Source organism: Gasterosteus aculeatus, chromosome 18 (genome assembly GCF_964276395.1).
Source record: "Gasterosteus aculeatus chromosome 18, fGasAcu3.hap1.1, whole genome shotgun sequence".
NCBI classification, from domain to species: domain Eukaryota; kingdom Metazoa; phylum Chordata; class Actinopteri; order Perciformes; family Gasterosteidae; genus Gasterosteus; species Gasterosteus aculeatus.
The window spans coordinates 4,340,421-4,412,509 of record NC_135706.1 but is presented as its reverse complement, the minus strand read 5'-3'; the positions used below and the strand labels follow the sequence as shown (position 1 = coordinate 4,412,509).

The 72,089-nt window shown below is 43.4% G+C and overlaps 1 protein-coding gene and 4 long non-coding RNA genes across 5 annotated transcripts; 2 read left to right on the top strand and 3 right to left on the bottom strand.

Moving 5' to 3' along the window:
• Nucleotides 1-4,539: 4,539 nt before the first annotated feature.
• LOC144389434 (uncharacterized) lies at nt 4,540-15,669 on the top strand. Its single transcript, XR_013453485.1, has 2 exons — nt 4,540-5,233; nt 14,485-15,669. It is a non-coding gene; the product is annotated as an uncharacterized LOC144389434 (long non-coding RNA).
• Nucleotides 5,223-12,406, bottom strand: LOC144389433 (uncharacterized). Its single transcript, XR_013453484.1, has 3 exons — nt 11,598-12,406; nt 11,298-11,424; nt 5,223-10,590 (listed from the first exon to the last, which is right to left on the bottom strand). It is a non-coding gene; the product is annotated as an uncharacterized LOC144389433 (long non-coding RNA).
• A 31,756-nt stretch (nt 15,670-47,425) lies between the features above and the next one.
• On the top strand, nt 47,426-48,178 carry LOC120807931 (gamma-crystallin M2). The gene has a single exon (XM_040160426.2). It carries the CDS (start codon nt 47,492-47,494, stop codon nt 48,032-48,034), a length of 543 nt encoding a protein of 180 aa, XP_040016360.1. The 5' UTR covers nt 47,426-47,491; the 3' UTR covers nt 48,035-48,178.
• Nucleotides 48,179-49,028: 850 nt separating this feature from the next.
• Nucleotides 49,029-49,663, bottom strand: LOC144389432 (uncharacterized). The gene is made up of 2 exons (XR_013453483.1): nt 49,278-49,663; nt 49,029-49,181 (listed from the first exon to the last, which is right to left on the bottom strand). It is a non-coding gene; the product is annotated as an uncharacterized LOC144389432 (long non-coding RNA).
• Nucleotides 49,664-53,878: 4,215 nt separating this feature from the next.
• LOC144389431 (uncharacterized) lies at nt 53,879-54,306 on the bottom strand. The gene is made up of 2 exons (XR_013453482.1): nt 54,128-54,306; nt 53,879-54,031 (listed from the first exon to the last, which is right to left on the bottom strand). It is a non-coding gene; the product is annotated as an uncharacterized LOC144389431 (long non-coding RNA).
• Nucleotides 54,307-72,089: the final 17,783 nt, after the last annotated feature.

Below are 72,089 nucleotides of genomic sequence, written 5' to 3'. Positions count from 1 at the left end.
GAACTAAAAACAACAAGTGCGAGAATAACCAGCAGCCTGTAAACACATGCCCAGGCGAAGGTAACTTTGTTTCCTTTTACCCTCCCATAATTGGACGTGGAGCTGCCTGCTGAAATGTCTGAAATGTGCTGACCCAAAATGTAAAATCCCAGCTGTGGGCCCCGCGGTGCCCGGGACACAAAATGGGCCTTTCCCGTTCAAACCGAACACCCGGGGTAACGCGCCATGTTTTGCTGCCGGAAACCGGAGAATGTTTGACCGCTGTGCCTGGCGTCCGATGGCAGAATGCGCACGTTTGAAGTGTTCCCCTTCCAGGCTGTGGCCAAGGCAAATAAAAGCTGACTGCTCTCAACGACCTCCATCAAACACATCGCTCAGAAACAGCTGTTACCATTTAGCCTGGAAAAAAAACTGACATTCCTCCCCTCAGAAATGTATGTGGGACATGTGAGATAGCAATCAAAAAGCACGTTCTTTGATTGCGGTTACACTTGCAATTTATTCTCCTCGCAAGAGTAAACAGGCTGGTCTGCCACGCTGATCAGCTTAGAGTTAGAAACTCAGATATTTTTTTGTTGTTTCAAACATTTCAACACTGTGATTATGTCGTCTGGTTTGTTTTGCTTCACTTCCAAGAATCTGTGAAATTCCCAGAATGGCTACTTACAGTTTTAGCTCAGAGACAATGTTTGCTCATGGTTATTTACAGTGCGTTTACCGCTACACTGTGCACACATTGCAATAATGTGTAGGTATTTCATAACAGAAGAGGAATATGAGCTGTTGTTAAAGTATTGTGTATATTGGCGGATACAGATGAATACAAAGGCTTTGTTTGTATGTATATGTAAAGTTACATGAGATATAATTTTCTTTGACGTTCTCATGTCAATTTTCATAAGTTTGTTTGTAGATGTAAAACACTGTAACCATCCAAGTTATTGGCCCATTTCTTCGGATTGCTGCATTTAATGTTCATTTTAAGAAAAAAGAATGTATGTTCGCCAATACATTAGTTTTGCCCAAATGGGGCGTGGTACATTATTATCCTGAATAATAAATCCAATTCTGAGGGGATGAAATAAGCCCAGGTCAAATAGGGTCATCCAAAAACCTCAATGAAAGAACAGCCTTGAACTTTCTCTCCCATTCTTTCATGGACCTGCCTCTCTTAACCCGTTATTTTCAAGACAATGGGAGCAGCAGCAAACATTTGACGTTTACATCCATTTATGTTTAAGCTCGAGATTTAGCTTGTGTTTGCTGATTTTTAGGAAGAAGAGCTTATCACAATGCTTACAGCTCTTTGTAGCTGTATAGGTACATCAGCTTGCGGAAATCATCAAAGTGAGTACAGTGTCCCGCTTAAAAATTCTATCCCTGCCAGACTGAGATTTTATTTATTTATATATTTTAATCAAACGTTAAAGGAGCAGTGGCCCCTTCAGAGAGACCCCACTTCCCATTTTGGTTTACCTTCCCTGGCTATTCAAATGTCAAACCGATCTCAGCATAATGGCCTTTCAGTATCTATTGTTCATGCATTTGCTGAACATGGGGGTAGAAAAGGTCTGAAGAAAAACCCTGTCACTGGGGAGGTACAACTAAGCTGAATCCTTGCTAATGCAACTTTAATGAGTAGCTTTTCGGCAGAGAGATGCTGTGTGGTCAGTTGACAGAGGGATAGAAAACGCTGCCACTACTGCTGTGCTTTCAGTTAGTTCGAGGCAACCAGAAACAAACATCTCAATGAATGGGACAACACAATTGAGATTCGAAAACACTTTGTGTTGTCAAGTATATAAGGACGTCTTTGCAGAATCTGCAAAGGGATTAGAAACCTCTTTGTGATGAATCAAAATAATTGTAATCTGGGAGAAAATATTTCCCTAAAATGTTACTGAATTTGAACAGAATCACATACATATATAATGCTGGTAATCCTTTAATTATAAATCTGGAAACAAAGCCAATGGGCAAATGTTGAACGTTTCCATTTATACTACAATATTTCAGACTGTAATAATCAAAGAAAATAAACTCTCCTCTTGAATTTTAAGTATAAAATGTCTAGAAGGTGTATTTGAAAAATATATTGTTTGGCCTTCCAGAAAGGTTTGGGGTAGTTGCTCTGCCTTCATAAACAATGATTGTGAGGGAAGATAGTTTATTTGGACCGAAGCAGTGCTTACACAACCTGATCAGACTGTAGCTTTTGTGTGTATATATCACAATTTACCAAAGTATATTTCTAATCCCCAAATACATTAAATGGGTAAAACTTGAAAAAGGTCAAATGTATTACATGACATTATTTGAGGAACAACATAGACTTTTGGATGTCAACCATGTTTTGATCATTTTTAGAATTAAATTTGGTTTGACACCATTTTGAGTGGGCAGCCACAGCACTTACTCTCTCTAATCTTCATCAGGACGGATTCCAGCTGACAGAACAGCTGAACAAACACTTTTTCATGCTGTAACTGAAACCCCAGAACCATCACTCAAAGGCATGGATAAAAGACTTGTGTGATTTACTACAAGATTGGACCTCTGCTACAGGCCCAACTGTCACGGATGCGTGGGGAGGCAGGACTCAAATGCAGACGTCAAAACCAAAAAGACTTTAATAGCCAGAAAGTCCAAAGGGCCAAGAGGCAAAAATACATTCAGGAACCAAGAACATCGAACATCCAGGATGATAGACAAGGACGCGACAAGTGACAAGAGACACACACTGCTTAAATACACTAGGGAGGTGCAGGTGATTGGACACAGGTGGAAACAATCAGACAATCACAGAGGATGACAGGACCAGGCAGGAAGTGACGTTACCCAGGGAGACACGAAGCAGAAACTACAAAATAAGACAGGAAATAACCGACACCGTGACAGTACCCCCCCCCCCCTCAAGGGCCGAATTTCCAGATGGCTCTAAACTAGCAGAGAGCGGACAAGAGCTGGAAGGGAGGGAAACCAGAGACGTTGGTCGGACCGGCCGGGGAACTTCTGGCGGGCGGGCCGGCCGACGGTCAGCCGTCTGGCTCTGGAGCGCCGAATGCAGGGCCCTGAACGTCTCTGGAATGGCTGGCTCGGGGACACGGGAAACCTCCGGGGGTCAGGCAGGAACCAAGAACATCGAACATCCAGTACGATAGATAAGGACGCGACAAGTGACAAGAGACACATACGGCTTAAAAGTTTATTATTTTTGTTTTTTGTCAACTTCAATCCGATCATGTTTTATCACCGACATTTCAAATTTCAATGACCCGACAATCCAACTTTTGAGTCAAGTTCACATTATTTTCCCTTAAAAGGAAGGGTGGCTTGGCTTTTGTATGAAAGTTTACGCTTCAGAGAAGAACATAATGCTGATGATGGAGTGGGGCTTTAAAGGCAGCGAGGAGAGGATGCTGCTGGCCCTGTTAGCTGTGGCTGTCTGACAGCCAGGGCTTACGCTGCAAAACGAAGCTGCTGACTCGCTGCTCTCTCGGATCTGACACACTGGCCGCCTAACAGAAACCGAGAGGGAGAGCGATAGCGAGCAGTCTTTTGGAAGGTTTGTCAAAGGCTTGGCCTGCTACGGCCTGGCCATATTTCCACTTTGTGGTGCAGCATGACTTACTTGGACTCACATTTTTTTCTTCTTCAATTAGCATAAGTTGGGGACGGCACCCAGTACTTTTGGTAGAACCCCGGTCAAGGTTGAACCAATTAGAAGGTAGAGTTTATACACTGATTAATCAGTTAAAAGTCACTAGCTAACACTACCATACATTTGTTTTATTATGTTGAAGATGAGGTCCCGACAGTTTCTAGCAACGTCGGCATGACGATCAGGGAAAGAAGTTGGCTTACAATTGTTATCTGAAGTTGAAAATCTGTATTTTGCACATGTTCTCCATTCTCTGCAGTAGTACAACCGAAAATCATTTTCCAGTCACGACAAAGGTAATAGAATAGGTGTAAACAGTTGTGTGGAAAGATGCCATGCTAATTGAGGACACAGTTTTTAGACAGCCAACTAAATAATTGTGACAGCATCAGGCTTACACTACTGGTTTTAATGCGTGAAAACACAACCATGGCGTGAAGCTCATGTCTGGCACCGCTCTTCAGTGGCGCTGTTAACCAGAAGAGGTGTGACCAGAGACGGCAGTCATCAATTTTCAGCAGTATAGCGAACATACAGTATGTGTTTTACTCAAGCATACAGCTGGGAATTAGCTGGGAATATTTATCAATTAAAAACAATACATAGGGCTTCTACATGTGGATCTCTTTAGAAGAACAGAACTGAATGCAATGATTCAGTCTAGTTAACATGTATTCATGTCTTCTACCTTCTTTGTTTTATATGGCGCAATGCCACACCCATTTGAACTCCAAAGCCAGCATGGTTCTGGGTCATACATGTGAAAATACATTACAAATACAAATACATACATTGTGAGAAACACCAATTTGTGAGCACGGTCGTCCTCCAATCAGAGGGATGGCGGTTCGACCCCAGGCCCGGCTAACCCGCATGTCAATTGGTCCATGGGCAAGACACTTAACCCCAAGGTTTGCTGCTGTAGCTGTGACTACAGTGTGTGAATGTTAGTTACTGATGTGTTACCTATATACTAGTCAGTCATGGTTTTCCATTTTCTTCGCCCATAGATATTACACATTTAAACCCTGACCCTTATTTTTATCAATGTACAAACTTTAAATAGTGAACTTTTCCTTTTCAGTTTGAGGTAGTCTCTTTGTGATTTGTGATTTTTGGACCCTTTGAAAACCTCTGCCCCAGAACTTTCTTTGGTACCTTAGCTGATCATTCCTCTGGATGAAAAATACCTTTAAATCTCATGGCCAGCTTTCCAAGAAATTTGTTTGTCAGGAAATTATTGTAGAAATGTGGTTCTTTGTGATGGTATTATATAAGGAATCTTAAGAACTCTATTAAACTGCTGTAGGTTTCCACTGTAAAACACTCCCATTGTGGTGAGAAGGGTCCTGATCTCAGGGCATTGGTAGAAGCCCCGAGGGTATGGTTCGGACAGAGGATAGTGCATGAAATTTCCCCACATTCCCCGCTCACAACATTGCCCATAATATTCCGACGAATAACAGATCTGATGTAAGACAGACACTCCAAAGACAATTAGAACTTGATCTAGTCAGACTCAGCATCGTCATTTGGATTTCAGAGACAGTAGGGAGCCTTTTGGAGGACTCGGTAGGTCGGGAAAATACTTTTCTGTTTGTACTGTATAAGAACTTCCCATTAATGATACAATTCTAGACTGATAAGAACTTAACAATGATTCTGACTACTACATTTACTACTACTGAGTATTATTTACATTGCAACTTACTAGTTTGTGATTAATATTTCTGGTTTTGGAAACTTGTAGGTAGTTTTATATTGGTAGAGGAATGGACTGACTTCTATTTCCAACTATTGTGTCACGGTTTGGTTCACGTCCTGTCTTATTTTCTGCCATTCGTGTCCCCGGGTAACTTCACTTCCTGCCTTGTCTTGTCATCCCCTTTGATTAATTGATCGTTTCCACCTGTGTCCAATCACATGCACCTCCCTAGTGTATTTAAGCCGTGTGTCTCATGTGTCATTGTCTATCGTCCTGGATGTTCCTCGTTCCTGCCTGCCTTTTTGCCCCCTGTTCCTGTATGTGTGTTTTTGCCCGTTGGCCTTTTTGCATTTTGACTATTAAAGTCTTTTTTGCTTTAAACTCTGCATTTGAGTCCTACCTTCCCACGCATCCCTGACAGCTTGCTTGTTGTCCAATTATCATTTACCCAGTAATCAGTACCCCTAATATATTCCAATATAGAATATAGACCAGCTTAAATTAACGAGGCTGGAAATATGGAAACTGACTACTTTTGGTAAATTTCAGATTAAAAATAAACTATCAATACTTTACTACCAATAGTAACATGATAACTTCACTTCAGACAGATAGTACACATCCCCAAGGTGTCACCCAGGGATAACCAGGACATTCTGATGTACCATTCCAAAATTAAAACCTCTCAAAATACTATGCGTGAGCCCAAATCTCAATCAAAAGACTACATCTGGTCAATTTCAGATTAGCTTTAAAAGGAAAAAATCAATAGTTACAGTATTTCCACTTAAGGCAGAGAGTACACATCCAAGTTGTCACTCGGTGATAACCGGGACGATTCCTTTTTTCAAATGAGTCTCGAAATGCCACCTTCGTATTTTACAAAAAAAAAGAAAATTGGACTTCCTGTTACCAGTAGCTGGCGCTATGACTTGATTCAACTTTACATCTCTTCAGGCCCAAAGTCTCATCAAACATGTGTAAATTGGAAAGAATCCGATGATGTGGAGTACAGTTACGTTTTAGTTGTTCTTGGCGAAGGATCAGCTTTGCCGATGCACCCTCTCGCCACCGATTATCGGATTCTTATTTTCACAGTGAAGCATTATTAAAGTCTTAACTCTCTGCTAAGACATTTTGAGAGGGTCAGATTAACCTTTGAGGAGCATAACCTGTCAGGAGCAGGGTGTCAAATAAAAAATACATTAATCTTTCTATTGTCACCAGGTGGCGCTATGACTAAGTTCATGCTATATGAGAAATATGGAGCCGATTAGATAAAGTATGATTGAGTTACAACAACTGCAATTTTCATGGCGAATGGTGTTTTTTTGAAAATGCTCCCTAACACATATAGTTTGGAATTTCTTCCGGCAACATGCAATTTTTATAGCCTGAGGTCTCAAGATCACACTGCGCGAATTTGAAAATAATCGGGTTTAATCCCTGAGAGGAGTTCCGCCTTTTTCACAAAATTCAAAATGGCGGAAAATCTAGTTAGGTGCATTTGCATACCATGATTGACTTTTTTGTAGAGCATGTCCAGGAGCAAATGTTTGCCAAATTTCAAGTCAGTCGGGTATCGGGGGGAAAAAATTGCCTAGTGTGGTACAATAGGGGGCGCTCTAGGGACATTTCTTGATATCCAAATGCGAGACCCCAAAATTATCAAATTTCTTACCAGTTCTGCTCTGCATGCCAAAAAGCTAAAATTCCGTAGAGAGAATAAGAATAATTCCTTGAAATACAATATGTTCCTCTACTACTAGTTGTAGCGAGGACCCTAAAATTGCTTACTCCTACATAATATTGATTAATAAGAAGGCACATTTCAGCCAATCGTCTGTATCCAATCATCTGCGTCCAATGGTCATGTACAGTAATTAAGGGATGTAATATAAGCATTAATTAATTTTTATTTTTGGCCAACATTATATTTTGAGAGAATTTTTTTTTTAAACAGCAATGACAATTCCCTCACCTTTTGGTTATTTTTTTAACATGCTCTTTATGTCACGGTGTGGTTTTATTTCCTGTCTTATTTTGTAGTTTTCTGCTTCTTGTCTCCCTGGGTAACTTCACTTCCCGCCTTGTCCTGTTATCGTCTGTGATTGTCGGATTGTTTCCACCTGTGTCCAATCACCTGCACAGTGCAGCGATTCCCAAAGTGTGGGCCGCGGAAGGTCATTTACAATAAATAACGTTTTTTAATTTTCAATTTTTCAATTTGAAATTAATATAAAAATATTTATGATGTGGCACATTAGTTATGTGAAACATTAGTTGATGGAGCACAAACAATTTAAAGGGACAGATTAATAAAACAATAAGGCTCTCGCTCGAAACGGCTGCTCTTGTCCGCCTGTCGTTGTTCAACAAACGGGGTGCCCTCTTGTAGTATTAAAGTAAATATAACGCATTTTCCGCACTCCTTAAAAGGATTTAATTTTCTCAAAACGACAGTGCCTTATATATATGGATCAAATACCTCGCGGAGACTTTTGCCCGCGTGAGACGGACTTTTGCTCGTGGATGTTTGATTTTGGTTAAATTCTTAAGGTCATTTAATCATTATGTTTTGATCAGAGTTGTGATTAAACGTTTGGGTGGGCTGCGAAACAGTTTCAGATTTCAAATTGGGCCCTGCTGCCCTGGTGTATTTAAGCGGTGTTTGTCTCCTGTCACTTGTCGCGTCATTGTTTGTCGTCTTGGATGTTCCTTGTCCCTTTCTACCATCTGGATGTTCCTCGTTCCTGCCTGCCTTTTTTTCTCCCGGTACTTGTGTGTGTGTTTGCCCGTTGGCCTGTTATTTTGTTTGAGTTTTTGACTATTAAAGTCCTTTTTGTTTCCTGCAAACTCTGCGTTTGAGTCCTGCATTCCCACGCATTCCTGACACTTTAGGCGATAAAGCTCATGACCACAGCTGCTTACTTTGCCAGTGTGTTCATTTAGAATCACCATGCCAAGGTCAAAGGTCAATCTAGCTTCCAGTGTTAAATTCAAAAGGAAGAGACTTTGATTAACGTAATTCAATTCATAGTATTATGTGAACTTCTTTATTCATAATGCAAGATTGCTCTGAGAACAATGTCGGAACTTGTCCTAACACTAGATCACCTACACAAGATCAGTGGTGTAAGCTTCCATACTAAGGCACGTAGCTGGACATTGCATGCAAATTTAAGAATGTAAAACCCTTTATCTAGCAAAATTGCCATGTATCGAAAAAAAAAAAAAAGGTTTCTATTACTGCTAGGTCAAATAGCCTCAAGCTTGCAGCCTCATCTCAGCTATGAACGCATTCATTTAGTCAGAAACTACAGTTGAAATTTAATGGTCCGTAGAATTGCAAATTAGTGAGTTATTGCTTTAAAGTGGATGGAAAAAAAACATTGCCTCTTGTTTTAAAGGAAATTACACTGAGTAGACCAAAACAAACAAGGCAAATCAGCACCACAGAGCCAAATTCTGGTCATGTTGATGTACAGCTAGAGCGCAAGAGCTTTTCTCAACAAAATACGGACCGGAATGTGGCTTCAGTGTTTACAATAATGACTGTTTACGAATGATCTAAGCTATCCAAGACATGTTGTATTAAACACAGAAATCCTTTTACAGTAGGACAGTTGGCAAAACTATGCTGGTCAGTATAGCTACTGCATATGGCTTATGTAGTGAATATTTTTTTGAACTATGAACAAAAAGGAGAGAACCAAGCTTTTAGATAGTAAGATGTCATTTAGATATACTGCCAGGACCATCATGGTTCCCCAGTAATTTCAAGTTGAAGCAAGGGGCAGTCGGAACGGTGGACCTATATTTTCACTATGAGCCAAGCCAGGAGTACTCGGGAGTACTTTACTCATTTTAAGTTAACGATGACAACGACAGGTCTTGGAAAAAATTAACAACTGACTGAACGGTTTATTACCGTATCTGAATCAAGAAAAAGTCTAAAATGTTAACAACATACATTGATCCAAACTTAGGAAAGGATTGATACCAGTGTCTGCTATCAAGCCAGTACTAACTCCAATAGCTAGATCCGGAATTCGCGACAATGTAGCTGATCTATTAAAGTCTATTCATAAAGGGACATTACTTACTAATTACAAATTAAAACACTACCTTAATGATACCTCTATTCTATATGAAAATTGTTACAACTAAACATCATCGGGGGAAACCACATTGTAATGTAAATATCCAGCACCCAACACCCATAAAATGTGTAATTACGGTTGGTTTCTTGTTGCTGAGGCATTACAGAGAGAGTGCTGTACCTCAGGTCATTTTACAAAGGCTGAGGTAGAGAAGGATGAAAATCAAATGTCCCAAACCCCCTGCCAGTGGAATCTGGCTAAGGTGAGCTGTTGGACTGTAATCTACCTCTGCAGCGCTGACAGCCATAGGACTGATGCACTCTGTGCCCTATAAAGCTCTGATTGTCCAAACGAGCATTTGCTCCCCCTTAAACAATGGTTAAAACAAGACCAACCTGCATGAACAGGAGTATAATTTTGGTTGTGTTTGCATTCAAAGGAAAGGGCATCTTTGGACAACAAACCGTATTCTATACCAGATTACCTATTACCAGAGGTCAACAACCTCTATTACCAAGCTTCATAAACATGAACAAATGTTGAATATGTGTTTGCACAGACCAAAAATTTTAATCTCTTACTGTACTCAATTTATTTGGTTCCTCCTGGTATCCTGATATTGTGCTCCTAGCCTTGAAATGTCAAGATCAATCTCCTGATACCAATTACAATTACAGGTTGCAGGATCTGTGGGCACACATGGTTTGTGTTGCATTCAGGCCGACTGGATGGCATAGTCTGTTACAGTAGCCTTCTCAAAACACATCTAAAAACTCTTTGCACGATTCTTAAGCGTCAGGCATTTACTGTGAGATACGCATTCACACACCATGTTACGTTTTGGGGGTGTTTGTGTTGGTTTGTGTCTTGTCTCTCCATGTACAGGAAATCTGCAGGGAAGATGGCTACCCTTCACCCAAGGTGTAGCCGATTGGATTCGACCAACCTGGACTCCTCCCCTTCATTATTGGATGCAGCTGGTGCAGGTCTATAAAGACCTGTCATTGTAAATCTTTGAGGGGAGGCTTCTGCAGCTCTGATGGCAGAGCGCTTCTGGTGGCTCGCTGGTGTCCTCTCTCATGGTCCTGTGTTTATTTTCCGTCGTTGGGGTTTGTGAGTATCTTGTTCAGAGAGAGAGAGAGAGAGTTAAAAGGTAGTCCCAGAGCGTGGGCTCTTTGGGTTAGGGTGTATGTTACATTTGTTTTGTATACTGTTTGTTATTTGAGTTAAACATTTTTCTTCCTGTGTTGCAGGGGGGGGGAACGGGGATATTGTTAGGGAAGAGACCCATGGGTATACACCACCCGTAGCTGACTGCCTGTCTAGATACACTAGGCAAGACCTGGGCGGACCACTCCCTGTACTTTTGGTTAGCGGGCCTCATCCGTGCCCGAGGTAGAGTAAAGGGGGGGGGGGGGATTAGGTCAGTTAGGGAAGTGTTCACCCTTTTTGCTTGTTTCTTTGCTTTGGTCTCGCCCAGCCCCTTTTCCCCTGAACATTTGTTGGGTTTTTCCTTTTAAGGAGAGAATAAACCTCCTATTTTTGTTTACACCATTTGCCTGTGCCAGTAGTCGTCACTCACACCACGACCCCATACCTCTGGTCGCCGCGTTCATCAGGGCTCATGTTTGCGGGGGTTGCGCTCCCTTACGCCTAGACTAAAGGGAGACGTAACAAGTGGGGGCTCGTCCGGGATCGTCAATCTCCCGACTTCCCTGTGAGCACGAGGTCCTGGTGGGTGCTGGTGCGAAGGTGTGGTGTTGTAGTGTGATTTCAGCAACAAGTTGCTAGTTTGGTTGGTAGTAGTGGTGGTGGCGTGTGTACCTACTAGAATGGCTGCTCCAGCACTGGCTGTTTTTCTAGCAGCTCCATCCCTTGACCAGCTGGGAGGGATGCGCAGGTCAGAGTTATTCGCCGTCGCCGATCATTATAAAATCTCCGTCCCAAGGCAGGCCCTCAAGGCAGAGATGTTAGAGTTAATAAAAAAAAAGGTTGGTTCACCAGGGGGTTTGTGAGGGGGTGGACGAGGGCAGTGAGGCCTCAGGTGAAGAGTCTGGGGATGAAAAGACTGTGGGTGCACTGCTGGGTGATGAACAGTGGTTGGGGGCCGCTGCACCAGTGGTTTTACCTAGGGCCGACCTTTCGCCTCGTTCCTCTGTTGGGTCCAGAAGTGCTGCGGCTAGGCTCGAGTACCGGCTGGCTCGCCTAGAGATGGAACGAGAGGAGAGGGAAAAAGACAGACAATTTGAACTTAGAAAGAAAGAAATAGATGCAGAGAAAGAGGTGCGAATCAGGCAGCTCGAGTTAGAGGCTGGTGTTGGGGTTCCGTTAGCTCCCAACCTCGGTCGGTTTGAGGTGAGCAAGAATATTGCGGTAGTGCCGCCTTTCCGGGAGGCTGAAGTAGATTCATACTTTTCAGCATTTGAGCGTGTGGCTACGGCGTTGCACTGGCCACGGGAGGTTTGGTCCATCCTCCTGCAGTGCAAACTGTCTGGCAAAGCCCAGGAGGTTGTGGCGTCTCTCTCTCTAGAAGAGAGTGGGGATTACGAAATAGTTAAAGCAACTGTGTTAAGGGCCTACGAGTTGGTTCCAGAGGCATATAGACAACGTTTTAGGAACCACAAAAAGCCTCAGACCCGCACTTTTGTAGAGTTCGCCAGGGATAAAGAGACACTATTCGATCGCTGGTGTGCGGCTAGCAAGGTCAAGACGTTTGCTGAGATAAGGGAGCTGGTCCTTTTAGAAGATTTTAAAAACCATCTACCTGACAGAATTGTTGTGCATTTAAACGAACAGAAAGTGCCGACATTGTCTCGAGCCGCTGTGTTAGCGGATGAGTACACTTTGACCCACAAAATAATGTTTACGGCACCGCGACACGAGGCTCGACCGCCAACAACGCCTACAACAACATCTCATACCAGCTGTGTTTCTCTGGGTGAGACCAGATCTGCACAGGAGACACGTGAGTGTTTTTATTGTCATCGTCCCGGTCACCTCATAGCGGTGTGTCCGGTTCTGAGAAACAAGAAAGCTCCGTCACCGGTGCGATCGAAAAGCATAAACTTAATACATTCCATGTCTCTGGGTATCAGGGCTGGTCATTCGCCATACAGTCCAGGAAGCCCAGTGCCAGCCAAGTAATGACTCAAAGTTTGGCACTGGTCATTAGCCTGTCGCGGGGGTCTCAAGAGTGTTGTCAGTAATGACAGGGCAGGGCAGAGCATGCATGATGACTGCCTCTCTACACACACAAGAGCCTCTTAAGAGGCCTGTAATTCTGGCAATATTTTATTTTGGTGGTGCATGATTTGCAGAGTTTAGAGTAGATCTGTAGCAAAAGGCCTGATCTCCTGCGGACTTTGCAAATTTAACAAAAGCACAAATCATGGAAGTGCCAGGCTGCTCGACAACATGTTAAAATAAAGGAGGGCAACACGTTGTTTAAGGGTAGGAGATCACAAAATACAGTTTTCCTTAAAGTGTAAAACAAACAAACCTCAAGGATTAAAAAAAATAAAACCGACATTAGGACTTGACATGCGTTGAGAGAAGTTCTCAAAAAGAATCATTTAAAGTGTCGAAGACCATCAATTCCTGGTTTTTGGAAGTTGAATAGATAACATTCCTTCCAGCAGCTTTATGGCAAAAACAGACACGCTTGCAAATGTTCTCTATTACTTTCAATATGTCGAACTCGTGTCATGGTCTGTTTTCGCCTACAGCGTGGCCTTCCAAAAAAAATACATCAGTTTTTCCCATACAGTCCCTAGGACGGCCAGGTGAGACAAAAACTGATGTTTCCATCTCAGTCTTTCCATCAATATTATAGGTCTGACAGTGGAATTTGACCCAGGGCCACCTTAATATGCCATTAATGAAATACATTATTTTTTAACTGGTATGTGCTCTCAACTCAATTTGGGTTTTTGTGGGCTTGTGGCTGTGGAAGAGTTTGTCTAATGTTCGTATTCTGTTTCACAAGTTCATGCAGAGTTTACTTTGAGTAACTTAATTCATGCACAATGCACCAAGGATCCAAAGTGCGTTATTTTGACAGAAAATGTTTGATATTAGGGTATAATAGACTGAAGAAATATGGTTAAAACAAAGATGTGAAGTTGAATGACTGTGTTGAGGTAAATAGAAAACTATTTTATTTTTTTCTTTAAATTCAGAAAAAGAATGGCTTCATGCTTCTAAATTGCTAAAGATTGCTATTGCTATGAAATTGCCAATTCTTGGGGAAAAGAGACAGTGATAGATGTTAACAAGAAATTAATTGTAAAATTCAAAACAAATGCAACCCTCGCGATCTTGTGAAGTTTATTTTCTTCAGACATAAGACTACAAACTTGAACTTTGCTTTACAACTACTTTTGAAACAAAACTATGCACTATGGGAGCAGTAAACGTTGAAACGTTGACGCTTGAACTGGTATGAGTAATTATATAATAGTGTACCTTAGCTTCTTCTGCAATCTTTAGGTGGTTTTGAAAAGGTATGAAGTTGTTCTTCTAAAGGACTTGTGGTGCTCAGAAGCGCTGAGCACCTTGTATAGCCGGATACTGTGTAAAACAAAAAATGCTTACAAAAACATAATGCTTTTCTTGGTGCACCAAGCGTTGTGCACCTCAACTAGTACTCGTACTGGTGGCGTTACCACTAGTAACACCAGAATACAAGATAAAGATGTTTCCATTTGATATGCAAAGCTGTTTCCCTGTATAGAGATGACCGTAGATAACCTGATAACGCAAATAGTGCCTTGACCGTTCCATGAACCCGCCTTGAAGTGTGAAGCCGTATTTCGGTTCTGCTTTAATGTGTGAAAACGTCTTCCTAAAAGATGCAAAATAGCGCAAATACTGCTCAGGGTTCCGTCCTGGGTCCCCTCCTCTTCTCGCTCTACACCAACTCTCTCGGCGCTGTCATACGCTCGCATGGATTCTCCTACCACAGCTATGCCGATGACACCCAACTAATTCTCTCCTTCCCTCACTCGGACACCCAGGTGGCGGCACGGATCTCTGCCTGTCTGACTGACATCTCTCAGTGGATGTCCGCTCACCATCTGAAAATCAACCCCGACAAGACTGAACTACTTCTCTTTCCGGGAAAAGATTCTCTGACCCAGGACTTGATGGTCAACTTTGGCAACTCCGTGCTAACGGCCACTTGGACCGCTAGGAACCTCGGCGTCACACTCTACAGCCAACTTTCCCTGACTCCCAACAACACAATCCTGTAGATACACGCTCTACCATATCAGGAGAATACGTCCCCTTCTCACTCAGAAGGCAGCGCAGGTACTGATTAAGGCTCTTGTCATCTCCCGCCTGGACTACTGCAACTCCCTCCTGGCAGGTCTCTCTGCTACTGCCATTCGACCTCTGCAGCTCATCCAGAATGCAGCAGCTCGACTGGTCTTTAACCTTCCGTAATTCTCCCACACTACTCCACTCCTCCGCTCTCTTCACTGGCTACCGGTGGCTGCCCGCATCCAGTCCAAAACATTGGTACTCACGTACCATTCTGTGAATGGATCGGGTCCAGCTTACATCCAGGACATGGTCAAACCATACATCCCAACCCGCACTCTCCGCTCTGCATCTGCAAAACTGCTCGTTCCTCCCTCACTGAGAGCAAAACACTCGGCTAGATCACGACTCTTTGCTGTCCTTGCTCCGAAATGGTGGAACGAGCTCTCTGATGACATCAGGACCACGGAGAGCCTTCACATCTTCCGCCGCAAACTAAAGACACACCGCTTCAGACTCGACTAAAAGACTAACACATTGTAGCACTTAAATTATACTTGTAACGGCACTTAGCCTATCTATAGCAAATTGTAAATTGGCTTATTTGAGGAAATTGCACTTTCTTGTTTTTCTGAGTTTGTATCCTTATGTCTGATTGCATGTATTGTAAGTTGCTTTGGATAAAAGCATCAGCTAAATGACATGTAATGTGATGTAAAAGATTCTAAAATTCTCTTTAAAGATAAAGGGACACAGGACATGCTCACATTTGCTTCATTAACTTGGTTTATATTGGTGATGTGTGTGATATTGTCATCCATTTTCTTATCTGCCTTGTAGAATCTGTATGGTTGCTCTTAAGAGCACACTTGCTCTTTGGTCCTCAAACTGTTTTTTCTGATAACACTTTTCTGACATTAAAGGATTTTAGAAAGGAAGTTTGTCAAAATAAAGTGGTTTCCTTTTAAAAACATTTGTGACCTGGAAAAAAATCCCCAGGCATTTTTTTGAGTCCTTTCTTTTCTAAAGTAGCTCCTGACTTTCATTTCTCCTTTCCTGAGAACACATGTGTCTGTTTTTCAGTGGGTGGGAAGTTGAAAAGTGGGCAGAACCTTGGCAAGAGGTTCACTTTCGATTAAAGAGCTAAAAAACAGGAACCTGATTCAGAGCTGTCACACCGTCCCCATTCAGCGGTGAATGAGAGAAAGCCCTGATCCAAAGGAAGTGAGCAAGACTCAGCTGGGCCGGGGCAAATTGACATTCGGATGCAGTCATCGCGTCAAACGGAGTGCCGTCCCGGTCCCTGGTGTCAAATTGCTCAAACAAGTTGTGTCATCCAACCCAAAAACAATGATGGTATACAAGTGAGGGTGTAGGGTGGCTTTTGCTTATCAGAAGGGATGACAGCTTGCATGTAAAGAAGCCCCCGTATGGAAGCTGACATACTTTTAGAGGATGCTCCGCAGCTGATAAATACAAATAAATTCCTTGGGGACAGGATAATGATTTGTGCACAGGACAATCCAGCAGACGAGTTTTGCACACTTCCTGCAGCAACCCAATGCAACAGGAGCCTTCACCCCGACAGACCTCAGACACTGTCTATCAGTTCCAGACGAGGTTACAAAATGTTTTTCAGTGTCAGAGACACCCGATCTTCCAGGAAGTGGTATTAAAGATGCCACTGGTTGCTGCTGGATTCCTAACTTGCTTTCTAATTTCATATTTATTTAGTTCCGGTTTTACGTATGTGTTCAAATCCAATACCAGGGCACATCAGTCTATAGACGCCTTAACAAGGATTCCCCGCCTCTGACTTAATGCCAAACTGCATAAGACTACATTGCTTGTGAATATATGTAAGCGTCGCCACCTTGTTTCGTGGATCCTTCCGGTGGCCAGCGAACCTTGCCTCGGTGCCTGGCCTTGGACAGGGCCTCACAGGGGAACCCAGAGGACATCCTGCCATTCAGAGCTGCTGTCACAGTGTTGGGAAGGTTTTACTGGTGCAGAGCTTCCTGAGCTCACGGGGGAGTCACAATATGTCGAACACGTGTCATGGTGTGTTTTCCCCTACAGAATGGCCTTCCAAAAAAATTGTATTTCGCATACCGGCCCTAGGACGGCCAGGTGAGACACCAAAAAACTCATGTTTCCATTTCAGTCTTTCCATCAACATATTAGGTCTGACTGTAATTTGACCCAGAGCCACCTTAATATGCAATTAATGAAAGATATTATTTTTTATCTGGTATGTGCTCTCAACTCAATTTGGGTTTTTGTGGGCTTGTGGCTGTGGAAGAGTTTGTCTAATGTTTGTGTTCTGTTTCACGCAGAGTTTACTTTGAGTAACTTCATTCATGCACAATGCACCGAGGATCCAAAGTGTGATATTTTGATAGAAAACGTTTGATATTAGGGTATAATAGACTGAAGAAAAATCTTGAGAGGCCCTGTCCAAGGCCAGGCACCGAGGTAAGGTTCGCTGGCCACCGGAAGGATCCACGAAACAAGGTGGCCACGCTTACATATATATTCACAAGCAATGCAGTCTTAACGCAGTTTGGCATTAAGTCAGAGGCGGGGAATCCTTGTTATGGCGTCTATAGACTGAAGTTCCCTGGTATTGGATTTGAACACATAAGTAAAACCTGTTACGGAACACATCTGAGAACAGGAAGAAGAGCATTTCTGACCGGTACCAGAAACGCATCAGTTGTGAGACGCAACTCCCTCGTCAAGATAATTGGGGCGGCCCCAAAAGAAAATCATGACTATTGAATGTGTGTCAGTAATACATTGTCTCCTCGTTTGAAAGCAGACAGATTATTTTCTATATCAGTCGGTAGTGGCTGACCTGCAGTAGTGCAGAAAAATAAAACTAATAGAGAAAATAAGTAGGAGTTATTGCTTTGGTTATATTTTCTGAATGTTTGTCAATAACCAATATAAATTCATGAGCAATCCTACATTAAAGAATCAGCAGGACAACAGGAATGCAATCTATTTTACATTCATGACAGTAGAAACATTGGTTTGTTTGGTTTGATTTGAGCATTAAGCATAGCTGAAATTTACCTACATGGAATCATAGACACATCCATTGACTGATAACTGCAGAGAAAATCATTGGGTCTACAAACATCATCCCTAAGACTCTTTATTGATACATTGTTTTGATGAGGTAAAGAGAGAAGAATTAATTTTATAAAAAGACATCTGCTATTTTACCTTTCAGCTTACAGAAGGTGAATGAATTGTTATGTCATACATAGACAAAACTCTTGGATTAAATTATTAGTTCACAGTTGCATGTTCAAATCCTCAGAAACCTTTGACATTTTTTACTTACAGGATGTCTAAAGCACTACAGCCACCAAATAACCTAAGGCCGAAGCATGGACTATGTTGCTAGATTCAACATGAGAACCTTGTGGGTTGCCGGGGACTACTATTGAAGTGTAGCTAATATCGTCTCTGCTGTGTACAAACTTGGGGTAATTCAGTCCCTCTGTGAGCGACGTTTGCAGTTTCTTTCAGAAGAGACGTGAGATCATGAAAGCCTCGGATCATGAAGCTGCGATCCATCATGTTGTCAAGGCAACGAGGAGGCCCAACAGTGATTTGCCCCTATGAGTCCAGACCTCACACTTTGATAAGATGAGCCAGAACGACGCAGCCGTGTAGAGACGGGTTGAGGAGGTTTAAAAGGCCACACACACTCACACGCAATTGTGTACATAAACACAGAGCCACACTACACTATGCAGACATGCACACAGAGTTGACAGAGTGTAAGATTAATGCTTGGTGAAACAAGGGACTAAAAGGACACGTCGACATAACAATCTGTTCAGATGCCTGTTCAAGGAGGGACACCCCTTATAAATATATTGTTTTTCCATATACTGCTCAATCTCTACTTCAGGCTGCATTCATATTGTCATGACCCAGCACAAACGAGATGACAAAAACGGGAGAGACGCAGTGCAAAGCCAATATAAAAATATATTTATTTAAGTAACAAAACCTAAAGTAAAGCAAATATGAGGTGTGTACGTCAGTAGTTTCAGTGCTGTCAGTGTGGGTGCGTTGATCATGTAAGGTGGAGTGTCGTGAAGTGAACATAAATGAAACTCCAAGAACCAAACAAAGATGCGGACACTGGCCAGGGAGAACCAGCGATTCCTGGCAGGCAGCCACCATGCGGTTTTACACTGCGAGAACACCCCAGCTGCTGCCAATCAGGTTAATGGAATCACCTCGGAGAAACAGACAATGACGTCACAGACATGAAACAGTAGGCCTATAGGCAGGGCCGTCACATTATTCAAACCTTCCAGTTGAATCCAATGTTTTTTTTACAGAGAGAGATAGTTCAGATATTGTGAACATAAAAGTCAACGTAAAGACCACTAAAAAAACTATTTTGGGCAATAGTCAACTTGTTAGTAAATGAAAACTTTTGGATATGCTGTTAATGATAGCCTATATAAAATACCAATATCTGCATGAGTTTGCGCTCACTCTGGTGTGCCAATATGATTTGCAGCGTTGTGTTCTGTCTACTGGTATTTACCAGGGGCATCATTAAAGCAAAAGCCTTTTTTTCTCTTCTGCTTTTTGCGAGGGTCCCACGGTGGTGTCGTGGCTAGCACTGCCACACATGTTGGTGGCTCAAATATCTGGGAATTGGAATTTATTTGGCGTTGTACCTATGTCGTTCCCTGCAATCTGGTGGTTTTTGGGGCCCAAAGTCATTGATTGGGGCGGCCTACTGGAGATGGACAACATTGGTTACATTCTGTGAGGCAAAGACATACGTAGGTAAGATCCACCCCCAGGAAATGTTGGTAGTAGATGTTTAAGTAGATGTTATTTCTTGCATACTATTTTTGGGTGGTATGCTTAAAGATGTGCAATACCTGAACTTATTCTGATTCACGTTCATCTAATCATGACTTGTTGGGCCTTCTAGACTTGAGCTGAACATTCAACCAGAAAACTATTGTTCAATGTCTATGTACCACAATATACCCTAATTAATAGACGTGATTGAGATTTGACCAATTTAGGTTCATTGACATTTTGATTAGTGATGTCTCGTTTGTGAACAAAAGAGATTTGTTCATTTCCTCGTGGCTGTGCATTGGGACTGTTGCATAGGCTCAGTCAAGAAAACAGAAATGATTCGTTCATTGATTTGTTAATTTGCTGACTGGGTACTACTGATTTTATGCAGGTCACTGCATAGGCTCAGAAGAGGAAACAGAAAGGATTTGTTTGCCTCGTTCACTTTTGCGTGACTAGGTTTAGTAAGATGTGAATGATTTGGCAACGGCGTAACCATGCATTCTAAGGGGGGGGTCTTGTACCCCCCCAATATTGAGAAAATACCAATCTGCCCACCCCCCAATATACAGCAGAAAATATGTAAAATATATGTTCTCCTTTTATGAATCCTGTCAATGGATCGGTCTCCTGGCTCGTTAGTGCGACTCCACAAGCGTGGTTCTCGCACACCGCTGCCGGGCAACTTTCTCTCCAGCATGCGCTCACTGCGCAACAACCTGGACAAACTTCAGCTGCTGGTGAGGAAAGGATCATGTGAAAGCAAGTCTACATCTTAACTGTGAAACACCCTTGGGGGCATTGTTAGGAAGGTCGGCGAGCAAACTCTTCTCCTCATTTTCTTTTTTTTCTTCTTCATTAACTCCTCCCCGTCAACACTCAGTCTTTGGACTTATTATTATTATTAGATGGTTTCTGTTAAATTATAGAAGAACTCTATAGAGACGGGAAAACATTTTCTTTACCTTTAATCTTTATCGATTCTGTTTGATTATATTTTTCAGACACTTTGGCGTGCTCATTCCAATGTGATCTCTCACTGGTTCACAACCTGCCCCAGGTAACTAATACATGTGACAGCCAACATTTGGTCCTGCTGCATTTGTGAACAGATGTTATACACATGTTCTGAACAGAACGGACTCTTTGAGCATTGAGCTGGGATCAGAAACTCTAATGTGCATGAAACCACAAGCGGGGTTCTATCTGTTTCCACAACTTGCTCAGCCCCAAAAGCCATTGTGTCAGGTGACTTTTAGTAGGGAGATGGGGGAGGTAACATGCCTTAAAGTGTGTCAGTGTGTTGGAGTACAAAAAGCGTAGCTTAGTGTTATCTGAAAGATATTCGATTTCTTGGCCTTTTACTTTTCTGATTCCTTAAGATTTCAGATGGAGCGTAGCAGGCAATGCCCCCCTCAGGTAAACACTGTTAGCTTTGTCAGCACTGTTGGCACTGGACGCACAGTTAGCTGTGCACGGGTTTGTAGCAACAATATACGTGATCGTAATTTGGAATTAAAAAATTCACAGTGTTATTAATGTCATAGTTTACATTGTATGCCTTGACTAAAGCACCATAGTCATATAAATGGAGACTGACAGTCTGTAATTTGCTCCCTCATCTGCAACAATTTTGCGCACATCTAGCAGGAGATATTTAAAATCGCATTGTACAATGTTAAAAATACTGAAGTTCCTTCAACAGCAACACACTTAACTCCCCTTAATGACAAAAGAATTCCCTTCTTTTGTCATTAAGGGGAGTTAAGTGTGCCCAGATTGACGTGCCCAGATTGACGATCCATCCTGGGGCAACAATTCCAACACTTAAAACTTCCCATCCCTTTTGTTGGCCAGCTAAGCAGGTAAGAGCTAAAGCTGCATGACACAGACGCGGACCAGAAGGGATGTTGGGCTTTACTCCACATGTTTGAATTTGACGTCCCAGGGCGGTGACATATAGCTGCGGGGCTGTTATTATTCCAGCTTCCTGTTTGGCAGCGCTCTGGGAGCTGCAAATACCTGCCATCACATCTGGAGCTGATAACAACCAGAACAATACAGCAGCTCAGCCAGGATTGACTGTATAGCATAGTCCATTAAGGACTGATGTCTTCCTGTCACGTGTCACTGTGCCGGAATGACACTTAAATATTGGTTTGGAGTCACTACTAAACGGAACTGTTGGGTGCTTGTCTGGAGTCGGAAACAATCCAGGTGTTCACCTTCAGCCTCCTCGGCTCAGCTTCTCCTAGACTTTGCGGAGGAGTTCAAAGCTGACCTGATTATATTTTTGGCTCCATTATACAACACCTGCAGACTGAAAAGCAGGTGATTCTTGTGTATATCCGGCACCGCCTGGATATCTGTTTCTGTGTGTGCAGTCATATTTTTCATGATAAGGACCGCATAAATCTGGCTTCATCCACAGTGGAAGTCACAGAGACGTAAACAAAGCCCACAGTCTGCAGTCCAAACCATCTTTCTGTCACTCAGAAAGAATCCAGATGGCACCAGTCTATACATCACGGCATAATGCTCTTTCATTGTACACTGCCTTGTTTGAGAAGATGTGTGGCTCTTTTGTTACAAAAGTACATTCATTGTGGGCAAAAAACTACCCCAGCCGACACCAGTGTCTGTGTCCCATCTTAAAACCGGAGGATGTGACAGGGCTGTCATTGTCCTCTGGAGCTGTGGCTACAGAGGGACACTGGCTGTTAAAAGGGGCGCTTCATTAACTGTGCACCCCCCATTTTGTATTACAAATGGCTATGTAATGGCCGGGCCCAGAGGCAAGTGTGTACGCACAAAGAACAAAAGGCCCAAAACTGATAAGAAGCAAGGAACAGTGGAAAGGTCTCTTCTTAGAATCCCCGCCATGCTGAGTATGATGACACGCACTGCTACTTCAGGCATTTCCTTTCATGGTTTTAAAAATGAAAAGTATGCGATTGTTCATTCATTGGAATGAAAAGGAATTATAGATCATGAGAAGTCCTATTCAGACACTTTTGGAAGATACATGGCCCGGAGAAGCAGCAAAGCAGAGGTTCTCAAACTCAAGAATGCCGCGGCCCAATTTGAAATCTGAAATTTTTTTGCGGCCCACCCAAACCTTTAATCACAACTCTGATCAAAACATAAACTAGGAATGATTAAATGACCTTAGGAATTTAACCGATAAAAAGTATTAACCGACATGTATGTTTTGTATACCATTTTCTCCGGAGCTCATATATATTTACTTTAATACTACAAGAGGGCACCCCATTAGACATTTTTATATTAATTTCAAACTTTTCAAAATTGAAATATTTAAAAAAAAATGTATTTATTGTAAATGACCTCTCCCGCCAGTGGCCTTTCTGTGTGGAGTCTGCATGTTCTCCCCGTGTCTGCGTGGGTTCTCTCCGGGTACTCCGGCTTCCTCCTCCTCATTACATTACATTACATGTCATTTAGCTACCGCTTTTATCCAAAGCGATTTACAAGAAGTGCATTCAACCATAGGGTACAAACTCAGAAGAAGAAGAAACAAGAAAGTGCAATTTCCTCAAATAAGCCAATTTACAATTTGCTATAGATGAGTGGCGTTATAAGTACAATTTAAGTGCTGCCATTGTCAAAGAGTTGGTCCACCAGATGGGATATGAAAGCACTTTTGGTGTATTAGTTCTGACATTGCTAACATGTAACTTATCTGCTCCATCCGTATTTACTGGTATGCAATAGTCTTTCTCAAAGCAAGAAACCAGGCCACTACCTGCAGACATAAGAGAATTTGTAAAGTTTATTAAAAACTAATCTCTTCATTTTGGAGCAGCTTTTCCGGCAGTGCTTGATTATACTATGTTGATTGCCGCAATTTAGCCAATGTGATGTCTTTCACTAATGCACTATTATTGCAAGATTGGTACCAGCAATGACAAAAGTGGAAGTACGCTAAAAACTCCCTTTGGGATTTCCATTGATTGTAAGATTATATTGCTGTAGGATGATTCAAGTTGCTAATATCGGTAATGCATATTTATTTTAAGTATATGCCTAGAGTATTACTCAAATGTTTACTTCTGTCATAAACAATCATATAGTGAACAATGGTTACTGTAGAGATGGAAGCTGATAGAAAGAGTCACAGGGCGGAGAGAATATATGTGACTCATTTATTCTCTCCCCTGGAGCTTTCTCAAATGGTTTATAGTGATGTATGAAATAATCCTTCTTTGATTACGGACATAATGAGAGCAACTCTCAGAAAGAATCTATTTTCATAAAACTATATCTCACCTGATCAAGATCTAAAAAGACCTAAATCGCGTAAAATAACCCTTAAGAGTCTGGACCATGTGTTCTTTTTTGGCATCTTGGCGTGATCATATAGAGAAACCGTTTTCAATTACCGATGCAAAAATGCAGAAAACAGCTTTCTTTCATTAAGCATGCATGCATCTAATTAACTGAAAACTAACTGACTAAATTTGCACAAACCTTTCAAAATCAAAGCTGTCTCGTCTAAACAAGTAGCTTTGTTGCCCAAACCTTAACATGCTGCCTTGTTGTCTAAACCTTAACAAGTAACGTTTTGTTTTTTTGTCCAAACCTAACCAAATAGCTTTCTTACCTTAACAAGTAACTTTGTTTCCTGAACCTTAACAGCTTTGTTCTCTAAACCTTAACAAGTAGCTTTTTGCTTATCCTAAACAAGCAGCTTTGCAATTTTGTGTGCCATCCAATGAAATTTAATCACAGTAGCACATAATAATCCCCGTCCTTGCTTGTATGTAATGCATGCCTTGCACGGGTTCTGAAGGTGCACGGAGACACGGTAGCTGAGGATCACCCTCCACATCCTAGACGGATAAACGATCCCATGCAGTCCAGCATATGTCAACAACATGAATTATACACAAGTTACAGTGCAGCCCCTTGTTTCACAACAAAGGCAGGGCAACATACTGTACTCTACCATGCACTGTGGTAGACAAAGAGAGTCTCTGTTTAACACCTGTCACTGCATTGGACTCGCATGTTCCTGTCCCCACTCACAGCGGACTCATTAACACGCTGACCTGTTTTACTGTCAGCCTAGTGGAAGAACAAGAACCATTTTTCCGTCTCAATCTGTACTACGGTATTGGGCAATACAAGCATGAGACAATGCACCTTCCTACCTTTGAGTGGTTAAGTGAGATAAAGCATACTTGCAAGTATACTTAAAGTATACTTGCTCAGCAGGGAGGTGGTTAGCAGCTGTGGGGATCGGGTTTCTATTTCACTGTTTGCTGTTTAAGTCCTCTTATTTCCCCTCAGAGCGATAGAGAGAATGTGAAGAAGGCCCACCCCTGTGCTAATACTATTAGCGTGACCTGACGAAAAATGAAACCCGCTCTGCTAAAGTGTTTGCATGCACGTCTGAGTATAGAGTGTCCCTCCCATAGAGGCCTTTGTGAACCAGTTCATTAATCACCCAGTGTACTGTATGTTTGACAGTGAATATCCACTTAGCTGGAAATTACCTAAAGAGTATCTTTCTTACCATCCTTCATAGAGGAGCTGTGGACATTTTTAGAGATGTAACTGCAACTAACCTGGTAAAAGATCAAGGGAACCTTGATCACATCTTGAACAACAACAGGGCCCTGACACACGAGGTGCCTTTGGCTACCACAAATGTTAATGATAGCCTATATAAAATACCAATATCTGCATGAGTTTGCGCTCACTCTGGTGTGCCAATATGATTTGCAGCGTTGTGTTCTGTCTACTGGTATTTACCAGGGGCATCATTAAAGCCTTTTTTTCTCTTCTGCTTTTTGCGAGGGTCCCACGGTGGTGTCGTGGCTAGCACTGCCACACATGTTGGTGGCTCAAATATCTGGGAATTGGAATTTATTTGGCGTTGTACCTATGTCGTGCCCTGCAATTTGGTGGTTTTTGGGGCCCAAAGTCATTGATTGGGGCGGCCTACTGGAGATGGACAACATTGGTTACATTCTGTGAGGCAAAGACATACGTAGGTAAGATCCACCCCCAGGAAATGTTGGTAGTAGATGTTTAAGTAGATGTTATTTCTTGCATACTATTTTTGGGTGGTATGCTTAAAGATGTGCAATACCTGAACTTATTCTGATTCACGTTCATCTAATCATGACTTGTTGGGCCTTCTAGACTTGAGCTGAACATTCAACCAGAAAACTATTGTTCAATGTCTATGTACCACAATATACCCTAATTAATAGACGTGATTGAGATTTGACCAATTTAGGTTCATTGACATTTTGATTAGTGATGTCTCGTTTGTGAACAAAAGAGATTTGTTCATTTCCTCGTGGCTGTGCATTGGGACTGTTGCATAGGCTCAGTCAAGAAAACAGAAATGATTCGTTCATTGATTTGTTAATTTGCTGACTGGGTACTACTGATTTTATGCAGGTCACTGCATAGGCTCAGAAGAGGAAACAGAAAGGATTTGTTTGCCTCGTTCACTTTCGCGTGACTAGGTTTAGTAAGATGTGAATGATTTGGCAACAACGTAACCATGCATTCTAAGGGGGGGGTCTTGTACCCCCCCAATATTGAGAAAATACCAATCTGCCCACCCCCCAATATACAGCAGAAAATATGTAAAATATATGTTCTCCTTTTATGAATCCTGTCAATGGATCGGTCTCCTGGCTCGTTAGTGCGACTCCACAAGCGTGGTTCTCGCACACCGCTGCCGGGCAACTTTCTCTCCAACGTGCGCTCACTGCGCAACAACCTGGACGAACTTCAGCTGCTGGTGAGGAAAGGATCATGTGAAAGCAAGTCATAAATTCATTTTTGCATACAGATATTTGATGCTTTCTTCAGTAAACATTTTGGTAAATATGAATTTGGGGATGAAGACGTTGATTATTTTAGTTTATTTATTTGATTTTCATTTTAGAGCACAGAATTGTTTTAATAAACATTTTAATACACACTTTGATTATCTTAAACAAACTTCACATTGTTCTGACCAAAAGTATAATATCATCTTATTAAGATCACAGATTGCACCAAAACACATTTGGAGCGAAAGGATAAAAAGTTAGGGGGGTGGGGGTAATGAAGACGCTGTAGACATCTCAAGGCTGATTGGCTAAGATTCAAAACGTTGCATCAAAAATATTTTAGCGCCTGCAAAGATCACAACATCAACTTTTCTCCTTGTCTAACTCCAATCTCAGAAACGCTAACCCTGCACGATTACACGTGGATGACCTATTTTGATTTTAAAAAGGCAAATTTTGCTGAAATTGTGCTGTGATACCAACCACTACTGCACAAAAACCCTTTGGTATGAACAACTTCACAATGTGAATTTTCACTTGAACTTACTGTCCTATGGGACTTTCTCTTGTGTGGATACGTGCACCGTAGCCTGTATATTTAGATGATTAGATGGAATTAGTACAGAATTACTGAAAGAACACACCCGTGAACACATCATAGCACCAACTAGCAGAAGTTGGACTTGTCAAAAGAGCCTGCACAGCAACACTCTGTCCTAAGCTTCAACCTCAATTCCTCAATCTCCTACACCTTTTTATCTTAGGGCAGCCCCTCAAGGTCTGACAGCTTACAGTAAAACAATATGTACGGTATTCCCTGCAGGCTTTCATAATTGTTTTACAAAGATTGGAGCATTTACAGTAATCTCAAATCTGGATGGGACAATCCTCCAGACAGAGTAAAACTTGGCCTGTGTGGGAGGTGAAGCCCAAGGTGCACACACCAGCTTCTTATTCCCCTCATCCCCACCCACCCCTCAGGATACCCAAAGAGAGTTGTGGTTGAGAGCTTAATCTCAAAGAACTGTGAAATCAATTGGGGTTTTGGTCATTTTTGGGGGTATAAACCTGCTTGACTGTTTTAACTGGTTATGAGAATGTCAAGTTGATTCCTGCACATTTGTTAAATGTCCTGCATGTAACTAAAACAACATAGGCGTTGGTCATTTTACATACCAGGAAATTTACACTGACATGGTTTGTGATCTGCAGTCAACTAACAAGTCTAATCCTTTTCACACATTATTCATTATTCATGTTCTATCCAAGGAAAACCACAAGGGACCTTGTTTAGTTTACCACATAACATCTTTTTTAGACTGGCTACTAGGTAAATATATCAAGCAAGTGTGGAGAGGTAGTGTGAATGTCTGCTGGACAGAAGCCAGAAAATATTTACTAACCACATTAAAAAATTAAACATTAAAGGTTAAAAAATGTTGGCAAGAGAGAGACACATTTTTGTATTTGAGTACGAATATGTATAGCAACAACATCATCAACAGTGTGTGATGAAGGCTGGCCAGCCTGTTTGCTTTCTCACTTCCCACAAACCCCCTGCTGGTCTCCCAAGGACAAGCATGCATTTCAGGAGTGATGAGGCCGTGGCAGATGGACACGCTCCCTCTCCGTGCCCACTTGCCTTATGTGTCAGAGACTGGTTGGGCACATCGTGGCTTCTTCTCCGTGTGTAGCCGTGTCTCTGCTCTGAGAGGTAGGGGGGGGCGATCGAGAGATGGGAGCATGTCGTCCGCCTGTGGTTCAGGTAATCAGTTGGAGTACGGCCCCGTGCCCTGCTGTCTGCACACTGCCGAGCTTCGGGATACTGTGGGGGTTTAGGCCGTCACACTTCGCAATTCTGCTAACCATATATGGGTGGCGTGATTTATTTCAAAGGGTCCGCCTTACGGCTCCTCGCTGGGAGCCTAAAGGTAGCCGTTAATATCCAGCATTCAATTATTCAATATAGCTAATTAATAAACGTCTGAATAATTAAGGATGTGTCAACAGAGTCGCATGCGAGCGCATTAAAGGGCCTTGGTTCAACATCAACTCCAACTGTGACTAGTCTGTTAAAACGACAACCATTAACGCTGATATTGGCCCGGCACTAATGGCTGTGTCACTTATTGGGGCTGCAGGTGTGATTGTCCAGGTAGGACTCTGCTAACGAACGGAAAAAATATTCTGGGTTAAAAAAAACTATGTAAAAAATAAAATGAGACAATGCGCTGGTGCTTGCAAGCTTTCAGGAACTGGCTGGCACCTTCCAGCATGTAATGTGGGAGCATACAACACACAGTAACCGTGGAGAGGACACAGAATACACAACCCACTGTGATAAAAATGTACCGTGTTCACAAGAAGGCTGTAGCCAGGCAACAACACAGAGAAACTACAAGAGACTGGAAAACAAGCACAAATATACCTTGGTGTTTATCAATTTTCACCTCGACCCAACAGTCACACCCTCCGACAATCCACACCTTTAAACGTTAACAGCAAATTCACAGTGGGTGAGTTGGACTGCGGATAACGGTTTTTTTGTGAGGCTGGTGCAAAACCGGAAGAAAACAAATAATTCTAGAGAAAAGCATGCGATACTGGATGTTTAAAGGCAAACTCGATTATCTGTGGAATCTAGCCAGATCTAGACTCCTCTTGCCGGAACAAGCCTGTCATACATGGACATCAGAAGACCGCACCTGTATTAAGTTAGAGGAAGACATGGCGATAAATGAAAATGGAAAGGAAGTTTTGCACACGCTCAACTTATGCCCTGTCATTTGTATATTCAGAATAAATCTGGCTAATCACAAGTAGTACTTCAGGATTAAACCTCGTAGAAATTGAAGGGTGAGAAAAAGACAAATGGCTAAATATACTGCCACAGCAGTTTCCTAAAGAATCTTTGTAAGAAACATGAGAACAATTCATTTCACAATAATTGCACACAATATTTCTTCTTCACTGAATCTTCCTTCACATTGCCCTCATGTTGAAATCGTCTGAGTTGTTGAATTCACTTTAAATAAATAGAAGTGGTGCCCTTAAGTAATCCTCAACTTATGTGATGAGTGATGTCCTTGCTAGCTTCGAATCTATAAACCTTGAGCCTTTTTGAAAATCTGGCCATGAGGACAGTGAAACTTAAGAGTTTCCGAGGCCATGAAATGATCCGAGGGATGAAAAGAATTTGGGCTTTCACCCCCTCTATTTCGTACAATAAACTTCAGCCCATCTCTTTGCTCCACTTGTATGCCATCTACACAGTTTCACTCCTTCCCCCTTCTTTCTACCTGCTTGGCTGCCTGTGAAGATTTACTAAAGATAATGGCCTGAGAGTTATTTCATCTGGAATTTTAGTTATGAAATCTTAGAGAGGGGAGGAGAGCTGCTGACCTGGACCGGAAGTAATGAGAGGTGGAAACAAAGCCGGTCAGCCCAATCCACACCTCTATGTAGGATCCAGAGGTGGCTGTCCTCAGGATCCTAGGAGTCACAAAGCTCCTCGGCTGGAAGGCGGGGAGCCCTCTTTGTTCAGTGGTAAGGTAAACACTGTTATGCAAAACACCAGTTGATGGGTCTTTTCATCTCACGCTTATGATCTTTTCATGTGTTTTTGAAGTACCTTTTTATATGCAACCGTTGCACAAAGAGTGTATCTGTAAGAGTGCTTAGTGATTGGCCCCTAAACCTAGCACAAAGTGTTTCCCCCTTATACTTTTCATTTATTGTTGTGTCATTGTACGTTGGTGAACTCAGAGACCATGATTAGCATCAGCTCTAGGCTAGAACAGAAACTTCTCCACTTCCACAAATGTCTTGCTTGTTTCCACTTTAATGCAATCGACAAACACCATTAAGCTATCGAACAAATAACAGGATATGAAGTGGAAAAGATAATTCCGTAGCTTAAATTGTGGATATTGTATTTTTCTTCAGCACTGAATTACTTCTGATAACCATACACATACTGTTCTTAAACAGAACCCATTTTCTTTTTCTTTCTCTTGTGTGTGTCCAGACTTTTAAATGGTACTGTATAATAACAACGGAAGTCTCTCGCCAGCAGAGGTATAAGTGGCTTAACCCCAGGATCGGCCGTGTTTAATTTGAGTTGAGAGGTTAAGTGGCGGAAATTGGAGCTCAGCAGATAATCTGTTATAAAACGTATTCCTGGGAAGGAAAATGTAAGCCAGTGTTGTCCATCTCTAACCTTCTAAGATCCAAGGGCTGCTGGGATCCCATGGTAAGGAGTTTCAAATCTGATGAGAGGGGAATGAAAAAAGTGACTCCAAACCATTTCTGATGAATTCATGTCACCTGGATCATAGAATGTAGCTGGAGGCTGAAAGCAAGATGAAAACAAAGCACCAATTATCAGAAAATAAAAAAGTATAATTTTGCAAAGTGAAACTCCTCCCCACAATAACACCACACCGTCCCAAGGTAATTCCTCCCTTTATGACTCCATTAGGCCCCAAGGCATTGGGTATAGGACTTAGGCTTTATTGCTATTCCCTTCATGGCGATAGGTCAACCATCAGAGGTCAACGGTCCCGCTGCAAACGTCACTTTCAAAAGCGACAGGCCAAGACGAGACGTGCGCTTCAGGGTGACAGCAGTGGTGCCCCTGGAGTCCTTAACCCGCCTCATTCATTATCTCAATATCCGTGGACATCCGTTAAACCGGCAGGCTGTTACTACATCTTACCTAATGGGAGCGCTCCTCTGGGAAATCATCCCGAGGAGTTAGAGACACCATTAAACAGCAGCATCCCCGCCATTTACAGGGCCGCGCCATCACTGCAATTAGGTTCTCGGTGAAAGGGAGACTCGTATGTTTTATTTTGCGAGTGAGAGGACGACACATAGCTAATTTGGCATCCCTAGATTTTTTTCATTCGAGGCGCTTGGTTAGCGCTCTTGAGTCACAATAATATATGCAATAATAGCATAGAGAGTATCCCCAGAGGAAGAAGCCCTCTCACCTCTCATTTGAAAGCAGGTCAGAATTTTGCCTGGAAGCAAAATATCTCCAAATCTCTCCAATAAACTACCCCCTAATTGTATTTTCCATTTTGCTCGTGAAGTAATCCCCTGACTTTTCCTGAGGCACCAGTAAGAGCCTAGCAGTCATTGGTTTTGAGTGAAATATGTTGAATGGATTACCCACGGAAAAAGATTTGGTGCGGATATCCAGCTTGTTCTCACTCGCAGGGCGTCAAATATCGCCACATGGTACAGAGCACCCATTGGCATTACATGATATGCACGAAGCGTACAAATGACTTTATTGTGAACTGCAATTGTGTCTTTCGCTGAGAGGAAAGGGTGGTGTATGGGTGAGAACAAACAAACACAGGACTTTACATTAGGGAATCCCGGCTAGGTCCTATGCGAAACGAAAAGTTGAGTGATTTTCAAAGACAATGCAATGTCACTTCACGCTACACACAAAGTCGCACAACTTTAGGTCCCGAGCCAAAATTATGTTAAGTGTTTTTATTTTAAACCAACGCAGTCATGTCCAAGAAATGTTAAGTTAATTTAATAATTTTGTCTATCTATGTATGTTGTCTCATAATTCCTTTTTTTTTTTTTGAGTTAACTTTCATTTCGTTTGAGGCAACTTGCTACTTCCCCCTGTGTGCTTCCCTGCTGGTAAGATTGTCTGCCCTGCCCCCTTACCCTATGTGTATATATTGTCTGCGCCTCCCTTTGTCCTGTGCCAGTTCGTCTTGTCCCTCATGTCAGAGAACTCATAGCCACTTGCCATTGTCAGGTCTTGTGATTTTGATAGTTTGCTCATGTTCGATCTCAGTTGGTTCTTCTTCAGTCTGTAGGATATTAGAAATAAACTAACGACCCGGTTCATAAAATTAATAAAATGCATATAGGTTATGGTTATGAGAATACAGAATACAGAATCATGGCAGAATACAGCCATGATTCTGAAACTGTGTAATCAATAAAGTAATGACACTATTGTAAAACCACTGTAATTCTGCAACTGTAATAGAATAATACTAATGTACAGTTATGATTGTATTTGATGTAATGTAATCAACTGGAATGCATGTATGTAATACTAGCACAACAACTGGTATTGACTAAGGGCCATTCGAAATCCGAGTTACATTAAACTCACCAGAAGATAATTATTAAATACATTTACATACATGTAAATGTATTTAATAATTTACAATACATACATTTTAACCTTTCCATCAGGGATGCCCTCTGTCCGTCCAGCGTTTCTTCATTTTTGAACAAAACAAGTCCAGCATTTATTTTCTTGATCTTTTTTGTTCTTAGGTTCAGTGCACATTTTTTTTTTGTAATAAACTTTGTTTTGGAACTTTTTCTTGAGGGTATTTGGGTATTTGGGTTCAGGTCCATTGTCCGGTCATGACAAACAATGAAAATGAAAAGACTACTGATCCAAATAACCAGTTAGGATTTACTGAATTTTGGTTTCTACTGAGTTGGAATCACTAGAAGTATGAAATAAACTTAAAGTATTAAAACAAGAAAATGTGATTAAGAGCCTTATGGCTCTGGCTCACATCCACAAACCCCAAGTAACACACTGATCTTAAGCGGATTTATACGTTGAATGAATGAAAATCAAACTTATTAGAGAAACTTGATGGCTGTGTTTGTGCTGTAATATTATTAGTGTTTAGTGAATCTGACCTTGAGGCTGGTTCATAGCAGTTACAATTCATGGTGTTATCAGCAGCCCATCAGCCTGCAAATTCTTTTAATGCAGCAAATTGATATAAATCTCTACAAACGTCAACATTATGAGCAGTATATTCATCCTCCTGTGACAGTTCACTGCCGTGAAACCAGAGAACAAAAGACTCGGATCAAATTCAGTTAAAGGAAAGACGCCGAGGCTTTCTGAGACTCCTTAGTGGACTGTAAAATGAAATGAGCTGGAATAATAATGGGAATCCACATTTCCAGGTGCCTATAAATCTCCATAGACATGGTAAATCCATTACCAGTGCATGTAGAGCTGGACAAAAAAGAGACATGTTTTGGCTGTTGGCAGTAAGTGCAATTCAGATGAATTTGGAATGTGTGGGAAGTAAATAGAGTATCTCTGGCAAAACACATGCTGCATAGCAAAATGAAATATGAGTTCCTCCAACATAAGGGAACCTGTAGATGATTAACATTGAATGTAAAGTGGCTGCAACTCTTCTCCAACACGTGCTGGGATGGTTTTCATACATGTTATGCTAAAGTGCTCTAGCCCTGGAGCAACGTGATCTCCAAAACCTGTTCGTAAAAATGTATACGAAAATCTTGAACATAGAAATTCGTAACAATACATACGAACTGGCAGTAGTTAACCACGCCCCTTGAGTGAACAACATGGCGGACCATGTTGGATTCTTGAGTGAACGTCTCTCCGCCATGTTGGATTTCTTGAGGGGGTTAGGGTTTGATAGATAGATAGATAGATAGATAGATAGATACTTTATTGATCCCTCAAGAGGGAAGTTTTGGTATCACAGCAGCATGTACAGGGAAGAAAATAGAATAAAAAGATACACATTATATACAATAAGGTGAAATATTAAATTATTTAATTAAATTAAGTTAAATAAACTAAAACTGAAACAAAAGAATAACCTTCCAAAAGAGACAATAATAATAATAATAATTTGTAAAAGGAGAAGAGGAAGAGCAGCAACATCACAGCAGTACATGGTTGTTATTGTCATTATTTAGCCAGGGATGATTTATTGTAAAGTGTTATTGCACTGGGCAGGAATGACCTCCTGTATCGGTCCTTGTGACAGCGGAGCTGAAGGAGTCTGTTGGAGAACGTGCTCCGCTGTCCCTGTAGCAGGTGGTGGAGGGGGTGGTCAGGATTATACAATATGGATAACAGTTTATTCAGTGACCTCCACTCCACCACCTTTTCCACGCTGTCCTGTTTGCAGCCAATGATGGAGCCGGCCTTCTTAAAAAGTTTGTTAAGTCTGTTGGTGTCACCGGCTCCAATGCTGCTCCCCCAGCAGACCACGGCGAAGTACAAAGCACTGGCCACAACAGACTGATAGAACATCTCCAACATCTTGCTGCACACATGCAAGGATTGAAGCTTCCTCAGGAAAAAGAGTCGACTCATCCCCTTCCTGTAGATGGCGTTGATGTTGGTCTTCTAGTTCAGTCTGTTGTCGATGGAGACACCCAGGGACTTGTAGTCCTCGACCATGGCCACCTCCTCTCCCAGAACCCTCAGCGGTAGCGGAGCCGTCGTCTTCCTCCCGAAGTCGACCACCATCTCTCTGGTCTTGGCCACGTTCAGGAGCAGGTGATTTCTGCCCGCCCACACCACAAAGTCCTCCACTATTGCCCTGTACTCCTCCCATCCATCCCTTACACACCCTACCACTCAAGAGTCATCAGAGAATTTCTGCAGATGGCAGGACTCCTGCCATCTGCAGAGTTATACTGGAAGTAGTATTGTATTCTTACAATTTAACATTGATTTCTCGTTAAAAATGCAATCATAACACGTTTATTTTACATCGTTAGACTTCACGAAGTGTGTTTACGGGTGCAGGTCCCCATTCACTTTGAATAGGGTGACGTCATCAGTTGCAGTCCGTATTTATTTAGTATGTATCACTACGAATTTGTACGTTCAAGATTTTCGTATACATTTTTACGAACAGGTTTTGGAGATCAGGCTCCCTGGAGAGGCTTTAATAAGCCTTTTGCAGATTATAAATTCTACAGAGCCGATTGGGTCCTCCATCCAAGCAAAGCACTCACAGCACACATGACGCGAGAACTGATCTCCTCCCATTTGTGTGAACTGCACAGATCACCTGGGGAGATACACGTGGATCCGCTGAATCTAGGGCTCAAATCAAATCATAAAGACAATGATTCATAAATGACCTTCACCTTTCCTGTCCCTGAATATATAACACCTCATCAGTGATATCTTAGCACCAACGATGCATCAAAATGAGAATTTTGGCCCAGGGACGTGCATGTTAGTATCAAGAAACTGCTGTCATGTTGGATCAAAGAGTAAAAGTCACTGAAGCATACTGAAGTAGAGAGTAGTGAGGAGGGGGAAGTTGATGACGGCATTCAACAGTTAATAAGATATGTATTATATTTATTTTGGAATCAATGCATACAAATGAGGTCCTTAAAGATAAAGTCAGAAATAGGAACAAATATACAAAACTTGAGTTGTAGAATATTGGAGAGATTAGCGAAGGTCATAGACGTAGATGCGCACATATGCACACACAAAATCTGACAACCACCACTTCTGGTGGAGATAATGAGTTCAAGAAGGCAAAAACACAAAAATATGATTTTATATGAGGAGAAATGCATGTTTTCCACAGTGAGACTTGAGTTTTGGGGGAGATCCAAAGAAATCCCCGGAGGAAATTACTGTTTTTTTTTATTTTTTATTACAGTGCCAAAAGTAAGTGGATGATGGGAGTAAAACTGAAAAGTGCCATTTAACAGCTGTCCAATTAAAGTGGGTTGATCCACTTATGATTCCACTTTTTCAGAAGGGGTAAATCTTCCACTAGTCCAAAAAAGTAGGCAAAAGGTTTCCGAGATTTTTCTCGGGACTCTCTGCTTTTTTTCTTCTTTCCCTGTGGGATCGCCACAAAAATAGACAGTCCACTGCAATACAGGAAGTGAGGGTTTTCTCTGGTGGTACGTGGAATGCCAGAACTTAAAAAGCCCTCACACCAAGACAATTCACGGAAGAATTCAGACAGCATCGGACGAGCACTACTTTTCCATGAGGAGGGTAAGAGGAAGACTAATGTTTTGGGGGCGCCACAGCAGCCCCCCCTTGCTCAGCTGGAAAGGAATGTGCCTTTTTCACAAGCTGAATCGAGGAATGGAGGTCACAATTAGGTAGGGGGGGGATTATATGTCCAGGCCTCTGGCCCTCTGCAGATGCATAAATTAGCTTTACCTTTAAGTGTGTCTTGAATGGTCAACAAATGTGGAGTGTGTCACCAAACTATGCTTTGCACAAAGTAAGGTTGATGTTCGTGTCAAGGTTGAATTGTTTTGGTCGACCACACGTTTTTTAAACGTTATTAACTCTTTTCCAACTAGGGATATGCACAAAATATTTTTCTCAGTTCATTACTTGTTTCTCAGGGCTTATTTAATGACTAAATAGTAATAATAGCAATGATTTCCCATCTTTGATTTCCCAATTTAGCCATTTACCATTCCTACCCCTTCTGTTTTTAGAGATGTAGGGCTTGTCAGGACAAGAGATGTTCAGGAGAAGAAAAAAAGGGCACCAGTAAACACCACATAGGGACACTGGGTGTCAAGTTCTTCAAGCCATGAATCAGAAATAATAATGAACTATACGTGTGTTGTAAAAGCGTCATCCAACAGACTTCATTCAAACTCAAACAAGCAATGATGTAACACGCGACTGGCTAAATGCGGTGTAGAATACACTTCTGACAATCAGTGCCAAAACACATGGGGTGACCTCATTGAGCTGTCTACCCGCAGAGGTGACAAGGTGACAAGGGGGGCGGGTGGGTGCACGCCGCTAAATGCCTCTTATAAAAGAGTGGCGCACCCCTGCCTGAAAAAGTGCAATATATATATATATATTTTTTTTTTTCCATGCCCCCCCCCCCCTCCCCCCCCCAGTATTAGTTTAACAAGTAAGTTAAAACAATACGGCTAAAGCAACAAAAAAGTGTTTCACTCAAAAAAATAAGTAGCCTGTGCTGCTTACCGAGGAGCCAAAGCTCAGCGAGTGCAATGGCTAGACTAGGGATTTCACACTTTTAAGACTAGAACCTTGGAAGATGTACCCCTTCATTTTTCCAACACCCACAGATTAGCCTCTGATTAATTTTGAAGTGCATTTTTGCACAGAGCAAGGTTTGTGGACTTTTTGCTCCAGTGGAATTAAATTAGCAATGGATAGGGCCAGTTAGAGAGAAGGGAAATTTGAAGTCACTACTAACTCTGTCAAAATACACATATGGGAATTTAGGTATTGTTTCAAGACAAATTTCAGATAATACAACCCTTTACTTTGGACCTGTAGGCATGTCCTGCTATCTATGTATTCAGTCTTCGCAAGAGGACTTGCGAACTTGTGGAGCTTGGGATATTAAACCCACGTCTGCATTGCTGTGGTTTTGTAACGAGTCGACTCCGACCGTCTGACTGTGCCACACATGGCCCTGTAAGTCTCCTTCTGGAAACAATGAAGGTGCTCGGCCTTGTTTGTGGCGAATTCCACACTAAATTGGTTGTTTTTCCGACTCAGAGAAAACATGCAGACCACATAGAGCGATAACATAGCCAGAGTTTCTCAGTATGAAAAAAGAAAATACAAATTCATTGACGTTGAGCTTTAACAATGAGGTCATGTTGTCGATTGAAATTATGAGCTCACCCAGTTCTATTCTTCTAGTCATAAGGCAATTCGTGGGAGAAAACTTCAATATACCTCCATCTATTTTTTAACATCTGTAAAGCTGTAAATTTCGAGTTTGTGAAGGTTGTGAAGTAAGTTGAGATGTTTGGATACCATCTTTTTATTTCTGATACCTGAACTTGTGTCCAGGTCCTTGCTCAGGGTGGTGGGACCTTTTGCTAACTCTGGCTGAGAAGAAAAAGGAAGAAAAGTTTGTCTCACATTTAAGCCACAATAAATTTCAAACGCAGCGATAGTTGCTGTTGCAAATGCGCTGTACGGATCAGAAAGGATTCATGGATTGGGTAGAGTTTCACACGTGAATGTTTTTGCATTTGGTCTGTCACTTTGTTCAGTTTGCAGAGAAAGTGCACCATGAGGCACTTCGGTCCTAAAACTTCGGCAAAAGGTCGGCAGCATGAGGAGCTGCGGCGGAAACTTCCTGCACAATCAGCATCTTGGATGAAAAGTTGTTCCTCCTGCTCACGTGCAGGAGCCCATTAAAAGCTCTTGTAATTACAGTTACTAAGTGAATGATATGGAACAGAGGAGGAACACCACAGCTTTCTTTCCGCTCCCATCCTCTCTCTGCCAGCGTGGAACTGCTGTGCTGCCAGTCTTTGCCCTTGGAAGATGACTTCTTTCCAATCAAGAAAAAAAGGCAGGTTTAGATGCAGTGGCAGCGGCAGCTGGTGATTTGTTTTTTGTGGTTTTCAGTAAACATCCCAGTATTATTCGGTTATGGTTTGTCTTCGACCCCAAGTGCACGACACCAGACAGAGTTTATGTTAAGCCAAAAACACGGCGTAGTTTATTCCTTCACAAGAACTAAAGAGCGTAAGGTTCCGAGGAACAAACAAAAACTGCCTCCTTAATTGGCAGGGGGAAACAAAAGAAACAACTCAAACTCCCTTAGTCCATGGGCACTCACAGTTCAACGAAAAAAAGGAAAACTCACTCTCAATAATCCACAGTTTCCAAGTTTCTCGTACATATCCACAGGGAAGTCTCCAAACAACGACCGATCTCTCCGGAAACAGGGCACGAACTCGCAAAATAAAGATATTTATATAAAATACAGTGCCACTCCTTTGTTATCTTGGCTGTGTGCTTCGGGTCGTTGTCCTGTTGGAAGATGAACCGTCGCCCCAGTCTGAGGTCCAGAGCGCTTTGGAGCATGTTTTCCTCCAGGATGTCTCTGTACATTGCTGCATTCATCTTTCCCGCAATCCTGACTAGTCTCCCAGTACCTCCCGCTGAAAAACATCCCCACAGCATGATGCTGCCACAACCGTGTTTCACTGTAGGGATGGTATTGGCCAGGTGATGAGCAGTGCCTGGTTTCCTCCAGACATGACGCTTGGCATTCAGGCCAAAGAGTTCAATCTTTGTTTCATCAGACCAGAGAATTTAGTTTCTCATGGTCTGGGAGTCCTTCAGGTGCTTTTTTTCAAACTCCAGGCGGGCTGTCATGTGCTTTTTACTGAGGAGTGGCTTCCGTCTGGCCACTCTACCAAACAGGCCTGATTTGTGGAGTGCTGCAGAGATGGTTGTCCTTCTGGAAGGTTCTCCTCTCTTCATAGAACAACGCTGGAGCTCTGTCAGAGTGACCATCGGGTTCCTGGTCACCTCCCTGACTAAGGCCCTTCTCCCACGATCGCTCAGTCTGGCTGGGCAGCCAACTCTAGGAAGAGTCCTGGTGGTTCCAAACTTCTTCCATTTCCGGATGATGGAGGCCACTGTGCTCATTTGGACTTTCAATGTGGAAAAAGTGAAGCGCTGTGAATACTTTCCGGATTCACTGTATATTAGAACATGTGTGTGTATATATGTATTGAGATGAACCTAGTTTGTTGGGGAAACACCCAGTCAGTGTGTTGAGGAAAGACCAACTCAAATGCCGTTTTTCATCCACGTTGTGATTGTGTCCTCACCGCAGTCCTGTGTGCGTCGCAGCTGGTAAGCGATGTTAACTTTAACACGCCGACGTCATCCGCATGGTACACGAATATGCGCCGTTAGTACAGGGCTAAGCCCAAATCTCAATGTATTTTAGGACGTTGAAATTATAATGTCACTTTACCTTTATCAGTATTTGGCTAACTGCTTTAGACCCGCCGCTTTGGAGCCGTGCCCGAGCCCAGCTGAGACATGCGGAGAGGACATGCAGGAAAAGTAACGTCATATATTTTCCGCAGATCTTAATTTACAAATATTACCAGATATATAATCCATGTCTCAAAAACATAAATACACAAATATTGACTATTTGTAAAATGTATTTTTAATATAATATATAATAATATAATTTCAAATTTTTCTTTTTTTCCCCCTTGTTCATGGTGGGGCAAGACCCCAATGCCCTCTATGGACCAGCCGCCACTGTTTGGATGAATTTATACTAAAGTGTATCTAAGTCTGTCATCCGACCTCATCCATACTCCTCATTGTGTGCCAATGGCACAGGTGGAAGCCTTTTGTATATTCACCATAGACCTCACAGCGGTTGCCATAGGTTTACAACCTTGCGGGGGTGAATGGACCGACCAATGGGGGGGTTAGTAGTCGTTGCGGGAGGACGCACGCTTTCTGTCCACTGGTGCAAGCGTGCACACAAGTCTATATGTGCGCATGTTTTAGGGCGGAACTGTCGTGCATTGAGGAGTGGAATATTGTAGAAAAAAAAAGAATACATTTGCATTACCCATTGGTTTTTTTGGCTGTGTGTTTGCAAGCTTACGTTTGGCGTTTTTGTCACATTAATGGTTTTGAACGTTTTTGCAACTGGTAGTGACCCTATTTGAACTGTGGAGGACGGAGTCGGAGACGCCATTTACAGCCCTAATAGCAACCTGTAGATCGCAAGGTAGTCTTTCCTGAAACATACCCTGTTTCCCGTGAAACTGTTCTGTCATTGGTCCAATTTTAATGCAGCTATAAATAGATTTTTTCTTTTTAATTGTGGGGAATTGGGGGTGCATGAACCCAGTTGGGAAATAGAAGGGGGTGCGTAGCCTAACAAGTTTGGGAACCGCTGCTCTAGTGTAATCAGGTGTGCCAGTTGAAGGGGGGTGGTTGGTCAAACATGCACAGTGGGTGCATATCTTATCCATGAGCTGAGGCTGTGTCAGGAACATGACAAATAGAAAGCTGAGTCGACTGAGTTGCTGTTGCCTTTTAGTTAGACTGGATGATTGTAAAATATTTAAATATTTAAATTAAGAGAGTCTAACTTCTTGAATGATAAGTGACAATAATATGCACCCTTGTGATATATGACTGTATGAAATACAGTCAGGGTTTTTTAACTAGTTGTTAATGCTTTTTAACTAGTAGTTAATGTTGACTAATGTTAGCAAACTTTAATGGCAGTACTGAGGTACTTTGCTCACATTATGACACTCCAGTGCTTGTGCTTCTGTTTGCTTCTTTAAATTAAAAGTGAAAATTAAGCTCAATCACTATTCTGATGGCATAGGGTTGGGTAGAAAAAAACATCACCAACAGCTCCTTTTTCTGTGCCACACATACTTAAAATATTCATCCCCCCTAAAAGAAAAAAAAGGGCCATAAACTATGCAATGTGTCTAACAACTAATCAGAGTCCTCGCTACGACTAGTCGTAGAGGAACCTATTGTATTTCATGGAATTATTATTTTCTCTAAGGAATTTTCCCTTTTTGAGGCCTTTATCATATTCAAAGTTGTTAAATTTGGCATGCATATCAGAACTGGTGAAAAATTTGATCATTTCGGGGTCTCGCATTTGGGTACAAAGAAATTTCTCCATAGCTCCCCCTATAGGACAACACTAGGCCAGATTTTCCCCTGATGCCTGATTGACTTGAAATTTGGCACACATGTGCACTTGGACATGCTATACAAAAAAGTAAATCATGGTATGCAAATGCGCCTAATTAGATTTTCTGCCATTTTGAATTTTGTGAAATTGATGTTTTGTGAATTGATTTTGTGATGGCTTTTGCCCATTTCTCCTAAACGCTAAGTCCGATTGTCACGAAATTTTCTGTGGATCATTATTGGGTCTATGCCCGCTTGAGCCATAACAATCGTGTTGATATCTTGTTTTGGGAAGATATGGACTAATGAACTTATGAACTAATGAACAAGGGGTGTGGTTAAACTGGCAAGACACACAATTTAAGAATGAATTGGCCTGCCCTCAACAATATTATAACGTATGTAAACATTTATCCCCTGAACACACACACATCTTTTCCTAATATTTGAAGAATAGGGGGCGCTGCTGCAGTTGCAAAATACCAAACTCCTCCCAGGGATTAAACCCGATTCTTTTCAAATTCGCGCAGTGTGATCTCGAGACCTTAGGCTCTAAAAATTGCATTTTGCCGGAAGAAATTCCAAACTATGTGTGTAGGGAGCATTTTCAAAAAAACACAACTTAGCATGACAATTGAAGTTGTTTTAACTCAACCATACTTTATCTAATCTGCTCCATATTTCTCATATAGCATGAACTTCTCACCCTCTAGACATCCATATGATCATTTTTAACCTTAGTCATAGCGTCACCTGGTGACAACAGGAAGATGAATGTATTTTTTTTACAACCTGTTCCTTATAGGTTATGCTCCTCAAGGGTTAATCTGATCCCTATCAAAACCTTAATGATGCTTCACTGTGAAAATGATAAGAATCCGATAATCGGCAAAGTTGATCCTTCGGCAAGAACAACTAAAACGTTGTAACTCTACTCCACATCATCGGATTCTTTCCAATTTACACATGTTTGATGAGACTTTGGGCCTGAAGACATGTCAAGTTGAATCAAGTCATAGCGCTATCTACTGGTAACAGGAAGTCAAATTTTCTAGTATCCAGTAAAAAACGAAGGTTGCATTTCGAGAGGCTTTAATTTCTAAAATGGTACATCAGAATGTGCTGGTCATCGCTGAGTGACACCTTGGGGATGTGTACTCTCTGCCTTAAGTGGAATTACTGTGTAATTATTTATAGTTCCCTTTGAATTCTAACCTAAAATTGACCAGAAGTAGTCTCGTGAAGGATTTTGAAAGAAATTCGCTATCTATGGTATTTTGAGAGGCTTTCATTTTGGAATAGTACATCAAATGTTTTCAGAAAATACCTCAGACTTTAATAATGTTAAAGTTTTCAAAGCTGCATTCCTTGTGTCGCTCCTTCTGGTTAACAATGAGGAGTTCTTGGCTGCGTTTCTAGCCGTCCGGCCAGTGCCCCAACGTGCGGAGTAGCGAGGACCTGTCCAACGCTTCTTGCAGCTTTAATGTCATTTGTATTTTCTCTCGTGGACATGCCTTGCCTAACGCTTTAGAGGCAACACATGCTGACCAGGGACATCATAGTGCAACTCTTCGCCTGACCCCTGGGGGGTCAACCTGCATTCACAACACAATGTGACAGTCAATACCCATTCCCCCGGGCCTGACTAGAGGACTGCTGCATAATCACTGCAGACTTCACCGAGCGACCTCATTAGAAACGGCTGGCCGAACATCTATGGTCGATCCAACACTGAGCACATTAGCGCCGGGGATGCCACTGATGCTCGGAGGCCTTTGCGAATGCCGCGCCCTGGGAGCGCTGAACCCGCTATTACGGCTCTACTGCATGCTGCCTTGATGGCTGGACCTATTTTTTTTGTAGCAACGAGTTGTCTCACTGCACCTTCACGTTAAAGACTTGACATACATCACATATGTGATGTGAAGGGTCCAACTTAAGGGTTTTTATTTTCATGCTCATTATTAAATTATCTAATCTTATTCGAAGGTCAAGGCAGAAGTGTTTGAACTGCAGCCTTAAAGCTCAAATTAAAATTGAAACACTACAGTGAATGCAAACGTCTCCCAGGCACAAAAGAATAGTTTGTTTTAGCATTTAGGATTCAGGAAGCACATAACAATTGGTGATAATGGTGTTTGTATGTAAGGTTGCACCCAAGAGAGGGAAATTACAAAAGTAAAAGCTGTCCTGTTAGACCTCAGTCGATCAATGAAGTTATTAATGTATGTCTATGACATAACTAGACCAGAAACAGCATGCTTCTAAAGATGAAAGCCAAAGATGAATAATGCAATCACACTCATACTATGTGAGTGGTTCCCAAGTTTGACTGTGCAACATAACTCAAAAAATTGCCTTGACAAAAACATTTATTTTACTCACAAATCAAATCCAAATCTTGTCTTAGCGTTCATGTCCTTTCAGGACTTCCTACCTCAACTCCACTGCTTTCAGCACTCACACTTCAGCTGGCACTTCAACGGGATCCGCACAAATAAATTACCAAAGGAAGGGCAAAAGTACATCAACGTTAAAAAACTTCTGCACCTCTAAGTGAATGGTGCCAACCACTTTTAGTACTTAAGTAATACCTGTCACCTTTAACACATACATTTCAAGTGATGCTTGAACTGCTTTTTTCAAGTGCTCACACTTCAGACTCCTTTAGATTTTTAAACTGTTCACCCTCACTACTCTGGACGTCCACTTCAAAAGACTCGTCCAGCTCGCCCTTTCATATCAATCAATACTTTGAGTTTATTTGGCATTAACACTCAAATTAAGTATGCTTTTCTTCTCCTTGCCAAGAATGAAATTCCACGCGGATCATCCTAGTTATTTTTGAAATATTAAATTAGCCCTTGAATATGTTGTTTAAGAAAAAAAAGACATTTAGCTCCACAATACTTTGCAAAAGGATGAATTGTACAATAAACGTACAATACAAACGTACAGACTTTTCAGTTTCAGGTTTGGCTAAATTGAAACTATACATATTAAGATTTAGAGGAAGTGCTGTTACAGCATCTATGTTCCTCTCTTATTGTGCATGTAACATGATAGACAACCGTTAAATAGCTCTCAACCCCCTGCACATTTTAAACTCTATACAACCACAAAAAAAACCATGAACACTAGCACTCATTTCCGCTTTCCGTACTTCCGTAAAAGAGTGATGATTTCAAGTTTCGCACATCCAAACAGCCGTTCACTGAACTGTTGGAGATGCAGTTATTTGGATTTGCTGCTTAAAGAGCAGCAGTCAGACTGCTGGGGCTAGCTGGGCTTGTCTCAGAGGCGGACACTCGTTATCAGCGGCCAGTCAAATCAGTGAACCTAAACAACACAGAGGTTTTAGTTTCCGCATGGAACCTTGCGACTAATTGGTCAATTTCAAGTGATGTTGTGTCTTCCAAGAAATATTTGGCGGTGAAACCATCTGGTCGCTATTATGACAATACTACTTAGAATGTCCCTAGAAACCTTCCGATGTAAACTGAGTTTCAAAGTATTTTCTTTTTGTTACACATATTAAAAGGCAATACAGGTAACGCATGTGCGTGTGACTCAATAAAGCCATTGCAGGTTTCATTGCAGTCATTTTATGATTATTTTATCTAGCCTGGTTCCAGACGTATTGGTTTTCTTTTCTATTACTTGCTCTTAATACTAATTCAACCACCAGCACTGACCCCAGGGCACACACCATATTATGTGGAGTCAAGGGCACATTCCCCTCTGCTGCTCAGTCTCATCCACACCCTATACTTTCTAAGGACAAACACCGCAAGAGAATATTTTGTGCTGACTATTGCGGTTGGCTCAATGTAGAACAGCCATCCACAGATTACTCAGTTTAACTACCGTGTTAAGTTTAATGAGGTGGCCATACAGCAAAATGTTTTGGCAGTATGATAACATCTACTTGTTATGATTCAGTCAGCTGATTGCGACCACCACCGCCATCCCCCCACCTCCCGACATAGAGCCAAGCCGCTGAGCGCTAAGGGCTTTGGGGAGTCTTTAGCAAAACGTTATTATTATTAGCATTTTTTTTTCAAAAGACATGATCGGCCTCATTTGCTCCAAGCCCCGCACGAAAAAGTGGTGTTAACTCTTTGATGTTCTCTGTAGTTGCCGAGGGTGGAATCCATCTGAGCCGCAAAGCTCCGAAGAAATGGAGCAGTGTGCTGAGCGAAGCAATACTGCAACCAACAAGAAGTGAAAGTGATACAGTCACAGTGTACATGAAACTGAAGTTGCATTCAGCCACCCACATCTTGTTCCTTGGTAATGGCTGGCTTTTTTTATTTGGAGCTATGCCCGGTATATTAAGTGGGCTTCTACACAATGGCGGCCTGTTGGTTTTCAATATTTCTATCGGCGCTTCATCTGACATTTTTAAGATGTCATATACTGTATTCCCTCCCCTTGCAGAGAAGGCCAAGGGCCCTTGCTCCTATTGGGGCCATCAGCTGGACAAACTGTCCTTAGTGTGGGCTTCCCGCTGTACCATCTGGATTCAGATCTAAAACCACCCGAGGAAAACAGTGGGTTCATGTGATCATTATAACATTGTTTTATAAACTGCTTCCTATTGGAATATAAATATACAATGTAGGGCAAAAATTTTAAAAATTAAATGGAAAAAGCTCACTGTGAATTTCTTAATCAACTTCCAGTCCTAATATTTTCCTCCACTCATTATTTTCTATAACTTAACCAGTGGAGGCTGGCCAATAGGGCGTCATCCTACCTCGAGTGCCCCTCCAGTAAAAAAAATATGATGCCGCCACTGACTATTCATTAATAATCATGCTTTAGAACTCCAATGAGATGAGAAGAAGGGGAAGTGTAAGACAATAAGTCAACAGAGAGTTTCTGCCCTTCATAACATCCTATTTTTAACACAGTTGAGTCCTCAACAGCCCGTTGTATACTGGTACTCCACTTAGTTCCTGTTCCTGTGAATGCCTCCTCTGATTAGTAAATGAGAACCAGGCAAATGGCTCAACAAAAGGGGCTTAATCAGGCATAACAACCTCCATCCTGAATCAAATAATCAACCGGTAGCAATACTTGTAGTTACCTAGTTAACTTGTAAGACACCAGACTTAAACACCAGGTGATGGTGTAACTGAATGTTTTATCATCTAGTACCATGATATAGGATCATGTATACCTAATCTGAGAAGATTAGACATCTCTATATTTCCTATTCCTTCCAGATTCAAGTGAATTTCAATTATTCAAATGTGATGAAAACACATAGCACGCAATGTGATCATAAACACATGATGAAATACCCATTTGATTTAAAGAAAGATTAGTGTTCCAGCATTACAAAACATTACACAAATGATCACACAATGGGAGTTTGTTAGAATGTGGGAACCTTTTTGCGTAAAGAACATTCAACGACTATTAACGGGTGATGTGGCATACTTCTTTCGCTGCTAACCCCCACACAAAGCTAAATTCCAGAGCTAAGGATGTGTTTTGTGCACTGTGGTGAAGAGAGCCTTTGCACGTGTCACAAAGGTGGTATTGTTTTGTGCTTTGACCTTTTGAAAAAGAAAAATGGTTTTGTACAATGGTGTTCATCAGGTCTTTTGGGTAAACCGCTGCAAATGTGGACAGTGCCTCGGTGCTCCATGGGCTTCTATGGCATGTTGCTGGGTCAGGTGGTTTTCAAAGAGGGGACCTCAGCTTGTCAAGTATAAAATGGAAGGTTTTCCGACAGGTAGACCATCAGATCAGCTCTGAGTGCAGCAACAGCATCGCCTCCACCTACAACCTCTGGCAAAAATGACCTCTGGCAACATGAGCAGGATCACCTTTTATGAGGAGAGGAACTTCCAGGGCCGCTCCTACGAGTGCATGAGCGACTGCCCAGACATGTCCTCTTACCTGAGCCGCTGCCACTCCTGCAGGGTGGAGCGTGGCTGCTTCGTCGTCTTTGACCGCACCAACTTCATGGGAAACCAGTACTTCATGAGGAGGGGCGAGTACGCCGACTACATGAGCATGATGGGCATGAGCGACTGCATCAGATCCTGCCGCATGATCCCCATGCACAGGGGGTCCTACAGGATGAGGATCTACGAGAAGGACAACCTCCAGGGTCAGATGCACGAGCTGATGGGCGACTGCGATAACGTCATGGAACGCCACAGTATGTCCAACTTCATGTCCTGCAATGTGATGGAGGGCCACTGGCTGATCTATGAGCAGCCCCAGTACCGAGGGAGGATGATGTACATGAGGCCCGGAGAGTACAGGAGCTTCATGGGCGGCATGGGCGGCATGAGGTGCATGAGCTTGAGGCGCATAACAGATTCCTTCCACTAGGCGATGACCCATGATGGTGCAGCGATTTGTTTGTTAAACACATCCTAGAAAATGATGAATGCAGTGGTTGTTGACTTCTGGAAATGACTGAAGAGGTGAAGGGGGTGTATAAAAGACTTAATAAAGTCTGTTCTGTTACAAAAATCTTTTTGGAATTCATTATTTTATTTGGTCTTTCCTCTCCCTCGGTAGCTTGTCAACTTTCCTACGTACTCAACGATACCCTCGGCCTACTGATGTGGGAAAATTATGATAGGCTTTTCATACTCATGCTCCGGGTGTTAAAAAAGTCATATGTTTCAGTTTAATTAAGAACTAAAACATGGATTATTGGTGGGCAATATGACTGTATTTATTGTCAAAATATCAATATATATATGTTCATTGTATATATTTATTATTAGGTTGAAAAATTGGCAACCAAACAGGCATTACGTCAATGTTTACGTCCATTGGGTACCAATTTATGTACCTTGTAAATGACAGTTAAAACAGGAGCTTACATCTAAGTGGGTTTTACTACTACTACTTTACTGCAAACCATGTCATTTGGATGTGGTTTGGCAAAAAAACCCTCAGAAAACTATATACAATGTATGAACTATATACTTCTGAAATAACCAGAAAACATTAGATATAATATTATATCGAGATATGGAATGGTCAATATCAGGACAAATGATGTTGTCAACATTCACTAGTTCAGGAATTGATACTTAAGCAAGTGATCTCGTCAGGGCCGCTCTAAAAATGCTTCTAAATGTGGACTGGTTCCACATTAATTAATTCTCTTATGAATTGGCTAGAAAATAAAAGACATTTGTAATAATTTAGCTTGGAGCTTTTTATAAAGTATAAAAAATACAACAGTACAAACGTGCATCAAAATGTATCAGGTATTATTGTGGCCATACCGTTTCATATACGATCCAAACACCAACTTTATAAGGTATTTGTCACGTATTGCCTCCACTGGAAAAGACCCAAACGCAGATTTGTTAGTCACCATGTATTTTATTCGTGAAAAGGAGGCACCGGACTAGGAGGTGACGGGGTGGTGACGGCGGTCCCGGATTCCAGAGGTGGGGGAAAAACAGTGAGCGGGATTCCCGGGGAGGTGCGTGGGCCATGCGGCCCGTTCAGGTGCCTGGGTGAAAAGAGGAAGACAGGACACTGGTTAGTTTTAGAACAGCGGCCTCTGACTTCTTGCTGTTCTTCGACCTGAGTTGTCGGTCTGACTCACAAACAAGACTAACAATCCGGCGGGGAAGAGGCTTCGGGGCCGCTCCTAAATACCTCCCCTGATTGGAAGGCAGCAACAGGTGGGTGATTGTGGATGAGACGCAGCTGGGCCCTGCTCTCACCTCCGTGCTGACGTCCGGCCCCCTCGAGTGCTGGTTGGTGCCAACACACCGACGCCTCCTGAGGGTGGCGACCTGACAGTACCCCCTCTCCGACGGGTGTCTCCAGACACCCCACCAGGCCTGTCTGGCCGACGGCGATGGTAGTCCCTCACCATGACGGCGTCCAGGATCTGGCGGCGGGGAATCCAGCACCGCTCCTCTGGACCAAAACCCTCCCAATCCACTAGGTATTGGGTTCCCCGGCCCCGGCGTCTGGAGTCCAGAATCCTACGCACTGTGTAAGCTGGAGCACCGTCAATGATCCGTGGTGGGGGGGGGTCGCGGGGGAGGGGGCAGGAGGGGGCTGAGGAGGACCGGTTTAAGACGGGACACGTGGAAAGTGGGGTGAACACGAAGGGACCTAGGTAACTTCAATCGGACCGCAACCGGGTTGATGACCCCCTCAATTACGAACGGGCCAATGAATCTCTGAGACAGTTTTCTAGACTCCGTCCTCAGTGGAAGGTCTTTAGTGGACAGCCAGACCTTGTCACCTACTTTGTAGGTCGGGGCGGCCGTCCGGTGGCGGTTGGCATGCCGTTGGTAATGTTCAGAGGAGCGGAGCAAGGCCGCGCGGACTCGATGCCAGGTTCGGTGACAGCGACGGATGTGACTGTGTACGGATGGCACGGCGATGTCTCTCTCCTGGGATGGGAAAAGGGGAGGTTGGTAGCCGTACAAACATTGAAAAGGGGACATACCTGTTGCGGAAGAGGGCAAGGTGTTGTGCGCATATTCTGCCCAGTAGATTTGGGAGGCCCAGGACCCGGGATTAGCAGACACTAGACATCGAAGAGATATCTCCAGTTTCTGGTTAGCTCTCTCTGCCTGACCATTGGTCTGTGGATGGTATCCCGAGCACAGACTGACTGTGGCCCCAATGGCCCTACAGAAGGCTCTCCAGACAGCCGAGGAAAATTGGGGCCCCCGGTCCGAGACCAGGTCACAAGGCAACCCATGTATGCGAAACACCTCCTTGACAAGGATAGAGGCCGTCTCCTTTGCTGACGGGAGCTTGGGGAGTGGAACGAAATGGGCATACTTGCTGAAACGATCAACCACGGTGAGTACAACTGTGTTACCTTCTGACGGGGGTAGTCCGGTCACGAAGTCCAGTGCCAAATGAGACCATGGGCGTCGTGGTATGGGCAGGGGGCGTAAAAATCCGACGCTAGGTCTATTAGATACCTTATTTTGTGCGCACACTTGGCAAGCTGCGACGTATCCCTTTGTGTCGTCAGCCATGGTTGGCCACCAGAACCGTCTCCTTAGAAATGCCATGGTCCGAGCCACTCCGGGATGGCACGTCAGCCTTGAGCCATGAGCCCACTGCAGGACATTAGTTCTCACATTATCTGGCACAAATAGCCGGCCCGGAGGCCCATTACCTGGCCCCGGGTTGACTCTGAGGGCAGAGGTTACCTCGTCTTCTATTCTCCACAGGGCTGCCCCGACCAAGCAGTGTTTGGGGACGATGGTGTCCGGCTCTCGCCCCTCCTCCTCTCTGGAAAACACTCTAGATAGGGCGTCTGGTTTGGTGTTACGTGATCCAGGTCTGTAAGTCAGGGAGAAGGAAAAACGTCCAAAAAACAGGGCCCACCTGGCTTGACGTGAGTTGAGGCGTTTCGCTGACCGGATGTACTCGAGATTCTTGTGATCTGTCCAAACCACAAACGGTAGTTCCGCACCCTCCAACCAATGACGCCATTCCTCTAGGGCGACCTTGACGGCCAGTAGCTCACGGTTGCCCACATCGTAATTGCGCTCGGCCGGGGACAACCGACGCGACAAGTAAGCACAGGGGTGGAGCTTACCGTCCGTCGCGGTGCGTTGGGATAACACCGCTCTCAGCCCCACGTCAGAGGCATCCACCTCGACAACAAACTGCCGGCACGGATCAGGTTGGGCAAGGATGGGAGCAGACGTGAACCGCCTCTTGAGTTCCCCAAACGCCCCCTCTGCTTCTGGGGTCCACACGTAGGGTTTGCTACAGGAGGTAAGTGCAGTAAGGGGAGCGGCGACACTACTGTAATCCCGAATAAACCGTCGGTAAAAGTTAGCAAACCCTAAGAACCTCTGAAGTTGCTTTCTCGTGTCGGGCCTAGGCCATCCAAGTACTGCCTCCACCTTAGCTGGATCCATCCTCACCTGTCCCTCAGAAATGACGTAGCCCAGGAATGAAACAGTGTCGGCATGAAATTCACATTTCTCCGCTTTGGCATATAATTTGTTCTCCAGGAGACGTTGTAGCACCAGGCGGACATGTTGAATGTGTTCGGTGGGGTCTCTAGAAAATATGAGGATGTCATCAAGATACACAAATACGAAACGTCCCAACATGTCTCTGAGCACGTCGTTAACCAGCCCCTGAAATACCGCTGGGGCATTAGTCAATCCAAACGGCATGACTTGATATTCAAAATGCCCCAACGGTGTGTTAAATCCTGTCAACCACTCGTCTCCCTTACGAATTCTCACCAAGTGGTATGCATTACGCAAGTCTAACTTAGTGAAGATTGTGGACCCTTGAAGTGCATCAAAGGCCTCGTTCATGAGTGGTAACGGATACTTATTCTTGATGGTTATCTCGTTTAAACCGCGATAGTCAATACATGGCCGGAGGGAACCGTCCTTCTTGGTGACAAAAAAAAAACCTGCTCCCAATGGAGACGAAGAGGGACGGATGAGCTCGGCGGCGAGCGACTCCTTAATGTATTTCTCCATGGCTACCCGTTCCGGTTTAGAGATGCTGTACAGACGACTACTGGGGAACGTGGAACCAGACTTTAATTCAATCGCGCAGTCGTACGGGCGGTGAGGTGGAAGTGATGAGGCCCGATTCTTACTGAAAACCTCCCCCAGGTCATGGTAGTCAGTGGGGACGAGGGATAGGTCAGCCGCGCATTGGGTGGATCCCTGGCTGTTCTCTAGTCTCGGACTTGCAGACCGCAGGCAATGAGCATGACAAAACTTACTCCAGTTGGTTATCCTAGCCTCTGGCCAGTCGATTACCGGATTGTGTTTAACCAACCACGTAAGTCCTAGAACGATCGGAATCTTAGGGGAGGAAATAATTAACAGGCTGATCTCTTCCTGGTGGTTACCTGAAATAAATAGCTTAACGGGCTCGGTTCGGCTGGTGATCCTGGCCAGCAGCCTGCCGTCAAGAGTAGCAGCCTCAACAGCCCCCTCCAGAGGAGTGGTGTTGAGGCCCAGTTGTCTCACCACATCAGCATCAATAAAACTGTCGTCTGCCCCAGAATCGATTAAAACTTGAAATCGAAAAGACTGACCTTTTGTTGAGAGCGTGGCGTGCAGTGGTGCTCTGGGCCGGGGGTTGGGAGATATGGGTACTTGGCTCGCTAGTATTCTCTCCACATCTAGCGAGCCCTCCTGTTTGATGAGCGCCGAGGACAGGAGGAACGGTAGTGTCCTTGTAGCCCGCAGAAAAGACAGCTGTTGTTGTCAAACCGGCGCCGCCGCTCCTCTTCGTCAAGGTGATATCGGCCTAGTTGCATGGGCTCATGCTCGGGCCTCTCTTCATTGTTGGTCCCCGCTGGTGATCTGGCGTTGTACCTGGGAGGTCCCCCTCCAACAGAATATGAGGTTGCTACCCTTCGGGGGAGGGGTGACTCGCTGCGCCTCCTTTCTCTCTGTCGCTCCCGGCATCGGTTATCTACCCGAATCGCCAATTGAACCAGATCCTCTAAAGTCTCTGGTTCAGGGTATGAAACCAATTCGTCCTTGATCTGGCTACTTAATCCGTTATAAAAAACAGATTCTAAGGCCTCATCGTTCCATCCGCTTTCAACGGCTAGCGTCCGGAACTCAATGGCGTAGTCTGCGACGCCTCGGGTACCTTGCCGCAGCGCGTGTAGTCTCTTGGATGCGTCTCTACCACGCACTGGGTGGTCAAATAATTTACGCATCTCTGAGGTGAACATTGGGTAGGTACTTGCCACATTACTCTGTGTCTCCCATACCGCTGAGGCCCACTCTAAGGCTTTTCCACGTAGCAGTCCAATCACAAAAGCAATCTTTGACCCGTCCGTGGCGAATGAAGTTGGTTGTTGGTCGAAGACCAACCCACATTGTAGTAGGAAGGCTCGACAGCTGCCGAGGTCGCCATCGTACCTCTCCGGGGTAGGAACCTGTGGCTCCCGATGGTAGGGAGGGACTGGCACTGGCGGTGTTTGAGCAGGATCTGGAGCCGGAGCCGGAGGACCAACCGGGGCGCTGAGTCGGTGTTGTATCCCGGCGACACTGGTTGAGAGCTCCTGTAGTCCCTTCATGATCTCCTGAAGTGCTAGGCTGTGTTGATCTAGCAGGGCTCCTTGATTGGTGACGGCCCCGCGGACAGATTGTAGATCTGCTGGGTCCATGTCTTTGGCCGGATTGTTCTGTCACGTATTGCCTCCACTGGAAAAGACCCAAACGCAGATTTGTTAGTCACCATGTATTTTATTCGTGAAAAGGAGGCACCGGACTAGGAGGTGACGGGGTGGTGACGGCGGTCCCGGATTCCAGAGGTGGGGGAAAAACAGTGAGCGGGATTCCCGGGGAGGTGCGTGGGCCATGCGGCCCGTTCAGGTGCCTGGGTGAAAAGAGGAAGACAGGACACTGGTTAGTTTTAGAACAGCGGCCTCTGACTTCTTGCTGTTCTTCGACCTGAGTTGTCGGTCTGACTCACAAACAAGACTAACAATCCGGCGGGGAAGAGGCTTCGGGGCCGCTCCTAAATACCTCCCCTGATTGGAAGGCAGCAACAGGTGGGTGATTGTGGATGAGACGCAGCTGGGCCCTGCTCTCACCTCCGTGCTGACGTCCGGCCCCCTCGAGTGCTGGTTGGTGCCAACACACCGACGCCTCCTGAGGGTGGCGACCTGACAGTATTTTCTTTAAATACAAGTCAAAAGGTACTAATGCATAAATATGTGTTTTGTTTGAAAAGCCCTCCTACTAGCCGATACTGCCAAACCATCGCATCAAACAACTTAGATGGACCACAAATACACTGACTGGATGAACTTCAACACAAAAGTTATAAGTTGTTTCAGCTTAAATTCATACAAGGAAACTATTTTAGGAAAAACAAATTCGACAAACTCCACTAACAGACAGAAACAGTTAGTACATGATCTGGGGAAAATAGAGGAGTAATTAGCAGCTAAAGAGAAAATATGTAATTTGAATTAATTAAATGTAAAATAGTACATGTGTGTATATATACTGTATATATATATATACACATACAGAAAGAGAGAGAGAGAGAGAAAGTATAAGAAATACAGGAATATAAGCACTCGGGCAAATTGTATATGTACTTTAAATATTTAACAGCACAAGTTTCATAACAAACTATGGGAGGAGCATCACTTATTCAAGTTGGAATTGGGTGCTTCAGGGAAATGAGACCACATGGCTGGGACTAAAAGATGAAGAATAAAAAGCTGAGTGAAAATCTTCTCCTCCATTATGCTGCACAATATTGATCTTATCTATTAGTCGCTAATTCCAAACAAGCAGACTGAAGACAGCACAGTCCTGTTCACAGCCCACAGCAGGTGTTCATAGGGGAATGGGAAATGCAAGCACCAAAACACAAAAAGTTCAAAAAGAAAAAAAGCAAAAGGGGCCAAAGAATCCCTATTAACATCCTTTCATGAAGAGAAGGCAGCCATCTGCCAAATGTCTCTAAACATTACATTTGTACCCTTGAAAGCAGTGATGGTACAGGGTAAAACTATACAATATAGGAGCCATTACAACTGGTCTCCTATCGATTCAATTCCCACTCTGACATCTGAGAAGTTTTGGACGACAGTGGTTGCTCTTTTTAGGGGCAAGCTACAAGCAGACAACAGCTAATATTTTGTCGGAGATGACTAAAACGAAGAAGCTGACAGTTGCAGAAATAATTCATGGATGGTGCTGAAAATAACTCTGTTCAATGTTTTAATACCGCCTTCTGTGATCTCAGGCGGTGATCCAATGTGACAGGCTCCGGTTTGGTCAAAATCACCCATTTGGAAAAAGACGCACGCAGGCTAATCTCAAACCAAACAATGAGCTCATCCTTAGGGATCCACTGTCGATGCAAACCGTTCAATTAAAACAGTAACAGGTTCAAGTCCTACATGACTCTCCCTCTAGAGGGGTACAGTTTAGCAAAACAGAGAAGGTATAGAGTTGCTCAGTAGGTTTAACAAGTCTATAGGCCACATATTAGATTATTTGTATGTGTGGGCACTAGCAACTGTGGCACTGAAGTTCTGTTAAAAAACAGCTGAGTAACATTACAGGTCATTTAGCAGACGCTTTTATCCAAAGCAAATTACATTACACTATAAACCCATGGCTTTTTCACATTTTGCCCAGGGAGCAATTAGGGGTTAGGTGTCTTGCTCAGGGACACTTCGACTTGAGACATGGGGCAGCCGGGACTCGAACCACCAACCTTGCGGATCCCAGCACACCCGCTCTACCCCCTGCGCCACGACGACTAATATCTAATACTAATATCAAGACATTACTCATATTTCACAAGCCGCTAAGGGAACCAAAACCGACTAGCAGTAGCAACAGAAACTGCAATCGAATGAATGACAGATTAGCTTATTGGTCAGAGCAATATATGGACGTGTGAAAGGATTAGACACTTAAGAGGCTCCTGGGTGGCTCATTGTGCGAGGAAGCGGTGTGTTCGGCCCCCAGCCTGTGCTCACATCAACTCACACATCAGTCTGTGACCGTGCCACAGCTTGTAGCCAACAGCTAAACTGCAATTGGCAAGTCTTAATTTATTGTAAGGCTTAGACATTCTGGAAAGTGCAGCAATGGTATAAATACTACATGGAGTATATCCTCCAGATGCAACTGAAAGAATCGAAGAAGAAAAAGGCAGTGAAGAGGAGGATGCTTCAAAGTAGGAGATAGTTGGACTATGGAAAAATGTCTCAAGCCCCATGCCCCACTAGTTAAGATTTTGGGCAATCATGTCTATTATGTCACTAACTAACTAATAAGTAAATTGCTGTGATTGGATTTAAACTATGTACAAACACTCATAGATTCCCTGGAAAAACTAGTGTAGCTGTTGTGAATACTTTTGTCTTATCTAATTAATTTCTGGCTTACGGACGGCATATCAGTGAAAAAGCGGATGATCGGATAATGCCCCTAGAGGGATGAGCGCTCGGATGGACGCAAAGGCAACTCCATCACCCAGCCGGATGGATTAGGGTTTGTTGTTAATGTCTTGCCACATGAAAAAGATTAGATCAGAATTGTGGCGAACGGATACATTGATGGAGAAGACGTTATCTTTCAGTCTGCAAAACAAACATTCAGCTTCCCCCAGGAATCATGCAAATACGACAGCACAGGCACTAGCCAATCAGATCGCGTTCATGCTCACCTCTGAAAGATGGCGGACCAAACTCCGTAGAATAGGTGGTCCCTGCTCCATCTCGCCATCAGTTTGGGGGACCTTGGCCTGAAAAACGTTGAAGATCCTTGGTGTACACTTCTTGTGTGGCTTAAATGAAAATGATACAACTGATTTATTAAACAAGCCTTGTTACAGAAAGACCATAGATAAAAATTTAATTTAGACGCGTTTAATATTAGCCACAATTCCTGAGCTGTATAAAAATTACTAAATACAAATTAACTTAGTATTAGATATTTCAAGGATAAAACTTACCTAAAATGTCTAAGTCGGCACAACCTGCATATAGGGATTTAGTTGCATTCAATGGAGCGTTGTGTGTACTCAATGCATTATATTAGAGGGAGTCTTTGTAGTCTTTTGTAGACCTTTATTTCTCTGGTTGCCAAGGAATAAAGCTGTCCAACCGGAAAAACTTGTTTAGGGCATAGAAAGTTAGTTCGTATAGCATATCAGACCCGTGACCCTAAAGGCCAAGCATACTTGTGTGTGGGAAAGAGTGGCTGTGGTTTTTGTTATATTGACCAATTACGATTTCCTTAGCAAATGTACATGGGAAAAGAACAGGTGTGAGCCGTTACAAGGATGAAAGAATTGAGAATTACAAGAGCGCAAAGAATCTTGTTTCACAAATTGAGTGAAGCAAACAGCTGCAACAGTGTTCACAGCCGGTGCAAGTAGACTGAGCCAAAGACTTTATTAATGCTATTTGTGGGAAAATATTTTAATCCATTTTGCCTGCAGCCACTGCATGTCTTTTAAAGACACAATCTGGATTTAATTTGAATCAAGAAATTAGATTAGAACCGAAGGGAGTTTCTAAACAGAAAACTTACTGAATAACAGGTCAAACACTGGGACAGGGTGGGATCTGCCTGTCCTGGGAGCCTGCTTGGCTATGAGCCCCGTAACAAACTGCCGCAGCAGGTACCCCGAGACGGACAGACAGAACGTTGATTGTCACCGGTGTTATCTGAGCAGTCAGTGTATTTGTGGTGGCAGTTGGCAGGGTGGGTTTCATCCAGCGTAAATGTGAAGTGACAGTGTGTTATTGTGATAAAATTGAGCGGGGCCAGTCGTATTCCAGGCGGTTCTGTTGGCAAGAGACACGGACACTGATATGAGCCAACTCTGTAATGCGAGCCGAAACCCAAACTGACCGGTTGCCTTTGTGTGAGCGGCAAACTGCTATAAAGAGCAGAAAAACCTGTTACTGTCGCTTTTTAATTCCAAATTCCTATTTGAGAATAATTATTAATGCAGCAGAATATTAAAGTTAACACATTACATCGTATTTCTGAGTGTGATTTGACGTAATATAGAATAATTGCGACGGGGAAAGGGAAAAGACTACTGACAGAGCAACTCAACACGTGGGGTGTGGCAATAAATTATAGGAACATATGGCACAGGATGGGAGGAGCAACAGAAGTGGCTGAAAGGCGACGGAGAACAGACAAATCTGTCACTGGGAACTAAAAGTCTATCTCAAACCAAGAGGAAAACGGATACCATTGTGAGGTTATTCCTTCATATGTGTATTAGCAAATCCACTCATCAACATGCAGGGCAGTGCATGGCTAGTGAGACTGAAGGGGGTTTAGGGAAAGTAAAACCAATATGGAAGAGGTGCAGTCCACCCCCTCCCCCACACACACACAACCGCGCCTCTGCAGGTCCCTTCACTTCTCTCCCCATTACTAGCAGCCACTGCATCGTCAGGGCATTGTGAAGCTGTTGCCATGGAGATGTGGGTCAGAGCACTGATGTGCAAGCACAGAGTGGATTTGGCGCTGGAAGCGGACTGCAAACAGCCCAATACTGGAGCCGGCAGTAAACTCAGGCTGAATCTAGGTCACCGGGATTCTCAAGAGCAAGAGCAAGAGCGGGCTGAGGCACTAGTTGCTGAGGGGGTGGGAGGGTACTAGGTGCTGGTGGTGGTGCCGGGGATCGGGGATCGGGGATCTTAAAATAAGTTGATATATGACTAAAAATGTGTAAGTAAGTGTGTATGTGTGAGGGGTCAGGACTTCGACTCAGGTGCAGAGCAATAAGGCAACAGAAAATTCTTTCAAGGTTTGGAATCTTTTACTAGGAGAGTAAACTAATGCAAAACAAAGGGGGCACAGGCAAAGGCGGAATCCTCACGCTCTTGTAGAAAACAAAAAGGAAGAGAGCCTGGCAACAAAGTAGAAACAAGATTACAAAAACAGCACTGGGAATTTAACAACAAACATGTACCTCTAGGAACGACAAAAGATAACCTGACACAGACAAGTGGGGAACTGAGGCTTAAATACAGGTGGGGGTGATTACAAACTAAACTCAGCTGTGGGGGGAAACTAGATACAGGAAGTGCCGTGGTTACAAAAATAAAACAGGAAGTTAATCTTCAGTCTCTTCGAGTCGTCACAGTATGTCTTATTTTCACCCTACCACTTTGGACCAGACTGAAATGTTGCAAAATATTGCGCTGTAAATAATTTGTAGTCCCCAAAGGATCAATTCTGCTGACTATGGTGAGCCCATAGTTATATGTTAGGGCGTACAAATTGTAGGTTTTAGAGTTCAGACTTTTAATCTGAATCATAGTAAGCGCCCTACTGAAATATTGAAGCTATCTTCTGGAACACAATTGGTCACAATTCACACTTTGTCTGGAGATGCAGACAGTGACGTCTACCAACCAAACTCTAAGGAGAGATGGATTGCTATCCCTTCCTTTTCAACACCACCCGGTCAAAGGAAAATGCTAATTAGGTCTGAAAAGCCGTAGAATTGGCACAGTGTAGCATTTGTCATTCTCAGCCAGCACCTTACCAGAAGAAATAATTGACTAACTTTAAATGAGGTACTTTCTGGACTTCAAAAGCTTTAAAAGTATAGTGAGCACCAGTTAGGAGCAAATATGGAATAAACTGTTTCTACTGTTTCCATTAGTATAAAATCCCCTGATACGAATGGTTGTGTTTATGCGCGAGGCCCTCAGAGAGCAATTAAAGGGACTAAACTCACTGGCATTAAATGAGACATTTACAACATCAAGATAGAGTGGTGTTGTGTCTAGCATGAAAAGAGAAGGAACTTGCTCTCAATTTTTTCTCAGTTTTTCTCGCAGTTAATACAAGCTTCTCTTTGCTTAGGGCAATCATGTAATTGTGATGTCATCAGTGATAATTCAGACGGGACGTACAGTATACATTACACATTTTGAACAGGCAGGTACGGACTGAAAGGCAGCAAACATTCAGATAGATTATAGGAGGTTTAGGATATAGTGTTGCTCCGACCTGTCCTAGGGACTAAAAGGTTGGATATTTTTGCTGATGCAGGTATGATTATGAAGATTCTGTATCCATCCATCCATCCATTTTCAACTGCTTATCCGGGGTCGGGTCGCGGGGGCAACAGCTCCAGCAGGGGACCCCAAACTTCCCTTTCCCGGGCCAAATCTACCAGCTCTGACTGGGGGATCGAAAGGCGTTCCCAGCCCAGTGCAGAGATATAATCTCTCCACCTAGTCCTGGGTCTTCCCCGGGGCCTCTTCCCAGCTGGCCGTGCCTGGAACACCTCCCTAGCCCGGGGGCATCCTCACCAGAGGCCCAAACCACCTCAACTGGCTCCTTTCGACGCAAAGGAGCAGCGGCTCTACTCCGAGCTCCTCACGAATGGCTGAGCTTCACACCCTATGCCTAAGGGAGACGCCAGCCACTCTCCTGAGGAAACCCATTTCGGCCAGTCTTTTTGTCACAACGGTGCGGTAAAGCGAGTGCAATACCGCCCCCGCTGCTTCGAATTCTCCGGCCAAACTCACACTCCATCTTCCCCTCACTCGTAAACAAGACCCCGAGGTACTTGAACTCCTTCACTTGGGGTAAGGACAAATTTCCTACCTGGAGTAGTCAATCCATCGGTTTCCTGCTGAGAACCATGGCCTCAGATTTAGAGGTGCTAATCCTCATCCCGACCGCTTTACACTCGACTGCGAAACACTCCAGTGAGAGTTGGAGGTCACAGACAGACGATTCCATCAGGACAACATCGTCTGCAAAAAGCAGGGATAAGATCCGCAGCCCCCCGAACTGTAGACCCTCCTCCCACCGACTACGCCTCGATATCCTGTCCATGAAAACCACAAACAAGATTGGTGACAAGGCGCAGCCCTGGCGAAGGCCAACCCCCACCGGAAACGCCTTCGACTTACTGCCGAGCACCCGAACACAGCTCTCGCTTTGGGCGTACAAGGATTGGATGGCCCCACGCAAGGACCCCCTCACCCCGTACTCCCGCAGCACCTCCCACAGTTTCTCTCGGGGGACCCGGTCATACGCCTTCTCCAAGTCCACAAAACACATGTAGATTGGATGAGCATACTCCCAAGCCCCCTCTCTGATCCTGAAAAGAGTAAAGAGCTGGTCCGTTGTTTCACGACCAGGACGAAAACCGCATTGTTCCTCTTCAATCCTTGGTTCGACTATCGGCCGAACCCTCCTTTCCAGCACCTTGGAGTAGACTTTGCCGGGAGGCTGAGTAGTGTGATACCCATGTAATTGGCACACACTCCCTGGTCACCGTTTTTGAAGAGGGATACCACCACCCCGGTCTGCCACTCTTTTGGCACTGTCCCAGACTTCCACGCAATGTTGAAGAGGCGTGTCATCCAAGACAACCACTCAACACCCATTGCTTTTAGCATGTCTGGACGGATCTCATCAATCTCTGGGGCTTTGCCACTGCGGAGTTGTTTAACTACCTCAATGACCTCCACCAGGCCAATTGACGATGATCCCTCCTCTGCCTCCAGCTCCGCCTCTACCAAGATGGCGTAGTAGTTGGATTCAGGAGTTCCTCACAGTGTTCCTTTCACCCCCCGATAACCTCCTCAGTCGCGGTCAACAGGGTCCCATCCTTACTGTACACAGCTTGGATGGTTCCCCTGTTTCCCCCTCCTAAGGTGCCGGATGGTCTTCCAGAAGCACTTTGGTGCCGACCGAAAGTCCTTCTTCATAGTTACCCCGAACTCCTCCCATACTCGCTACTTTGCCTCCATCACGGCAGAGGCTGCTGCCCTTCGAGCCTGTCGGTACCCTGCAACTTCCTCCGGAGTCCCACCGGATATCATAACCCGGAAGGCCACCGGCTTCCCTGACCACCGGTGTCCACCATGGGGTTCGAGGGTTACCGCCCCTTGATGCACCTCAGACCTTGAGGCCACAACTCACTGCCGCGGCTTCAGCAATGGAGGTTTTGAACATACACCACTCTGGTTTAATGTCCCCTACCTCCACAGGAATGTGAGAGTAGCTCCGCCAGAGGTGTGAGTTGAAAATCTTTTGGACCGGGGCCTCCTCCAGACGTTCCCAGTTCACCCTCACTAGACGCTTGGGTTTACCGGGTCTGTCCCGAGTCTTCCCCCATCCTCTGACCCAGCTCAAAACCAGATGGTGATCAGTTGACAGCTCTGCTCTTTGGCCAAGGGTGCTCTGGTACCACGTACACTTATGAACATACATGTTCGAACATGGTGTTTGTTATGGACAATTCGGGACTGGCACAGAAGTCCAGTAACAAACACCTGCTCGGGTTCAGATCAGGGAGGCCATTCCTCCCAATCACGCCTCTCCAGTTATCTCCATCGTCGCCCATGTGCGCATTGAAGTCTCCCAGTTGACTATGGAGTCCCCTACTGGAGCCCCATGCAGGACTCCATTCAGGGTCTCCAAAAAGGCTGAATACTCTGAGCTGCTGTTTGGTGCATATGCACAGACAACAGTCAGAGTTTCCCCCCCCCACCATCCGAAGGCGTAGGGAGGCGACCCTTTTGTCCACCGGGGTAAACTCCAATGTAGCAGCACTCAGCCGGGGACTTATGAGTATCCCCACACCCGCCTGGCGCCTCACACCATGGGCCACTCCGGAGTAGAATAGAGTCCATCCCCTATCCAGGAGTGTGGTTCCAGAGCCGAGGCTGTGCGTAGAGGTAAGCCCCACCAGATCCAACTGATAATGCTCCACCTCCCGCACAAGCTCCAGCTGCTTCCCCCCCAGAGAGGTTACGTTCCACGTCCCCAGAGCCAGCATCTGCCGCCCAGATCTGTTCCGTCTAGACCCCCCACTGTAACTGCCCCCCTTGTAGCAGCGCACCCGACACCATCGGTTTCCTCCACAGGTGATGAGCCCATGGGGAGTAGAGTCTTGGGCTGCCGCGTCACTCCTTCGGGCTGTGCCCGGCCGGGCTCCACGGTAAACCCGGCCACCAGACACCAGAAGATTCTGTAAAAAAAATTGAAATACGACCGTCTGCCTTCACTGCCATACCGCCTGGTGAGGGTAGCAACATTTAATCGACTAGTCGAACAATCACACACATTCTTAAGATGAGAATTATATTGTAAGACATGTCTTGGGATCTTTTTATGTGTACGTACTGTATAGTAAAATTTTAGAGGCTGCTCTTCGATAGTTTAAATGTTTTTACCCAATTTTTAAAAACAAAACAAAAAGATACTGTACAATAATTCACTTTTAAAATATAATTTATTGATTTTCAGGAAGGCAACGACTGCCATTAATTCATTTTATAATTAAGGGTGAACATCGTGACTGTGTTATTGCTGGTGATTCTGGCGCTATACACTTATATCACACAGAAAGTAAAAAATACAACATTGGAAGCAGACATAAGGGATTGTGTGCATCAAAGAAGTTTAAATTGTGTGCATGGCAATTTCAACACCACAGTAAAAACACAAAACACGAGTTAACCAATAACACTATTGGTTTAAGTATAGGTTATACACTCCACGTGCTTTGACGTGCATGTGATTTGCAGTTAATGGACTAAACATGCAAACTGACTGATTTGTCATCACTCACTGAGGCAGTGGGATTTTGCATAATGTACAAAGCAGGGAAGTTCAATATTTGAATATGTCCATGTAAAAACTACTATTGTTGCCATGGTTACAAGAAACACACTGCTAAACCAAACAGCATTAAATGAACTATTACATAACAGCATCTAATGCTATTGATATGTCAAGTAAGATAAATCAAGACCAAAGTGTGTGCTGGATTTTTGTGTTTGATGGGAATGGATGGGCAGCTGTGACGGCCTCAGGCAGTTTTCACTCCTTCAGATTGCCTTTTCTCTACAAAAGACGTTGCTAACGCACAATTGAGACTCTCAGCCAACACACGATGTAACCAAATTCCCTATCTACACAGATGACTGTAGCCAGCGAACGTCATATTGCCTTTCGTCTTTATGACAAAAGAGCAGCAAAAACTAATTGAGTCGAGCAAAGGCATCTATTCTCTTCTAATGCAGCCTGGTAAACCCTGTTTATCTCGAGGACAGTATGACGACTAACGCAATGAGTATGATGAAACTAACACTTGTTTTGCACGACTTAAAAAATCTGTGAGAACTTGAATGATGAAAGAAAGGGAATGTGTTAAAAAGGGTAGTAAGCCTTAATAATATCTTACAAAAGGTATTATCCATTGTCGTTCTCTTATTGATATGTTTCAAAAGTCATAACTAAGAAAAGATACATTAGGATTTTAATGCTTTAAAAGGCCGTTGGGGGTTGTCGTGGCGCAGGGGTAGAGAGGGTGCACCGGGAGCCGCAGTGTAGGTGGTTTGAGTCCCGGCTTCCCCATGTCCCAGGTCAAAGTGTACCTGAGCGTGACGCCTGCCACGTCAGCTAAATGACCTGTAATGTAATGTAATGTAATTACTGGTGGTAGTTTCAGTAATACTTAGGTACTAAGGCCAGTCCCTGGGGGATTCTGGTCATGCTCAGCTTGATTCATTGTAAGCAAAATAACTGTACAAGTGTGTCTTTTCACTCAGCCTGGACCTTTGCCTTATCTCTGTTCTCTAAAATGTAATTCCTAACTCCTATCTGCTACACATCAAATCAAGCGCTTCCTTAACTCACAGTCAGCCAACCACCAAAGGGAGAACGAGCTGGGAGGTGTGAACCGTGCAGCGGCAAGCCCATAGAAAGTTCTGTCTGGAGGGGACTCTGGAACAGTAGAGAGACAGAAATCAGAACACAGGGCAGACTACATCGTTGTTGTGTAAAGGGAAGTCAAATTTCAGGAACCGAAGGCGAGGAGCTGGTCCCTCTAAAAGGATTATCATCCATTGTCTGAAAGTTTTCTGGATTTCAGGCAGTGTTATGTTAACCAAGAAGCATATGCACAGATTGTGTTAGTTGTATTTCTATGCGGCGCAGACCAAACTCTAACTTGTTTAACCACCTAACAAATCGCCACAAACCATAGATGCATTAGGGCCAAAACTACCGATATCTGTCCATGTCCAATGACGTTAACCCAGAAAACTAGTACACACCCTGATGCAACAGTATAAATATGATCTCAATTTTAATCAAAATAATTGTTTTGGCCATAATTGTGCAGCCCTAATCCACACTCACATATTCGGTATTCGATATAAAAAGTTATTTTGGTGGAAGCAGTGAGCGTACATTTTAGAGAGATTTGCTGATCAGAACTACAATGGCGAAGCTGCTGGTTTCACACACTATTGACGCCCACTTGCCGACCCACCTGATTTTCCCAAGAGACCCGTAGGTGGAGATCTCCAATTAGTATTGCAAGACTATTAAGGTTGAGTAAGAAATCTCTATACTACCTACATATCAGTGACAACCATCACAATTATTGGGCTCAGTTATGTCCCTCTGTAATGTGTCTCTCGTTATGTTGTTAGTTGACGTGAACCTTGTTCTTTTCCTAAACCGAACTACGTTTTGCTCCGGTGAAGACAATGTTCATTTTGAAGACGCCCGATATGAGTCCTGAGCAGAAAACTGACATGGCTGCTTTTCCATCTATGATTTCAAAACCAACATGCTTACAAACAGTACAATAGGCCAGTTATTTTGGCACGTTTATCCTCAGTGTTGCCATTGAGATAAAAATGTAAACACAGTTACAGTTTATTTTACAAAAATCTTACAAAAAGTAAGTATTACTTCTTTAAATACTACAAGATGTTTTATTTTGGTGGTATTTGTTATTGTGTTTAACACAGTACAATTGCTACATTGAAAGCTGCAAAGTATAATTTAATGTATGATAACTGAAACAGATAAAAGACAACAACATTCATGAGTCGTTGTGGCGCAGGGGGTAGAGAGGGTGTGCTGGGAAGCACAAGTTTGGTGGTTCGAGTCCTGACTGCCCCATGTTGAAATTGTCCCTGAGCAAGACACCTAACCTCTAATTGCTCCCTGGGCAAAATGTAAAAAGCCATGGGTTAAAAATGTAATGTAAGTTGCTTTGGATAAAAGCATCAGCTAAATGTAATGAACAAACTGAACAACTCTCAGCTCAGTCATGGTCCCTAATTCATAGCTGCTCCTTTTGCATCCCTCTCTTACCTTGTTCGCCGGCCCACTGATGCCTTTATCCATCCAGACAAATCACAAGTAACTGACCACATCCAGGCCATTCTTTCCATAAAAACTACTACAGCCATTTAGTGGACTGAGAGTTACACTTTGCAGAGGGCTTGGGAACATAGCGTTCATAGACTTGGAAAACCTTTCAAAAGGAGACAACAATGCCTTTCCGGAACTCCATAAAGAATATGTACATGTGCCCTAGAGCAAGAAGGGGGAGAGCTCACATTCCCGGTTTACAATGATCACAATTAGCCCCTGATGGAGTACAACAAAAAGAGGTCCAAGAGGTCTTGTCAAGGATGAAAAAACACAATCGAGATTGGCTGTTTAATTCCAGTCAATTCATGGAGTTGTTGTGATCTGGAGCATAAAGGGCACATGTTCAACCCGTTTCCCATAAACCAGACACAGAAAAAAAGCTCCAGACGTGGGATTAAATCCAGGCATGGGTAGCAGTGCATGTGTGTCACATAACAGAGAATTTCCCTCTATCGGTCAAACGGAATTACAAGCGTGACAGGACATAATGTCCTCATTGTGCTCTCCAGTATCTCTTCTTAACTGCAGCAACTGGAATGCCGTTAAGGCGTTCAGGGAGCATCGGCGGGGTTGCAGTTGCTTGAGCTAAGGACATCTGTGAGGAAATCTACGGGAGACTATAAATTGCGGTGTCACTGCAAATCCAGCACACATGATGCCTCAGGTGATAGAGCAAACCTTTTACAACGTGTTCAGATAAACCAGAGCAGATGTTTTCCATCAAGGTATCGATATAAATCTAACTAAGGAGCTGATGAGAGGAGAGGAGACACAGAAATGAGGAGGACTAAACGTTTCTTCACTCGGAGATTGCATGCGTGTGTTGAGAGAGAGGCAATTCTATGTCAGATATTGAATATCCCGATTCTCTGATGAACTGATTATATACCTTCCCGAAACAACTAGCCCTTATTGGCTCGATAATGCAACCCTAACACCCCTGGGTGGCTGCTTGCAATGAAATCTGTGAGTGAACTTATTAACATTCAAAACTTTTCTCTGCATCTACAAACTAAAGTAAGACGGTGTGTCCTGAAAGGAGTAGCTGACAAATTCCCTAGCCTCCGGGTCAACCACTAACAATCTAGAGACAAGCTAGTGCTGGTCACTAAGAGATGTTCTCTGAACTGGCTATGCCACCGCTTTGGCCGTACAAAAGCCTTTGCTCCAAAAGCTTTCCCGGTGAGTGGAAAACGGGGACAATTGTTTATAAACTACAAGTATATATTTACACTTGCGTACACTTGATCCCATTTTAATAAAAACTGACTCCAATATGGAAATTATTTCTCAAACCTAATTAACATTTAATTCCTTTGGTGAACCTTGCCTTCATGAATTGTAAATTTAATCTTATTTGATCAACTCTCTACAAATCCTCTGAACAGAACCTAATGCAGAGGAGAATATTGATTTCTCTCCGTGGAAGAAGACCATTTCCTAAGGTGCATGCTGTTAAATCCAATTCTGCATCTTGGTTTAGCATTCATTACTTATGTTATCGACAGGCAGTCTGTCTACACCACAACGGAGATTTTAAAAATGTGCATGAACCTATACTGTATAATTACTTTAATCAACACTATGACAAACAAATAGAGAATAAAACCAATGTACGCATCATATCAGGCTGACAAAGGAAAAAAAAATGATGCAACGTGAGATGGTTAAAGAAGTTGTTTCTGTTCCCACTGTCTTGCGTCACAGTTAATGACAGGAAGCTGGTGCCAATTTAAGTCATTCTTTGATCTTAGTGTGCATACAAGAAGAGCAGCAGCAGCGTGGTCCAATAAGTAGTTGCTGGTAAGAATACGGTTGAGGTCATGGTTTGGTTCTGAGAAGGGATTCAAACGTAATTTATATTTCTAAGAAGGGATGCCAGTGACAAAGGTGCAGGTTTTTTACTCCTCAGACGCGCGGAGGTCAAACCCCGGTGTTCCCGACCACCTGACCGACTGAAAACAGATTCCAGAGCACCATTAGCAGTCTAAATATCCTGTGAGGGGGTGCTGCAGCAGCCAAAAAGAAACACATGTGAAATGACCTGAGAAATGAAATGAGAAACGCTCCGGGCTTTTAACCACCACACAAAGCTAAGAAGCCATGAACCAAGTACTAGGTCTTTGAGGTCAAACACATATAATCGCTGTTGTTGCAAGCAATGATAAAATGTAGGAGTTTGGTGTGTTTCAACATCACAGATCTCAGATTTATGAATATGTTAGTTCATATATGAAGCTGCTTTTCAGTTACTTATTATTCATTATTTACACTTAAACATCAGTTATCATATTGTGACATTGAGACACTGTATACAGCTCTGGTATTGGTAACAAGGTCGCCACACCCTAAAGCATATCTTGTTCTCTGGTCTATTTTACTTCGACCATAATGTTTGAAATATCCTTTCATGTCATCTAGTATTGGCTGTCTTCTATGCTGTCCGGAAAAAAGAAAAGCATTTACACATTATGGAAATTTATCCTGGATGATCATCCCTCCGGTAATATGAATGTTTTACTATACAAGAATTTAACGGCAGTGCACCGGCAGTAGTCCTCAGGTCACCCCTGAGGGACGTCCTGACAAGTGCGTGCAACGCCACCGCTCTGTCTCCCTAATGTCTCCTCACGCTGATCCCTTTCAGCGGGCAAGTATAGACATACTTTCAAGTCACATTTGCAACCGAGACAGCAACATTTTGATGCTGATGTGAATCACACATTACCTCGAGAAAACCAAATACCTCAATAACTAGTCAAATATTCAAATATAGCCCTAGAATACCACAAGTAAAGCCCTAACTGTAATAATGTGATAGTCTCTTAAAGACTAATTTAAAAAAAAACATTACTAACCACAGTGCTGTTTATGGGTTGTGGGCTGAACTAAATTACTGCCATAATCATTGCTAGTGTAAAAAATATCAGGTGCAGCAGAGCAGTGCTGTGGACTAGAACAGATATCCAGGAACTGCTGCCCCCTACGCCCAAAACAACCCCTCCAAGGTTAGCACGCTGCCAGCTGGCTGGCAGCCACGGAACCTTTCCTTCCCTCTCAGATCCCCCCAGCTGGCCTCTCTGTGATTATCAGCCACTGGTGGAAAAAAGACAGGTCCTTGAGGGAACAGCATTTTGTTGTCATCATTTCATCAGACTATACAATATCATAATAATATAACGGGTCATTCCAAAGAATGATATGAAAATCATTCTTTGGAATGACCCCTAATTAAACCTTTTCTCAGTCAGGCCTATTCTCCCTCTCTGCTTGGACCCTATTTCCTCATCTGCACCCCCAATCACTTTAAAATTGGAGAAAAAAATCAAAAATCCAATGGCTTCAATAGTTATTCTAACTTGTGTCGAGTGGGAGAATATGAAACACAAACCCTGCAGAAATAGTCCAGGGTCACTTCCCTTTACATTATAAAAGATGATCTGCTTTCTATTCCACACAAAGATGACAACGCAAAGACAGTGACAGACAGTTCCCTTTGCCAAAATCAAGATGAATAGAAATATACTCACACACCATCGCTTCAAATTATATTCTTGGAGAAGAAGGATCATTTGGGGCGTATTTAATAATTAGCAGTGGACCACAGCTCACTCCAGTTGTGCTTGCATTGAATAAAGCTGCAGGCATTGGTAATCTAACAGCATTTGTCTGGCTTTAATGGAAGGGGACGGGGAAATCACACACTGATTGGAAACTAACATTCAACATCTCCTATTGTCATTTCTCAATATACCCATCAACCTCTCACAATGTTCCCTGTATGCATCATCACTCTATTTATTAAAAAAAGACCAGCATGTATGTATGTCAGTTGTTACTTGGGTCGGTGGCATAAAAGCACTGACTGTGTCCCCGTACCTTCACCTGTGGTGTATTAACATTCAAATCTTTTGTAGCTAAACCTCACCTGTGCCGAAGGCTGGGACTTCAGGCACCAAAACACAGCACCGATAGCGGTGTTTGGTGTCAAACATACTGTATACAGTATATATATATTTTTATCTTTTTTTTTATCAGGATTATGACAAATAATAGTTGGTCTCATCCATTTGGGTATTAAACAGCCCAAGACCAGCAGCTGTTACAATAGAACTATCGGCAATAGAAAATGAAAAAACAAAATTTGGACCTTTTCCGGGTTGGTTCAAGATAATTAGTTATTTTTGACGTGTTAGTTATTTTCCTTAGGAATTATATCGGTATATCCACCCAACACGTTTTAACATTTAATGCTAAGTTCTGGTTAAGCAACTACACTCCGTAGTAAACAATGTCATCTGAAAGCCATCAGTTGATACTGACCGTAATGACATGGGACAACAAGTCACAACCACAACAAATGGTTGACGAGCCGGGGCAGCGTGCTTCAGGGACAGGTAGGGTGGCCGACATGGCCGAGGACAGTCTGTCCCAGTTCACAGTTGTGCCGGGAGCCCCCCATGCCAAGTGGAGCAGACCCTTAAAAGTAGCCTATAGAGCTGTAAGTGATGGTCAGGCGCTGTAGGAATGCCTTGTAGTTGAAATGTCCGAGGCTTGGGGGGGCATAATAATAGAGTCTTGGTCCAGTTCCTGTTGCTCCTTAAAGTCCTGCTTTCAATGTTGCTGATGTGAAGCGGCGCACACAGCGGCAGTCCTGTTTACAGAAGCCACGGGTCAGAGATTCTAGCCATGCGTAGGTCATTAATTGGGAGCAACTGGCTGAAGGGACGATCAAAGGAGTGGCTGCACACATGTTAACACTGTCCAGGCCTTTGAGAAAGCAGGCCTGTCTGTGGTTGCATCTCTACTTTCACAACTCTGGGACCTCATAAAATCCTGGACACGGAGCCTGCCCCATCATCTTGAGAAAACCACAAGAATTTGATTGATTGAAAGCCCTCGAAAAAAGCCTTCGCAAAATTAATCGTTTTTTACTTTCATTTTTAATTTAAAATCCTACTGCACATGTTGTTCTTGCACTATGTTGTCTGATATGAAGCGACTCCTCCGAGTCATGTTAATACTCATATTCCCCGAGGCACAGGCCGAGGGGGGGGAGTGGCAGCTATTTATGACTCCTGCCTTTTAATAAACTTTAAACCTAAGGTGGATTATAACTCATTTGAAAGCCTGGTTTTCAGTCTTTCGCAACCGACCTGGAAAATAATCCAGCCGGTTCTCTTTGTAATAGTGTACAGGGCCCCAGGTCCTTATTCAGAATTTCTTTCTGAATTTTCACAGTTCTTAACGAATTTGGTCCTTAAAACGGACAAGGTAATTATTGTGGGTGACTTTAACATTCATGTGGATGTCGACAACGACAGCCTTAGTACTGCATTCCTTTCATTGTTAGATTCAATTGGTTTCTTTCAGTGTGTAAATAAACCAACTCACTGTTTTAACCACACTCTCGACTTGGTTCTTGTGTATGGGATTGAGATTGAACATTTAACAATTTTTCCACAGAACCCTCTCCTGTCGGACCATTGTCTGATAACCTTTGAATTTCTACTATCAGAACCACCTCCTCCTGCCAAAGGTTTCTACAGTCGACGCTTATCGGATACCGCTGTAGCCTTATTTAAAGAAGCCATTCCTTCTGCTCTAAGTTCAGTGCCCTGCCTCAAGATACAAGAAGACTCCTGTGAGAACCTCAGTCCGTCTCAGATCGATAATTTTGTCGATACTGCTACAGGCTCTTTGAGAGTGGCGCTGGATGC

Coding starts and splice junctions, on each gene's coding strand:
- LOC120807931 (XM_040160426.2), top strand. CDS start 47,492: ATGACCTCTGGCAACATGAGCAGGATCACCTTTTATGAGGAGAGGAAC.